The 72089-nt window shown below is 38.0% G+C and overlaps 1 pseudogene; it reads left to right on the forward strand.

The window, feature by feature from the left end:
- The first annotated feature begins 25762 nt into the window (after nucleotides 1-25762).
- LOC142530452 (uncharacterized) lies at nucleotides 25763-39538 on the forward strand (annotated as a pseudogene).
- Nucleotides 39539-72089: the final 32551 nt, after the last annotated feature.

Here is a 72089-nt window from a genome sequence, read left to right on the forward strand (position 1 = left end):
AAGGATTACCAAAAGAAGAAGGAGTACAAACGTAACGATAAGAAATCCAGAAGAGACCGCAAAGCAATCATCCCTGGAGAAAGAAAATCTAAATGGGCAGATTCTAGTTCTGAGTCTTCTGACTCAGATAGCCTTTCCAGCGATAGTGATGAAGAAGAAATGAAATGTCTCATGGCAAATAATGAATCAGTCTCGATATCTGGAGAGGTATTTGATTTTGACTCTGATGAATTTACACGAAATGATTTAGTTAAAGCATTACATGACATGGTAGAAGAGTACTCAAGACTTTCTCAATCATTCAGGAAGTTAAAATTGAAAATCAAAACTTGAAGGATCAAATCAGTAAGTTCCCTTGCTTGAAAGAAAACAGCTGCTGAGATCTAGAAGTTGAGATAAGTAAATTGAGAACTGAGAATGACAGAGTAAATGCAGATTATCAGACGATGATGTCTGAAAATCAGAAGCTATCGGTACTGGTGAATGCATGGAGTAAGTCTTCAGTTTCATTAGAGAAGATGCAAGAATTTACATAAGCAATCTGGAGACGGGAGTGGTCTCGGATTCAGTAATAATGAAAGAACTTCTGAAACAAGTACAAAGCCAAAACTGGATATGTGCAAAGGGGAACACATTAACTTTGTTAAGTCCAGTGTGGTACAAGAATCAGGAGTACCGACTGTTCAAGTTGAAAGGTTTGTAGATTAGACGAACAGAAGTAGACATTATGGTCTGGGTTATGTTGAACCTAAGAGAAGAGTCCATCAGAGTGTTGGATCCAGTAGAGGATTCAACTCAGGAGGACAACCCTCTATGAAGATTAGAAACTACAAAGACTATAATTGTAGACCAGTTCAGAAGAGATATAGACCAGACGATAAAAGCAGAAGGAAAGAATAACATCCTAAAATGCATTATGTTAATAATAATAGACCATCTATTGCACGCACCTCTGGGGATACCCGAAGTACAAGATCACCTAGAATTGTACAAATGTGGGTTGCTAAATTACTGATAAGGCTTGGACCCAAATAGATTGGGTACCAGTTACTAAAATTTGTGCTTGCAGGAATAGGAGAGGAATGCCAAGATAAGCAGCTCTACATGGTATCTGCAAAGTGGATGTTCCAGACATATGACTGGACAAAAGAGTCTACTTTCAGAAATAATGAGTTGTAAATGAACCAAATATAACTTATGAGGACAACTCAAAAGGTAAAACCGTGGGTAATGGTAAGATTATCCATGGTAATATCACTATAAATGATGTGCTCTTGGTTGAAAATATTTGTTACAATTTAATTAATATTAGTCAACTGTGCGATAATCGTTACTCAGTAGCTTTTCAGAAGCACAAATGCACAGTTAAAGATGCTAATGAGTCTATAGTCTTAATCGTAATAAGAGAAGGCAATACTTACAAAGTACCATGGAACAAAGATCATGTTAATGTTCCTACATGTTTAGTTGCCTCCCTAAGTGATAAATATTGGCTGTGGCACAAGAGATTGAATCATCTTAACTTCAAGTCAATCAATAATCTCAAGAAGTAGAACATAGTTGATGGTTTACCTGAAATTAGTTTCGTTAAGAATCATGTATGTTCTGCATGTCAACTTAGCAAACAAGTAAGATCTAGCTTTAAGAATAAAGGTAGTAAATCAACATCAAGATGTTTGGAATTATTGCATATGGACTTGTTTGGTCCAATCTCTATCATGAGCTTAGGGGGAATGAAATATACTCTTGTTGTTGTTGATGACTTTTCTAGATTTACTTGGGTAATCTTTCTTGCTGGAAAAGATCAAACAAATTGCCACTTGATCAAGCTTCTGAAAAAGATTCAAAATGAAAAATCAGTTTCTCTCTTTAAAATAAGAAGTGATCGGGGCACTGAATTTACTAACAAAATTCTTGAGTTATATTTGGATGAACTGGGTATTCATCATGAATATTCAGCTGCCAGAACGCCTCAACAAAATGGAGTAGCTGAGAGGAGAAACAGAACTCTTAAAGAAGCTGCTAGAACAATGCTAGCAGTTGCAAACATCTCTCAACTCTTCTTGGCAGAAGCAATCAACACAGCGTGTTATACACAAAACAAAACCATGATCAACAAGAGGCATAATCAGACTCCATATGAGATATGGAAAGGGAGTAAGCCTAATGTATCATATTTTCATGTGTTTTTTTGCAGATGTTTCGTGCATAATAATGGTAAAAATTATTTTTCTGCATTTGATTCAAAATCAGATGATGGGATTTTTCTTGGATATTCAGCAGTAAGCAAAGCATATAGAATTTTCAATAACAGAACTTTTAATGATGAAGAATCTATTCATGTTGTCTTTGAGGAAGTTAGCTGTGGGGACCCGGACGCTAATTCATGTCTTAATCATTATTAATATCAAACATAACAATTAAGAAAAGTGGGACTAAATTTTTTTCCTTTTTAAATTATAAATGCGGAAACGTAACAGTAATCTATCTAATATACATGTCAAAATCAAAGTACAAATCATGTACTACATGTCTCTATCTCAACTAGGTTCAACGACTATACATCCAGTGCTGAATCTTATTCTGCTTCTGGGCCCGGATCTCCACGTTAACTATAATCTCTCATCCTTTTCCTGATCTGATCATGTCTCACCTGTTGTCATGCACACATACAAACAAGACAACAGCCGGATAACTCCGGTGAGAAATACATTCCCAGTATAAATCATGTATACATGCATTTCATATAAACAAATATAACAGCATGAAACAAATATTCATAACATGTATCAAAATCAAAAACATGAATCAATACAAATTCTGAATCACATTCTGTGATTCTTAGACTCTGACTCGACTCATCCTATTCTAGGGATCCCGGTTCCTGGATATTGATACGATATACCGAATTTCAGCGATAGGAATGAATCAACTCCTAAGCGACATCGATATAAACCAAACATCCAATGTCTTGTCGAATCAGCCGAAGACTTGGCACATCAGCCAATGACTAGGCACATCACCCCTTGACTCGACACATGCTCTGCTATGAATCAATAGACTAAGCATATCAACCTCAAGAATTGCAAATATCAATGCAATAATCATTCAGTATGTGATTTAGGGAAACTCAAGTTGAATCAAACTCGAGTTGTGCAATCCCGAATCAACATTAATTTATACCTTTCTCTTCTCGGTCTGACGAAGTCAAAGTCTCGAATTCTACTCTGTCCATATTCAATCTGGTAATAACAATATCGAATATACTGTGTCAATGTATAATTCAATTCAAGACCTGTTCTGATAAATACTCAAATCTAGACATAATCTGATCAATGTAAACTATACAACGATGCAATCTCAATCAATAGCGAATCTGATTAATATCAATCTACGGATGTTTTGACGGCATAACAATAAAATCTCACTAACCCCGCCAAACTCAACATCACTTATATAATAACACAGCTCATAATCAATATCAGTACAACCCATAATCTTTACAATAACAGATCATAATCTCAAATCTGTACAATCTCGCAATACCGGCAATGCAATATCAGTATATAAAATTCAATAACTCATCTGATCCAAATCTGAATAATATCAATAGACCCAGCGATACAATAACAATCAGATATCAATCCCAACATCTCATAATCGATAACAACATAATTCTGATATCAAATCGGTCTAATCACAATCAAATCAACTCTGAAAATTCATAACAATTGCATAAATAGTCTGTTCATCGATCCGATTTCGATTATACAATGTCTGATATCGCAAGAACAACATATATGGATCATATCTAATTCTGGCAGTATCATAATTTCAAATCGTGTCAAAACGTAATTGAAACTTCATGCCCTTTTTATTGCTTAAAAAGTACTAGAAATTTTTTTTTTTAACACTCAATTTTCGGCCATGTACCTTTCTCACTTGAAAATATTTTTATAAAATATTTTACCCTTTAAAATTAAACATTAACCAACTAGCATTTTAAAAACCAAGTGCAATAGTGATCAAATGAAATCGTCGCATATTTTACCAAACCTAAAAAGCAATAATTTGAAAAAATAGCTCATACTAAACCTCTCAAAAATCTCTCAAATGCATAAATAAATAAACTTAAAAATCTTTAAATAAAATCATAAAGCATGAGTCAAAAGTCATAATGCGGAAAAAGTAGAAGCGCTGTTCCTCGGGTTGTGTGCGCCTTCAGTCCAGTCAAATCACCCGTCAAGTCCTCCCTCAAACTCACCTGCATCCATCACACCTACTGAGTCTAAAGACTCAACACACCATAATCTTTATAACGAGTAATACGTAATACAGTCAACATATAACGGTGAAAAATACTTGTACTTAAAATATTGTTTTCATAAAGATGAATAAACTTCAAACATGAACATTTTCGTAAAATACTTTTTCATGATGCATAAACTTTAAATAAAAATATCTTCATAATGATGCATCAACTTTAAACATAAACATTTTCATGACATGCATAAATAAACCTTAATCTTTTTCCTTTTTCCTCAACATGACATAAAACCTTTAACAAGATCATAAACATTTTCCTTTTCCTTTTCCTTTGTTGAATTCAGATCGTTAATTGTGACTTTCCTGATCATGCTCATGAGGGTCGATGGATCCATCTACATAAAACCACAGTATTGGGCGGCGGGGGACACCAGCAACACTCTCACCGGTCAACTGGGCCCTGGCCTATCATGATTCGAATAGAAATACGATCGTCGGGGCTCCCTCTTGGGCCTTTTCCCATAAATGGGCTCCCTCTGGGACCTTTTCCCCTCACGATATTCCCATTCTTCCGTTACCACAAAACCGTTACCACATATCCGTTGCCACATATTCGCAATGATGGAAACACGATTGTCGGGCTCCCACTGGGACCATAACCCTCACGACGTCGCCAACATTAACGAATTAGTCACAATTATTTCACATCCTTCAACATTTTTCATTCACATCACTTTAGAAAAATCATGAATATCATTACGTTTTTCATTTTTGAAACCAAGCATGCAACATGTATTTTAAATGTCTTCTTAAAATCATACAAATCCTTTAGACATTTAAAAATCATAAGTTAATCGTGAACATTTCATAAACAATTATAAATGATCATAATATCATAAAAACAGCATTTAGGGCACTGCCATGACCTTTACTAATTTCTAGGTGTAAAAAGACCGTTTTACCCCTGGACTCGACATTTTACGTTTTCGACTTTTTTCTTGATTTCATGACTCTAAAATGTCCCAAATAATTATTTAAGCTTACATGAATTTTTCCATAATTTTATTTGGCTTAAAACTTAGACTTTTTCATTTATCTTTAATTAATTGTTTTAATGGTGTTTTAATCCCGAAAAATACCAAACTTTAATATAAACTTCCTAAATTCTAAATTTAGTCTTTTTATATTATTTTAGCCCCTATGGATCATGACTCGACCCCCGTGAGCCATTTTCCAAACTTTCTTTATTTTAAAACCCTATTTTACACCTAAACTTCGACCCCGAGCCATCTCTTAATTTTATCGAGTTACCCTCGGACCATAACGAACCAGAACCTACCCAACATGCTGGAGTACCCTACTGGACCTAGGAAACTCACGGAAACCTCACCCAAAGCCAAAAACGAAGCACCCCAATTCACTCCTATTTTGGCCGAGGACTCCCCTTATAGCTAGGACTCTTCTTGTGCGTCCAGGCTCCTACCCGTGAGCCCAGACCCTGAACCAGTCACTCACCCACCTTCCTAGGACTCTAGTACAACGCCTGGACCCGGCCCTTGAACCACAGACCGAGCCTCCTTCACTGCACGAGCGGCGCAACCCTGCGCGCTGTGCTTGTATCTCACGGGTAGAGTCCTAGCATGGCTAGGACTCCTTCCCCCGCCCCTAGCTCGAGTCCTAGCCTGGCTAGGACTCTGCCCTTGACCCTTATCAGCCCCTAACCAAGCCCTGAACCCAAGCCAAGGCCAGCCCTCCCCCTTGTGCATGAAACCCGAGCCCTCCCCCTTGACAGCAACTCGCGGTTGCTTGTTCTTGTTTTTGCCGATTTTTGTGGTGTTTAGGGTGTGTTTGTGTGACTCTAAAATAGGTGTAAACCACTCTTGATCCTTCCTTATGTCATGGCAGCCCCTTAACCAAACAATATACAAGTTATTGGATTCAAAAATCATGTTTTCTCATTTATACATGCCATATACCGAAAATTCTGAAAAATATTTCATGTTCTTCATGCACACAATAATTCAATAAATAATATGATGTGATGGATGAGAAAAGGAGATGTATGGCGTGCCTTTGCGTATTTAACGCACGAAAAAACGTTGACTATTGAAGAACGACGACGAGGGACGACGCTTGAAAACTCTAGCAAACTTTGATGCTTTTCCCTTGAACTAACAAAACTTTTCCCATGCCTTTTGCTTGTGTGTGCGTGTAAATTTGAAAGAAAGAAGAGTTTTATTGGTTGGGGGAAAGTGGGGCGTGTAGTTAAAGGGTTTGGGGTAGGTTAATTACATAATATATAGTTAATTAAACACTAATTAAACTTTGGCCCATTAAGAGATTAATTAGGCCCATTAATGCTTAATTAAAATATTTAAAAGATTTAAAAATAATTTTGCTTAAATAAGTTTGTGAATTTATTAGCCGGGTTGCCAAAACGTTTGCATTTTTGTTGAAAAACCAACACTGATAAAATTTACGCCTCGACGTATAAAATCACTGCAAAAACCCCATATTTTCAAAAATAAGAAAAAGCATCGCCCATACTTTAGATAATTAAAAACAAATATTTATTAAAAACATTTTCTATTTTTCAGCCCTCGGTCTCCGTTCCTCGATCGCAACTCGAATATCCTTTAAAAATACATTTTAATGCAACCATGTAGAAAAATATATTTTAAACATGCAAATATGCACAACATAATAAATTAATGCAATTAAAATATTTAATTAAAATACAAGAGAATTTACTAATTTATATACACGTGGTTTGCGTGGACTTTAAAATTTTCGGGGCGTTACAGTAATAAAACTTACGTTCAGTTAAAGCTCTCGTCAATAGGAACACGGTGTTGTACTCGGATTCAAAATCAGACGGGCGGATCTTGTGTAGCTTTCAAATTAAAATCAAGAACCTAGCTTTTCCCCTTCGTTTCTTCCTTTTTGATTGCTGAGGAAGGAATGTAACATATATATAAATCCCATGCATGTATAGAAAACGTGGCATGATCCTTCAAGCAACACGTCTCGCGCTCGGGCGGTCATGAATTTCCGCTCGGGCACGGAACGTTCGGCCCTCGCATAATATACAATCGCGCTCGGGCGGTCAAAAACTTTTGCTCGGGCGCGGCATGTTCTGCCCGAAACATTTTCTTGCATCTCAGTCGGCGCTCGTGTGGTGCTAAACTACCGCTCGGGCGCAGCATTCTCTTTCCATGCACTTGTTTTATTATGCACTGGCGCTCGGGTGATCAAAAACTACCGCTCGGGCGCCGATAGTTCTGCCCACTTCTTGGCTTGTTATGCACCAACGCCCGGCTTCTCCTTTCACGTCTTACTTTAGCCCCTGTAATCCCAATTTTGTCAATTAATCAACGTCTGATTACAGTAATTAAATCTCGGGCATTACATTTCTCCCCCCCTAAGATTTGATTTCGTCCTCGAAATCACATGCAATCAACTCCGAAATCACAGGCAATCAAGTCAGATAAGAAATAAATGTATAACAGATGCTAGATAGAAAACTCACCTCAGTGAAATAACTCTGGGAACCTCTGCCTCAGTCTCCCAGGTAGCTTCTTCGATGCCATGACGACTCCACTGAACCATCACAAGTGAAATAGTCTTCGTTCGGAATTATTTTCTTTCACAGATTTCTAATTCCAATCTGGGATAATACTTCAAGAAATATAATATCATAAAATAACTCTAAGTAACTCTGATAAAATCAATCTCAACATACTGGCTATACAACATCCGTATATACCAATCAACAGCCCATAACAAATCAACATCAACAGCTGTTATCAAATCTGTTTAATTCCAGTTAATTCAATATTCAGTCTTCTGCCTCAAATATCAATGGTCAATCCTCTGACATTGGCATATTTAATATGTCTATTCTGAGCTGTCTTCATTTTTTCTAAATCAGTTTCACTTTTCAGTCACATCTCTAATCATATCAGGTCCAATCTCAGGAGCCTCAGAGATATCATCTCGATAAAGAGGGAATCTCCACTTCTTACCGTACAACGTTTCACATGGTACCATCTCTATACTCGTCTGATAGTTGTGGTTGTACAAAAACTCACCATATGGCAATGAATCCTACCAACTAGTGCTAAAATCAAGCACTACAACTCTAAGCACATTTCCAAAATCCGGATAATCTACTCTGACTGTCCGTCAGTCGGTGAATGATCTGCAGTATTCAGATATAATCTTGTACCCAACTCTTGCTATATACTCCGCCAAACGTGCATAGTCAAGCAAAATCATGGTCTGGTATAACCAACTCTCGACATTCTGTGTAATCTAATTATTTTTCTGACAAAATCTCAGTAATATAATCATATCTGTACGTCTTGATGTACGAGCTAGCACTTGCAGGCTGGGTCAGTCTGTCACTCTTAACTCAATCAATGCTCAATTCCGAGAGGAATGCGGTAGCTTCAACACGATATCCCTGGAAATGCAATCCCATTTCAATTTAGGAATCGATACGCTATATAACCAATTTCCTGGTTTCATTCTTTCAGTCTTCATCTGTCGGCAATTCAGAAATTTCAATACAAATTCTGCCACAACTGGTTTCATCTGTTTCCCTAAAATCTGTCTTTTCAATAATCATACATTTTTCTATCATCAGAATAAATGTTGAATCAAAAATTGTACATTTCTGATAATACTTGTCGTTTCACATCCGAGAAAATCTGACACAACAATTCAGTTATTCATATGCAGTACAGTATCACATACCTGATATCTGATTGATACTCTGCTCTGACTATCGATATCAAGTTCTGCCCATTTTGATCAACTTTCTGAACTGTTTTAACTCTCAAAATAGCTCTGGTTTGGCTTGAACAGTATCGAATCTCAACTATATACGATCTGTATCAAATACTGCTTCATAAAATAACAATTCTCAATCAGATTTAAACAGCAGTCAGATATAATAGCTTGCTAAACTCATGTAACTATAAGTTTCTGACACTGATATCAATCTCAGCCAACTGATCGCGGTCACAACTGTGCTAGAATCAATCGTTATACTATCTTCGAATATCAACTACCCTGGATACAATCTGTCTCAGTCAAAATTCACAATTCAACAGTTTCTGTGTACCACGTCCCAGTTCTCAGACTATTCAATACAGTACTCAGATATTTAACAAAATCAATCATATTCTTCGAATATACCAGAATACCATAGATCAACAAATCAGAAAATAATCAAAATATTCTGAACACAGAGTTTATCAACTCATAAACATAACTGAAGCATCCCAAAGAGAAACATTCACTCCGATGTAACTCTCAGGCCGTAAATCCTGTAACTGATTTTTCAATTCTTTCAATTCAATCAGTATCATTCGGTACGGTGTTCTAGAAATAATAACACTACCTGATATCGAGTCATGGCTGAAATCAATCTTTCTGATTAACGGCAAACCCGGAAGCTCATCTAGGACGACTTTAGCAACGCTCCTGTCACTGGCAAATCAGTCAATGATACGCTCCATCTTAGTAAATCAATTGAATATATAAGGAATCACTCCGTTCCTTTCAATAATCATCGAATCATGACATCACATATATCGAAGGTATTCTAAATCCAGAATCCTTACCGTACCATGTTCATTCTTCGTCCATTTCAGGTCCGAATCTTACCATTTTCTGGAAATAGTCTACGATAGCTCTGTACTTGGCCAACACATCAATATCAATAATGCGGTCAGAATCAGATAACACCAGTAAAACACAAGCTAACTCAATCTCATTCTTATCCTACTGCAGTATCCGATGTCTCACAGAATTCACTAATATCAAACCTCTTTCCCAACAGGTAAAGAGATAACTACTGCAGTAAATACGGACCCAACAGATAAAGCATATATCATGCAATTTATTCAGAAATCATATACAGGATGTACTAATATTTCTCAATATATATATACGCAGAATAATCATAAAAGATCAATTACCTGCTACTATATCATCAAGTTCATCCTGGGTCTGCTCTTCGGTTACTACAACCACTCTGGCTTCCTGCTGACCCTGGTTGGGACTGAATAGAGGGTGGTTGCAAAGAGCGAACAACAGAAGATGATCTATCGATCTGAGTCACTGATCCAGATGACTCTGTTCCTCGGAATCTTCGGAAACCTCTCTGTGGACAAACTCTAGCAAAGTGTCCTTGCTGTTTGCAAATGTTGCAACTACCATACACTCCTTGGCATTGCTCTGTGAGATATCTTCCTCCACAGGTTCTACAATAGACCCCGGTATAACTCGGGCTAGAACTACTGGAACTAGATGAACCGCTCTCTAACTTCTTGAGCTGCTTCTTTCGAGCTTTCAACTGTTCTTTCTTCCCAATACTACTACTACCAACCTCCAATTTCAAAGGGGATTGCAGGAATTGGACTGGAGATTGTTGCTGTTTCTGGGATTGGATCACATACATCCTTTCTTGTTGTCGAATCAAACTTGCCTCAGCTCTCTTTACTCTATTCAAGGCGTCAGAAAAAGTATAGGGTCGCTCCACATTTACCAATGCAAGTATTTCAGGTTTCAATCCATTAATAAACCGGTCAGTTACAAATTCATCATTTCCAGCCACGTGAGGTGCAAAACGTAGTAAAGTAGAGAATTTAGCAACATATTCTTCAATGTTTAGCTGACCCTGTTTCAAATTTTCAAACTCTGCCCTCTTGTCTTCTCGGTACGAACCTGGAAAAAACCTTTTATAGAATTCAACTTTAAAGACTTTCCACGTAATCACTGTACCATGCTGTTCTAGGGCTTCTTTGGTTGCGATCCACAAACTCTTTGCGACTTCCCATAACTAGTGCCCAATCAGTTTAACTCTCCGTTCATCTGGGTAATCGAGTGAATCAAATAGCATCTCGATATCGTCGAACCAACTCTCACAATCACTTGTCGTCTCAATACCCCTCAGAATCGGCGGTTGAAATGACTGAAACCTCATCAACTGTGTTTCCATCAAAGTTTTGGACACATCCATCCGATTAGTCACTCTACTACTTCGTACTGGAATTCTTCGAGGAGGGATATCTGATGATCACAAGAGTTAGTAATCACATGAGACAAATCAGTCTCAGTCCCTTTCTGACCAGCTTACCTCTGATCAAGAATTGGTTCTGATTCATTCTCAAATAATACACATTACCAAATCAACTCAGATATTCAGGTAACATTAATCTTCAAAAACAGTAAACACATATTGCAATATTAGCATATACAATGTAATTCAACATTATAATAAATCACATGCTAACAATCACATGCAAGGAAAGAAAACTCATTCTACCCCGCTCACCAGCTTCTATCTCAGTCTCAAGAACCTACAGTTCTAGACCTATTGCTCTGATACCACTTGCTGTGGGGACCCGGATGCTAATTCATGTCTTAATCATTATTAATGTCAAACATAACAATTAAGAAAAGTGGGACTAATTTTTTTTTTCCTTTTTAAATTATAAATGCGGAAATGTAACAGTAATCTATCTAATATACATGTCAAAATCAAAGTACAAATCATGTACTACATGTCTCTATCTCAACTAGGTTCAACGACTATACATCCAGTGCTGAATTCTATTCTGCTTCTGGGACCGGATCTCCACGCTAACTATAATCTCTCATCCTTTTCCTGATCTGATCCTGTCTCACCCGTTGTCATGCACACATACAAACAAGACAACAACTGGATAACTCCGGTGAGATATACATTCCCAGTATAAATCATGTATACATGAATTTCATATAAACAAATATAACAGCATGAAACAAATATTCATAACATGTATCAAAATCAGAAACATGAATCAATACAAACTCTGAATCACATTCCGTGATTCTTAGACTCTAACTCGACTTATTCTAATCTAGGGATCCCGGTTCCTGGATATTGATACGATATACCGAATTTCAGCGATAGGAATGAATCAACTCCTAAGCGACATCGATATAAACCAAACATCCAGTGTCTTGTCTAATCAGTCGAAGACTTGGCACATCAGCCAATGACTAGGCACATCAGCCCTTAAATCGACACATGCTCTGCTATGAATCAATAGACTAAGCATATCAACCTCAAGAATTGCAAATATCAATGCAATAATCATTCAGTATGTGATTTAGGAAAACTCAAGTTGAATCAAACTCGAGTTGTGCAATCCCGAATCAACATTAATTTATACCTTTCTCTTCTCGGTCTGACGAAGTCGAAGTCTCGAATTCAACTCTATCTATATTCAATATGGTAATAACAATATCGAATATACTGTGTCAATGTATAATTCAATTCAAGACCTGTTCTGACCAATACTCAAATCTAGACATAATCTGATCAATGTAAACTATACAACGATGCAATCTCAATCAATAGCGAATCTTATTAATATCAATCTACGGATGTTTTGACGGCATAACAATACAATCTCACTAACCCCGTCAATCTCAACATCACTTATATAATAACACAGCTCATAATCAATATCAGTACAACCCATAATCTCAACAATAACAGATCATAATCTCAAATCTGTACAATCTCGCAATACCGGCAATGCAATATCAGTATATAAAATTCAATAACTCATCTGATCCAAATCTGAATAATATCAATAGACCCAGCGATACAGTATCAATCAGATATCAATACCAACATCTCATAATCGATAACAACATAATTCTGATATCAAATCGGTCTAATCACAATCAAATCAACTCTAAAAATTCATAACAATTGCATAAACAGTCTGTTCTTCGATCCGATTTTGATTATACAATGTCTGATATTGCAAGAACAACATATATGGATCAGATCTAATTCTGGCAGTAACATAATTTCAAATCGTGTCAAAACATAATAAAACTTACGTCCAGTTAAAGCTCTCGTCAATAGGAACACGGTGCTGTACTCGGATTCAAAATCAGACGAGCGGATCTTGTGTAGCTTTCAAATTAAAACAAGAACCTAGCTTTTCCCCTTCGTTTCTTCCTTTTTTTATTGCTGAGGAAGGAATGTAACATATATATATATCCCATGCATGTATAGAAAACGTGGCATGATCCTTCAAGCAACACGTCTCGCGCTCGGGCGGTCATGAATTTCCGCTCGGGCGCGGAACGTTCAGCCCTCGCATAATATACAATCACGCTCGGGCAGTCAAAAACTTTCGCTCGGGCGCGGCATGTTCTGCCTGAAACATTTTCTTGCATCTCGGTCGGCGCTCGGGCGGTGCTAAACTACTGCTCGGGCGCGGCATTCTCTGCCCATGCACTTGTTTTATTATGCACTGGCACTCGAGCGGCCAAAAACTACCGCTCGGGCGCCGATAGTTCTCCCCACTTCTTGGCTTGTTATGCGCCAATGCCCGGCTTCTCCTTTCACGTCTTACTTTAGCCCCTGTAATCCAAATTATGTCAATTAATCAACGTCTGATTACAATTATTAATTCACGGGCATTACAATAGCAGTGCTCCTGGAATTTCTAACATGTCAATCTAAGTAACAAATTAGACAGAATTCATCTGGAACTAGATATTGAAGATGATGTAGAACCAAGTGTCAAAGATGCTCAAAATCAAGAACCAGACATTCCTCTGGTAGAACCAGTTGTTCAGATACAGGATGTACCAGAACCAGCAGTTGACATTCCAGAACCTTTTGCTTCTTTACCTGAGCTTGACCCAAATCCATTAAATCGGGAAAAAATGCCTCTAAACCCTTTTATTTGGAGAAAATCACACCCTCCATCTTTGGTTATTGGAAATCCAGTAGCTCCATTAAGAACCAGAAGGCAAATGAAAAATGAAAACATGCATTCTGCTTTTATCTCTCAGGATGAATAAAAAAAAACTGAAGAAGCTCTTCTAGATCTCAGTTGGACTGAAGCTATGAAAGAAGAGTTGAATCAATTTAAAAGAAATGAAGTGTGGTTTCTTGTACCTAGACCATATCATCAAGCAGTTATTGGAACTCGGTGGGTATTAGAAACAAGCTAAATGAAGAAGGTACTGTTGTTAGAAATATAGCAAGACTGGTGGCTCAAGGTTTCAGACAAGAAGAAGGAATAGATTATGATGAGACCTATGCACCAGTAGCAATGCTTGAAGCAATCAGAATATTCTTAGTCTTTTCAGCTTTCAAGAAATTCAAAGTTTATCAGATTGATGTAAAAAGTGCCTTCCTAAATGGTCTACTGTTAGAAGAAGTTTATGTTGAATAACCCCCCGGTTTATTGACCATTTCTTACTGCATCATGTCTTTAAATTACACAAAGCCTTGTATGGTTTGAAACAGGCACCTAGGGCTTGGTATGACACTCTCTCACAATTTCTTGTCAATCATGATTTTACCATCAACACCGTAGACAAAATTTTATTTACATTAGTTAAAAATAAGCACATTATATTAGTACAGATTTATGTTGATGACATTATCTTTGGTCCAACTAACCCCAAATTGTGTGAAACGTTTGCTTAGATAATGAAGGAACAATTCGAAATAAGCATGATAGGAGAATTGACATTCTTCCTAGGACTACAGGTTAAGCAACTCGATACTGAAATCTTCATAAATCATGCTGAGTACACAAAAGAACTACTGAAAAACTTTGGCATGGAAACATGCTCTGCTGCTTCCACTCCGATGAGTTCATCTACTAAGCTTGATAAAGATGAAAGTGGAATTTCAATAGAGATAACTCAGTATTGTGGTTTTATTGGCTCGTTGTTATATTTTACTGCCAGTAGACCTGATATTATGTTTGTTCTTTGTATTAGTGCCAAATTTCAGTATAACCCTAAGCAATCGCATTTTATTGCTGCTAAACGAATTTTGAAATATTTAAAGAGTACTCAAAATGTCGGCTTATGGTATCCCAAGGATTCCTTTTTCAATATTATTGGATATTCAGATTCTAACTATGCAGGTTGCAAACTGGATAAAAAAAACACAAGTGGTTTTTGTCAATTTCTTGGTGATAGGTTGATCTCATTGTCCAGTAAAAATCAGACTTCTATAGCCACGCCTACTGCAGAAGCAGAATATCTTGCTGCTGGAAGTTGCTGCTCTCAATTACTTTGGATGCAACAACAACTTAAGGACTATGGAGTTCAAGCCTCAGAATCACCTATATTTTGTGACAATACCAGTGCTATAGCAATTACACACAATCCAGTACTTCATTCCAGAACAAAGCACATTGACATCAGAAATCATTTTATTAGAGATCATGTATAGAAGAAGATATTCGTCTGGAATATGTCCCTACTGATCAACCAGCAGCAGATATCTTTACAAAACCTCTGCATGAGAATAAGTTTTCTTATTTTCGCAATGTTCTTGGTTTAATTGATTTATCGTAACTACTGATTACTATCTTCTGATTTTTATGCATTTAACAGTAGATAACAAGAAATATGACAAAATGAACTTATTCATTCATAAAATCAGATGCGTTACAATAGATAAGCAGTTACAATTGTTGATATCAACAATATTGAGATTTACAGAAAAAATCCTAACTAGAACCTACTGGAATCATACCCCTCTGTTTGCATGATCGTGGTTTGTTGAACGAGATGATTCCGCAGCTTAACCTAATAATATAGAATAATCTAACTGATTATTCAGCCTACAGATCCAGAAGTTGGCTCCAGGTCTTCATCTTTTTGAGAACGCTGCTTGCATTGTCCATTTGTTAAAGTGACTAAAATGATTTAATCTTTGTGCTTGCAGGTATTTATATTAATCCTCGGGGAAGTTGAAGAGTCACTTGACTGTCACCTCCTACATGAATATCAAAGAGTCATCTGTCATTCCCTCAGATCTCAAATCTTCTTATTTAATAGTTGTTTATTTGCATTAATTTAGGGGGAATATTGTTTTATTAAGACTGATATTTTTGTGCAATGTCAAAAACAAAAGGCGATTTGTCCTTTCGATAAAACAATGTGTCTACTGATTTTTATCAAAGTGCTGGATATATTTCAGTACTTTATGACTTCCAGTAGATATTATCATAAAACGACAAATCCTCTTCTAATTTCTTCTAGTAACCGCTTTGGACAACCCGCCTTCTATTGACTTTCAAAATTTTTTAAATCATTGGCTTACCTGCCACTCTTCATTCAACTTTTCAAAATCTCACCTTAAACATATTGACACATGTCCCTATGTTTACACTGACGGCTGTACATTTTGAATTTAACCGCCTCTTCTCTCTCTCATTTCATTTTTACGATTTCAGACTATTGCATACTTGCTACTGCTTTCTCTCGCATTGCTTCTACTACACAATCTACTTCGAATTCTTTTCAACTGCAGAAAATGACTGGAGCTTATACACTCAATGCTTACCAGGTCAACTTTCCGTCAGTTCTAACAATCAAGGATGAAAACCTTGTTAAAATGTTCAAGACCATTGAGAAATCTGGTCTTCGAAAATTTCTGGAAGCACAGGCAATCATCTATAAGACCACCATCCTGGAGTTCTATACCAAGGCAACCATTGAGGATGGAAAGATCAAATACTCTCAGGGAGATGCATCCATAACCATTGATGCTTCACTTCGGGGATCAAATTTCTTTTTTCCATTCTCAGGTAATTTTGAATGCTAAGTTATTACGAAGGAAGAGATGCCTACTGCTGTAATGCCCGGGATTTGCTACGTTATTAATCTGAAATGATTTGTTGATTAATTGATGTGATTATAGATGGAACGGATTAGACCGGCATAGGCGGAAAGGAGATTTGAATTATGTGTGAAGATGGAGCCTCGCGCATATGCGCGTTCATGCCGGGCGCATATGCGCGGAGTGGGCAGAGAAACTCGCGCATATGCGCGACATGAATTCGTGCATGTGCGCGAGGGTACCCAAGAGTTGTGAAGAATTTCAAAGGACCTCGCGCATATGCGCCGATTGAGGGCGCGCATATGCGCGAGGCGCTTTGCATGCTACGCGCCGAGACATAGTGTCTCGCGCATATGCGCCGAGTGATGTCGCGCATATGCGCGAGACGTGCTGCTTAAAGAATCATGCCACGTTTTGTAAACCATGCAATGTATATATATTCATGAGTCTTCATCCGCAGAAAGGGAAAGAATTGAGAAAAGGTTTCTGAGAAAGAGTGAAAAATCTTTACGCCTTTATATTTCGATCCGTCCGTTAGATTTTGAATCCGACTTCAGTACTGTACTCCTATCAACACAGGCTATAATTGGACGTAAGTTTTGTTATATTTTGATAAGATTTGGAATTATGATATTACCAGAATTGAATATGATTCATATATGATGTTCTTGATATGTTAGACATCGTAGAATCGCAGTCAGACTGAGAAACAGATTGATTATGGAATTGTTATGATTTTTCAGAATATATCGAGTGATATTGAACATATTTGAATTATTAATTGATTAAAGATTGTATTGGATATCAGTTAAGGATTGTAATTATTATTTATGGATAAGGTATTGACCGGGATATCAGGATTGTTCCGTTATGCCGTTGGTTTTGAGTTAAATCCAGATTGATCAGATTGGTATTGATTTGAGCAGTATATTGATATTGTACTTTTTGATATTGTCTTTGTCAGATTGAGTGTTGACAGACTTTGAATTCCAGACTTGAACATTGTCAGAACTGCGATTAAAGAAAGGTATAAGTCAATGTGGTACCGGGAGAACGACTCGAGTGTGATATACTTGAGTTTCCCTAAATCACATACTTATTGTTATTGTGTGCATTGATTTGAATTGATATGCTTGTTCTATTGATTTATAGAAAGCATGTATTAGACGATTCATTGATTTATACTGGGATTTTATTCTCACCGGAGTTATCCGGCTGTTGTCGTGTTTGTATGTGTGCATGGCAACAGGTAGGACAGGATCAGAGTCGAGGAGATGATAAGTGATCGTGATTAGAGTGGAGATTACGGACTTTGACGTTGCTGTTGATATGATTCATCACTTGACATTTAGTTGTTGAACCTTAGTTTGAGTTTGATGCTTGTTGTACAAGACTTGTACCTTTATACTGATATGTATATTAGATTGAATTCCATTACATTCTGCATTTTAAAAAAAAATTTAGACCCTGTTTATTATAATGAATTGAATTTTCCGAATGATGATTAAGAATATGATTAGCGTCTGGGTCCCCACAACAGGTGGTATTAGAGCAATAGATCCTTTAGACTGAGATAGGAGCTAGTGAGCGGGGTAGATTGAGTTTACTTTTCTTGTTTTTGATTGCTAGCATGATTTACTGCTTTAATACATGTTTACCTGATTATCTTCTTTTGATATGGTAATGTGTATTATGAGAATGGATTAGAACCGATTCTTGATCAGCAGTAAGATGATCAGAGGATGACTGAAACAGGTTGTCGCATTTGGGTACTAACCCTTTTGATAATCAGATATGCCTCCTCGAAGAATACTGGAACAGGGTAGCACTTCGAATCCTCCAATGGATGTAACAGCAAAACTGATGGAGACATTGTTAAAGGGATTTCAGTCATTCCATCCCCCGACTCTGAAGGGTACTGAGACTTCAGTTGATTGTGAGAGTTGGTTAGACGACATTGAGATGCTGTTTGATTCCTTGGATTTTACCGATGAGCGAAGAGTGAAACTGATTGGGCACCAGTTGCATGTTGTGGCAAAGAACTGGTGGATTACAACAAAGCGAGCCTTGGAGCATCGAGGTACGACTATTACCTGGAATGTCTTTAGAACCGAATTTTATCAGAGATTCTTTCCAGTGTCGTACAGGAAGGATAAAGGAGCAGAGTTTCAAATTTGAGACAGGGTCAGCTGAACATCGAGGAATATGTGGCCAAGTTCTCTACACTGCTACGATTTGCTCCACATGTGGCCGAGAATGATGAAGCTGTTGCTGATCAGTTCATTAATGGCCTGAATCCTGAAATCTTTACCTTGGTGAACACTGGGAGACCGAATAATTTTACCGATGCTTTGAACAGAGCCAAGGGAGCTGAAGCCGGTCTGATGAGACAGAGAGGAGCTTCGTTTGTGCCTCCAGCACCGAGACCACAGCAACCACCTCCCCGATTTGAGAGTGGCAGCAGTAGTGGAGGAAAGAAAGACTTCCTGAAGGCTAGAGGGAAGCAGTTCAAAAGATCTGGAAGCAGTTCATCCAATTCTAGTGGCTCGAGACAGACCGGTCAGAGCCAGAGTTATACAGGCCCTTATTGCAGCACTTGTGGAGGGAAGCATTCCATAGAGCAGTGCCGAGGAGTGTTTGGCAGTTGCCGTATTTGTAGGCAACAGGGACATTTTGCTCGAGTGTGTCCCCAGAGAGATTTTCAGAGATCACAGGATGCTGAATCATCTGGATCAGCGGCACAGACTGATAGAAGATCAGCTGCTATTCATTCGTTCCAGCCAACGCCATCTCAGTCACAGCAGAGGCCAGGAGGTAGTCAGACTGTTAGCCAGCCTCCTAGACAGCAGGCCAGAATATTTGCTTTGACAGAGGAGCAGGCCCAGGACGCACCTGACAATGTTGTTGCAGGTAACTGTTTTATTTCTGGTTATCCTGCATATGTATTGATAGATACTGGTGCATCGCATACATTTATATCTGAGCGATTTTCCTTGATGCATTCATTGCCTGTTGAGTCTTATCTGCTGTAGTGTCTGTATCTTCTCCGTTGGAGACATGTTTGATATCAGTGAAATCTGTTAAACATTGTATGCTACAGTATGATTGGCATGAGATCGAGTTAGAATGTACTGTGCTTGGGTTGTCTGATTTTGACTGTATTATCGGTATCGATATGTTAACCAAGTACAAAGCTACTGTTGATTGTTTCCATAAGATTGTGAGATTCAGACCGGATATGGCTGATGAGTGGAAATTCTACGGTAAGGGTTCTAGATCTAGAATTTCTTTCATATCCATATTGTCTATGACTCGATTATTGCAGAAAGGAGCGGAAGGATTCCTTGTCTATTCAGTTGATTTACTGAAATCGAGTCCATCTATGGCGGATTTGCCAGTGGTGTGTGAGTTCGCTGATTTCTTCCCGGATGAGATTCCTGGTTTGCCTCCGATTCGAGAGATAGACTTCAGTATTGAGTTGATACCAGGTACAGTTCCGATTAGGGCTCCGTACAGAATGACACCGATTGAGTTGAAAGAGTTGAAAAAGCAGTTGGAGGCTTTACTGGCCAAAGGGTACACAAGACCGAGTGTGTCTCCTTGGAGTGCTCCAGTACTATTTGTTCGAAAGAAAGACGGTTTTATGAGACTCTGTATCGACTACCGGCAACTGAACAAAGCAACGGTAAAGAATAAATATCCCTTGCCTCGCATTGATGATTTGTTTGATCAGTTGCAGGGTTCTTCAGTATATTCCAAGATCGATCTGAGATCTAGATATCATCAACTGAGAGTCAGGGAGTCTGATATCTCGAAGACAGCATTCAGAACCAGGTATGGACATTATGAGATTATTGTCATGCCGTTCGGTTTGACTAATGCTCCAGCTGTGTTTATGGGTCTGATGAACCGCATATTCCAGAGGTATCTTGATGATTTTGTTATTATATTCATTGATGATATCTTGATTTATTCGAAGATGATAAACATAAAAATTGTACATTAATTAAATGTTTTATAATATAAATATATAGTTTTTGTTTTATTAAAGGTTTAAATATTATATGTTTTATAATAAATTGTATAAAATATAAGTTGTTGTGTAATTACAAGTTTTTACTATTTTTTATAGGTTCGATAAAACAAGAATAAACTTGGCGTTGCAAATGAGATTAAGATGGTTCTTGGACCTGTAGAAAGTTGATGTTAATATCTATAATATTGGTGGCAAGCATGAGATAAAAATCCTCTCACAATTGGGATCAAATTAAGCAACGAATAAAGTTACCAAAGGAGTGGCAGTTTTACCATGCTCTAGTATTTTGACCATATCTCTCAAATTACTTTGTTAAATGGTTTGAAAAAAATACCACAACTAGAAAACTCAATTATCCACATGTTTCTTTTTATGTGAAGAAGCAAATTCGAAGAAGAAGATTTTCAAAAGTGATGTGTAATATAATATAATATATCTTGGAACACCAATGAAGACTTATGTGTAAAAAAATAATATTTTATTTGTGGTTGTCTCTCCAAATTTGGCTAGCATTGTAATGTATTGAGTTCATAATATTTCTCTCTATATTTTTCCTTTATTTCTTCATTTAAATATAATTAGCATGTTAATTTCATATTCAAAATTTTACACTTTGAATAATGAATAACTAACTTCCTAAGGTTGAGATGAAAAGGTGAAACTCTTGGCATGATAATAAAGTTACTAAAAGGTAAGAATCTATGTTTTATATTATTTAATCATTATTTATTGTTTATGTTATATTTATTTTCTTTAAGCATTTTTATACCCTACTTATAAGTGGGAGTTTTGATTTATTGTTGCTATATGTTACACTAAATTCTTGGAACCATTTAAATGTTAGTTTGGTATTACCAACCATTTAAAGTGGATGCCTTGATTTGTTATATATGAATATATTATAATATTAAATTTTGGAACCATTTAAATGTTTGTTTGGTTTTACCAACCATTTAAAGTGGGAACCTTGATTTAGTGTTTACAAATATATATAGCACAATAAATACTTGACCACATTTATAAGTTTTGGTATAAATTATATACTTATAAGATAATAATATATAACATAATATAAATATGATTATTTAATATATTGGAACCATTTTATTAAGTGGATTTCAATATTTTTTGTTAATGTTAACTTTATTAAAATACCAAGAGTGGATCCTTTAATCTCAACTACTTAAATTAAAATTTGAACAATTAAAATTTACCCATTAAAGATTCAAACAATTAAAATTAAAAAGAAACAAAAACAAAAACAAAACAAAAAGACATTGTAGTGGACTTGTAATTACCTTAGCTTCCATGTGGATACGATATTCGGACTCACCGAATTATACTACTTGTGGACAACCTGCTCTTGGGAGTTCAATAATCAAAGTCGCAATAATTTTTTGGCGCCGTTGCCGGGGAAGTATAATTTAATTTTAAGTCTATTTAATTTTGTTTATTTTTCTTTATTTGAATTTTTATTGCTTTTGTGTGTTTTTATTCTTTTGCATTTGCATTTGCATGAGCATTTGATCACGTACACTTAGTGGTCGACTCATTCGAAATAACCCTTTATTTTTACAAAACATGGTGGAAGAACCCATCCAGGAAAATGAAGATGAAATTCAATCTCAACATGATCATGATAGACGAAGAACACTTAGAGAACACATGAATCCTACACGTACTAGTGCACCTTCATGTCTAGTTTTTCCCCTGATGCATCTCATTTCAATTTTAAGCCTGGTATTATCCAACTTTTACCCAATTTTCATGGCTTAGATTCTGAAAATCCATACATGCATTTACGATAATTTGAAGAAGTGTGCAACACATATAATGATCTAAATTGTAGCATGAACACCATTCGACTTAAGCTTTTTCCTTTTTCTTTAAAAGATAAAGCTAAAACTTGGCTACAAAATCTTAGATCGGGATCCATTCGAACTTGGGATGAATTGCAACAACAATTTTTGAAAAAGTTTTTTCCATCTCATAGAACAAATTCTTTCAAAAGGCAAATCATCACTTTCACTCAAAAACAAGGAGAAACTTTTTATCAGTGTTGGGATAGATACAAAGAATTGCTTAATGTTTGTCCACATCATGGTTTTGAAATTTGGAGAGTTGTTTCTCAATTTTATGAAGGCTTAACACCTAAAGATAGGCAAATGGTTATATTTATGTGTAATGGAACATTTGAAGATAAAGATCCAAACGAGGCAATTGAGTATCTCGATTCATTAGCTGAAAATGCTCAAAATTGGGACACGATAGGTACAATTGAACCATCAAACAAGATTCAAACTCCTACATCTGGTGGAGGTATGTACACTCTCAAAGATGAACATGATCTCTAGATTTACCTCTTTGGCAAGAAAAGTTGAGGCACTTGAATTGAAAAAGAATGGTCAATTAAAATCTGTTCAAGAAATTGTGTGTCACATCTGTGATACAAGTAATCATTTTACAAAAGATTGTCCCACTTTGCCCTCTTTTAAAGAATGTCTCCATGAACAAGACAATGTTTTGAACAATTTCAAAAGGCCAAATTTTGAACCATTTTCTCAAAATTACAATCCAGGTTGGAGAAATCATCCAAATTTTAGTTGGAGAAATGATAATACTGCACAATTTTCACAACCACATTTCCAAAATCAACAAAATTTTCAAAATTATGCACCTTATGTTCCTCCACCTAAAAGAAATTTGGAAGATACATTGAATTCTTTCATTGCAAAGCAAGAGTCTATCAATACTCAAACTGCTCAAACCATGACAGATTTGAAAGATACTCTTGCTAAATTTGCATCTGCACTTAATGTTCATGAAAAAGGTAAATTTCCTTCACAACCTCTGCCTAATCCCAAGGATCATCATTCACAAACTGGAACTTCTTGAACTCAACCGATGGATCAGGTAAAATCTTTTATTACCCTTCGAAGTGGTAAGGTTGTGGAAAAATCCATTCTTGAACCTTGTGAAAATGATGATAAATCAACTCCAAAGGGTAAGGAAGTGGAACCCATAACTTGCGAAGAGGAGGTTCAACATACAGTGTCACCACCATTTCCTCATGCATTGAAAAATACAAAAAAATCAAATTTGAATTCTGATATATATGATATTTTTAAACAAGTAAAAGTTAATATTCCTTTATTAGATGCAATAAAACAGGTACCATCATATGCCAAATTTTTGAAAGACTTGTGCACTATGAAAAGAAAATTAAATGTAAAAAAGAAAGCATTTTTAGCCGAACAAGTAAGTGCAATCATTCAAAATAATAATACTTTGAAATACAAAGACCCTGATTGTCCTACTATTTCATGTATTATTGGAGAACGAAAGATTAAAAAAGCCTTGCTTGATCTTGGAGCTAGTGTGAATTTACTTCCATATTCAGTTTATCAAGAACTCAATTTAGGCAAGTTAAAATCTACTTCGGTAACACTTTTACTTGCCGATAGATCTGTTAAAGTGCCAAGAGGTATGGTAGAAGACGTATTGGTCCAAGTTAACTTTGTATATCATGTCGATTTCATAGTTCTAGATACACAACCTATCGAAGCTTGTAATGCAATTCCTGTAATTCTGGGTCGTCCATTTTTAGCAACTTTTAATGCTCTTATAAATTGCAGGAATGGAATAATGAAGTTGTCATTTGGTAACATGACCTTGGAGCTCAATGTTTTTAATCTTTGTAAGCAAATCACATGACAAAGGAGATGAAAGTGAAGATGAAAATCTTATTGAAACTCTGGTGGAAGAAAACATTCAAGAATGGAGTACTCGTGATCAATTAGATATTTGTTCAATTGAAACTGTTAAAGAAAATATTGAAATTGATCTTGATGATTTTATCAGGTATCACTCGTTACCAGGATCAGAGAAAGAATTTGATGCAAAATATGAGAACAAAGACGAATCACACATATTGGAGTTAAAACCCTTGCCAGAAGAATTGAAGTATGCATTTCTTGGAGAAGATGAAACATATCCTGTGGTAATTTCTTTCAAACTAGAAAGTGATCAAGAAGGTAAATTAGTTGATATGCTTAAAAGACATAAAAATGCAATTGGTTGGACACTAAAAGATCCCAAGGGCATTAATTCACTAATTTGCACTCACAAAATTCACTTAGAAGAAAATGCAAAAACATCTCAACAACCACAAAGAAGATTAAATCCACACATGAAAGATGTTGTGAAAACTGAAGTTCTTAAACTACTTGATGTTAGGATTATCTACCCTATTTCTGATAGTAAGTAGGTAAGCCCAACACAAGTAGTTCCAAAAAAATCTGGCATCACAGTGATAAAAAATGAAAAAGGTGAATTGTTAACAAGTCGAGTCCCATCTAGTTGGCGGATGTGTATTGATTATAGAAAATTAAATGACGCCACTAGAAAAGATCATTTTCCATTACCATTTTTGGATCAAATTTTAGAAAGAATAGCAGGTCATCCATACTACTGTTTTCTTGATGGATATTCAGGTTATTATCAAATTCCCATTGCACTCGAAGATCAAGATAAAACTACATTCACATGTCCTTTTGGAACATTTGCATTTAGAAGGATGCCATTTGGATTATGCAATGCCCTAGCAACATTTCAAAGATGTATGCTAAGCATTTTTTGCGACATGGTTGAAAATTGTTTGGAAATTTTCATGGATGATTTAACTGTCTTTGGGAATACATTTGATGATTGTCTTGAAAATTTGGAAAAAGTTTTAAAAAGATGCGAGGAAAAAGTTCTTATTTTAAATTGGGAAAAAATGTCATTACATGATTATTTCTGGAATTGTTTTGGGACATGTTGTGTCATCTCATGAAATTGAAGTTGATAAAGCAAAAGTTGATGTCATTGCCAATTTACCCCCTCCAAAAGCCATTAAAGAAATTCGCTCATTTTTGGGACATGCTGGATTTTATAGGAGGTTTATAAAGGACTTTAGTTTAATCTCTAAACCCATTTGTAACCTCTTAACAAAAGACACTGCATTTGAGTGGACTCAAGAATGTCAAAATGCTTTTGATAAAATCATTCGACATTTGACATCAGTTCCTATCATGCAACCTCCTGATTGGTCTTTACCATTTGAAATCATGTGCAATGCGAGTGATTATGCAGTCAGTGCAGTATTGGGTCAAAGAAGAAATGGTAAGCCTTATGTGATATATTATGCAAGTAGAACTTTAAACAATGCTCAAATGAATTACTCCACAACTGAAAAAGAACTACTTGCTGTAGTATTTGCATTAGATAAATTTCGTTCTTATTTGATTGGATCAACGACTATTGTGTTTATTGATCATTCTGCTATTAGATATTTGTTGACCAAACAGGATGCAAAGCCACGACTGATACGATGGATTTTGTTGCTCCAAGAATTTGACATTGTGATCAAATATAAAAAAGGAACTGAGAATGTCGTAGCCGATCATTTATCTAGACTAGTAACAGGATCATCTTGTGAAATGACACCAATTAACGATAATTTTCCTAATGAACATCTATTTTCAGTTACTACTACACCTTGGTTTGCTAACATAGTAAATTTTCTTGTGACTGGAAAAATGCCACCGCAATGGAGTTCTCAAGATAAAAGAAAATTTTTGAATGAGGTAAAAAACTTTTATTGGGATGATACGTATCTGTTCAAGTATTGTCCAGATCAAATTTTTCGACGTTGCATACCCGACAATGAGGTAAGTAGTGTCATTAAATTTTGTCATTCAGAAGCATGCAGAGGACATTTTTCTTCAAAGAAAACGGCTGCAAAAATCTTGCAGTGTGGATTTTATTGGCCCACTTTGTTTAAAGACACCCACGAAATCTGCAAGATCTGTGAAAATTGTCAAAAATTGGGTGCGATTTCAAAAAGAAACATGATGCCTTTGAATCCTATTATTGAAATTGAAATCTTTGATTGTTGGGGAATAGATTTTATGGGACCTTTTTCACCGTCGTTTGGATACTTGTATATTTTAGTTGCAGTTGATTATGTTTCCAAATGGATAGAGGCAATTCCATGTCGAACAAATGATCATAAAATCGTCATCAAATTTTTAAAAGAAAATATTTTTAGTAGATTTGGAATTCCTCGAGCCATGATAAGTGATGGGGGAACTCACTTTGTTAATAAACCATTTGCTTCATTAATGAAAAAATATGGTATTACTCATAAAGTAACTACTCTTTATCATCCTCAAACAAATGGACAAGTTGAATTAGCTAATTGGGAGATAAAGCAAATTTTGAAAAAAACTGTTAACTCAAATAGAAAAGATTGGTCTCTGCGACTTAATGATGCACTTTGGGCATATCGAACAGCTTTTAAAACATCATTGAATATGTCTCCCTATAGGTTGGTTTATGGAAAACATTGTCATTTGCCTGTGGAATTGGAACATAAAGCTTATTGGATGATCAAAACTTTAAATTCAAGCATGGATGATGCCAACAAATAGCGTAAATTGCAACTTAATGAACTTGATGAACTCAGAAATGACGCGTATGAGAATTCAAGGATTTATAAAGCAAAAATCAAATCATTTCATGATAAAACAATTCTTAGAAAATCTTTTGAGATTGGTAAAAAAGTTTTGCTTTATAATTCTCGACTTCACATATTCCCGGGAAAATTACGATCAAGATGGACAGGCCCATATGTTGTAAAGCATGTGTATACTTATGGAGCTGTGGATATTGAAAATCCTAAAAATGGTGATATTTTTAAAGTATATGGACAAAGGCTTAAACCATTTTTAGAAAATGAAATCATTCAAGAAGAGTTTATTTCCCTTTCTGATCCTTGATTTTTTTTTATTTTTTTGGTGTTGCATTTAAGTTTGTTTGTTTTTATTTCAGGTTTTCATAATCTTTTTATTTTCCCGATTAAATGGCGGATAACGGTACTCTGTGACTCTCATAGTCGGTTAAATCAGTTTCCCACTGTGAAGGCCCTCGAACTACTTGCTTGGAAATTTTGCGGAAAATTAAAAAAATTTTCTTTTTAAAAGAACTTAAATGGCCTCATTCATAAAATCACTGGTGAATCAAGTTCAATATTTCAAAATATTGCAGCGGAAGGAAATCAAAGTTTTGCCAACAACAACGATTTAAAAATATCCAACAACTGATAAAAATTGTTTGCGAAGAAAATAACAACTGCTGCTCTGAGGTCCTCGGGTGCCACTACTGCCAACCCAAGCTGGCTCACTGGTCCCCGCCCTCGGCCCTGGCCTCATCAGTACCTACAACAATCAAGTCTAGTGAGCCTAAAGACTCAGCATGCATATATCGCAGGTAACGAGTAAAAATCTGAATTAAAATATGCATGTGATAAAATATCCTGTCCTGAGGCATACTGAAAATAATCTGTACTGAGCAATTATAATACGTGCATAACTGAACTGGAAGTCACTGTAAAAATATTTGCTCCTTGGAGCCTGTACTGAAATATCTGGTAAAATTTTCTGTTGAGATTATGTTTTACGCCTGTGGCCACTGCACTAAGCTGAACTGATCGGTAACTGGCTACCGGGGAGGCTGAAACTGATCTGAGCTGGCCGGTCACTGGCGACCGGGTGGTACCATACTGAACTGATCGGTCACTGGCGACCGTATAAAAATAACACTCCCACATAGTGAATGAACCACAAGCCATATCGCATAAATCTCAAAAATATTCATTTTCTATTTAATGCACGTAAAATAATTAACTGGCGTAATGAAAATTCCTGTAATTTTACCAACTGGATTGGATTGGATCGTTCCCAGGCTCGCTGCAACCTAACTGTGCCATGAAAAATATGCAATAGCTTAAACTTGACCAACGATGCAATTTACGTTCAAAAGATGCGACTATGACGCCTAATGACTTCGCATTTAATCATGACTCCGAGCCAACCTGAACCGACACTGAACCGACGTATAGTCATGATTAAAATACACTGAAAAATCATAAAATAATGCTCCTAAAATGATAGGGTCGAAATCTAGGTGAAATGGAGGCCAAAACACGAAACGCTCTTTCGAGAGTCAATTTGGCACATTGCACCGTAAATTCTCGTACGACCTCAAAAATGATCCAAATGACAAACGGTCAAAAACATGACCTTCCCAACTCAATGAGGCACTGTCCAGTCCAAGGCCATAGGCTAAAAGCCAACCAAGAACTCAAACGACGCTTCTGAACAGCAGCATACTTGCTGTCAAAAAAAATACAGCAGCTGCGCACTACAAGACTTGCATTGGTTTCGAGACTATCGGCCATTAGGGGCGTGAACCACCGACCAGAGACTCTTACCAACATCCCAAGGAATGATTTGAACCATGGCTAAGGGCCCTAGGCCAGCCACAATCCGCATCACACCAAATCTTAACCGAAGGGTCCAACCGAGAGCAACGTGCATTCGTGTGTAGTGTTTATGCTATGATCGATGTCTTGCGTCGTTCCAGTGGCCATTTGATTGACCATGGCACGATCTAGACATCTAGGAGCATGATATGAACCATGGCTAAGGGCCATAGGCCAACCAAGATCCATACCAAGCAACCAAAAGAAACGAACCGAAAGCTGTCCAACCGAAGTAGCCGAAGGGGTATAGGGGCTGTTGTGATGTTTTTATTAAAAACCGATGAACCATGGACCAAGCCACCAAAAGGGCAACTTAGTCACGTCTTAGACATGCTAGGGAAGTGATCCAACCATGGCTAAGAGCCCTTAGGGCAGCCAAGATCAGATCCAAACCCCTTGACATAAAAACTGAAATTTTCGAACTCAAAAAGGGACACAAATGGTCTTGCTGTCATTTCTTGCTTTCCAGCGAGCATGGGCTGAAACCGATGGACAAATTTTGTCCTAATGCATCCTATTACATGTATATAAATCGCCTTGGGAGCCTGGAGTCGATCCAATACCTGAAACTCACAAACCAAAAGAAACCGTGAAGCTTGCCAAGGAAAATCGAAAATTCTGCATGTGTTGTTTCAAAATGTTTTGACATGGATCTCGATTTTTACTTGAATAAACATGATCATGTACTGAAAAATAAATGATAATATGACTTGATTGAGGTTTAGAAAGAATCTAGACATGCCTGGTTTCGTTTCGAAAGAAAACGAAAAGAAGAGACGAGACGGCGCGGAGGAGACGGAGTGGCTTGCTTCTCTACCTTTCTTGGCTCTCGATTTTTCTCCCTTTCTCCCTAGCTGCTATCCACGTTTTTTCTACTGAAAAGGGGTCTTATTTTTGGTGGAGGTGGAGGGGGGAGTGATGGTTATGAAGGTGAGGAGAAGGGTGCACAAAAATAGGATCATATCAAGACCAAGTCCACTCCCCTTTTGAATTTGAATTTTGAATTGATATCAAATGAGTTGGTGGATGCTTCTAGGAGGTGGTGGCCGAAATTTAGCTTGATTCTAGACTAGGATATGTCCATTTATTTAATTAAATTGTGCTCCCAAAAATCCTAGAATTATCCTACTAATTACATGCAAAGAATTGGTCAAAGTTGGTGAGTTGGAAAATGAATCTTCTAGCACTAAGGGTGGCCGAAAAATGCATGATAAAATAAAGGGAAATGTTGATTATCTAGTCAACTAATAATCCTTGAAAGCCTTACTAATCCTTTAAATAATTTATTGAGCTAACCCCTTAATTTAATAACTTAAATGAGTTCATTTCTTAATCACCTCAAATAATTAAATTAAATCTTCAAACCTTCCTTTCTAACTTAAATGAACTTAGTTACTAGCTAAATTAACTTCTGGAAATATTTCTCAAATCTTAAATTCTATCTCAAAACTCCAACTCCGGTCCGGCCTCACTGAAAATACTGAAATGCTAAAAATCAAACTGCTGAACTGAAATAATAAATAATTAACTTCAAACAAATGCATTTAAAATAATCATGCAATGAAGTTAATTAAATTTAAAAATCTAGAATTATGCATGGCTTATACGTCTACTGATTTACGGGTTCTACAATCCTTCCCCCCTTAAATAAATTTCGTCCTCGAAATTAGAACTCACCGAATAACTCGGGGTATCTACTTCTCATCTCCGGCTCAGACTCCCACGTAGCTTCCTCCTCTGAATGGTTGAGCCATTTGACTTTGACTCGCTTAACCAACTTGTTCCGAAGTTTCTTCTCCTGTCTGTCTAGGATCTGCACGGGTCTCTCCTCATAAGATAAGTTCGGAGTAAGCTGCAACGGCTCGAAATTCAGCACATGCGAAGGATTTGCCATATACTTCCTCAGCATGGAGACGTGAAAGACATTGTGTACTCCGGCCAGATTTGGCGGAAGAGCCACACGATACGCTAGCGTCCCAACTCTGTCGAGGATCTCAAACGGTCCAATGAATCTCGGACTGAGCTTCCCTTTCTTGCCAAATCTCATGACACCCTTCATAGGTGCCACTTTCACGAAGACATGATCGCCCACTGCAAACTCTAATTCTCTCCTCCGCTGATCGGCATAACTCTTCTGTCGGCTCTGAGCAGTCCTCATTCTATCACGGATCCTGACTACTACATCTGCTGCCTGCTGAACAATCTCTGGACCCAACTCTGCTCTCTCTCCTACTTCATCCCAATGAACAGGAGATCTACACTTGCGACCATACAGCGCTTCATACGGAGCCATACCTATGGACGACTGGAAACTGTTGTTATAGGTGAACTCTACCAATGGTAAGTTCGACTCCCAACTCCCAGAGAAATCAATGACGCAAGCACGGAGAAGATCCTCTAAGATCTGAATAACTCGCTCCGACTGTCCATCTGTCTGCGGATGGAAAGCTGTGCTAAACAGCAACTTCGTACCCAAAGTCGAATGCAAACTCTTCCAAAACGAAGAAGTGAATCTGGGATCTCTGTCGGATACGATAGAAACTGGAATACCGTGGAGTCGGACTATCGCTCGGATATACAGCTCTGCATACTAAACCATGGTGAAAGTCGTCTTAATAGGCAAGAAGTGCGCTGATTTGGTAAGACGATCTACAATCACCCAGATAGCATTCGATCCTCTGGCTGACCTCGGCAATTCGGTCACAAAGTCCATGGTAATGTTCTCCCACTTCCACTCGGGAATAGGAAGAGGCTTGAGCAAACCTGCTGGTCTCTGATGCTCGGCCTTCACTAACTGGCAAGTCAGGCACTCGGATAAAAAACGCCTGATGTCCTTCTTCATCCCTGGCCACCAATACAGTAGCTGCAGATCTTTGTACATCTTCGTACTCCCAGGGTGAATGGAGTACGGGGACGTATGGGCCTCTGATAAGATGTCTGCTCGGATAGAATCACTGCTAGGAACCCATATCCTATCTCGGTATCTCACAATACCGTTGCTGACTGAATACAAAACACTGCCCTTAGCTTCATCTCTCTTCTTCCACTGTGCCAACTGCTCATCTGCTGCCTGACCGCTGCGAATACGGTCAATAAGAGAGGACTGGATAGTAAAGGTAGATAAACGAGGAACTCTACCTCGAGGGTAAGTCTCAAGATCAAACCTCTGCATCTCAATCTGAAGAGGTTTCTGCATCGTCAAATGAGCCATCACTGCGACTTTCCTGCTCAAAGCATCCGCAACTACATTAGCTTTACCTGGGTGGTAGCTAATGTCACAATCGTAGTCTTTCACAAGCTCCAACCAACGTCTCTGACGCATGTTCAGCTCCTTCTGCGTAAAGAAATACTTGAGGCTCTTATGGTCGGTAAAGATCTGACACTTCTCCCCATACAGATAGTGCCTCCAAATCTTCAAAGCAAAAACTACGGCCGCTAACTCCAGATCATGGGTAGGGTAATTCTTCTCATGGATTTTCAGCTGTCGAGAAGCATACGCTATCACTCTCCCATGCTGCATCAAAACTGCACCTAAACCAAGCTTTGAAGCATCGGTATAAAGGACAAACTCACCAGATCCTGACGGTACAGCCAAAACGGGTGCTGAGATAAGAGCTTGCTTCAAAGTATCGAAGCTCTTCTGACACTCCTCGCTCCACACAAACTTCACATTTTTCTTGGTCAGTGCTGTAAGTGGAACGGCAATGGATGAGAATCCCTGAATGAATTTCCTGTAATATCCTGCTAGCCCAAGAAAACTGCGGATCTCTGATGCATTCTGAGGCACAACCCAATCTCTGACTGCTGCAACTTTTGCGGGGTCTACCTCAATACCACTGCTAGAAACAATGTGGCCCAAGAACGCCACCTTCTCTAACCAGAATTCGCACTTACTGAACTTTGCGAATAATTTATGTTTCTGCAATGTCTGCAACACTGTGGTCAGATGCCTGCTGTGCTCCTTCCGACTCTTGGAGTAGACGAGAATGTCATCTATGAACACTATCACAAACTGGTCGAGGTACGGCTGAAATACGCGATTCATGAGATCCATGAAGATCGCTGGCGCATTCGTCAGACCGAACGGCATCACTAGGAACTCGTAGTGGCCATAACGAGTCCTGAAAGCTGTCTTCGAGACATCAGCATCTCTCACCCTCAACTGGTGATAACCGGAACGCAGATCTATCTTGGAGAAAATCGAAGCTCCCTGCAACTGGTCAAACAGATCGTCAATCCTCGGCAGTGGGTATTTATTCTTCACTGTAACCCTGTTCAACTCCCGGTAGTCAATGCAAAGCCTCATCGAGCCATCCTTCTTTTTCACGAATAAGACTGGCGCGCCCCATGGAGAAAAGCTCGGGCGAATGAACTCCTTGTCAAGAAGTTCTTGGATCTGCTTCTTAAGCTCTGCCATCTCTGTCGGTGCTAGACGGTACGGTGCTTTGGATATCGGAGCCGTACCTGGCATAAGCTCAATGGAAAACTCCACCTCTCTCTCGGGTGGCATACCAGAGACGTCTTAGGGAAAAACGTCTAAGAAATCTCTGACAATCGGAACATCTGAGGCTGACTGGCTGGGTTCCTCGGGGACAGATAAAAAGGTTGCTAGAAATGCCCGACACCCTCTATGCATGAGCTTCCTAGCCTGAACATAAGGAATAATGCGCGGTAAAGGAAAGTACCTGTCCGGCTCAAATAAGAACTGCTCCATTCCAGGCGGTCGGACAAGAACGGATCTCCGCTGGAAGTCTATCAACACTCTGTTCCTCAATAGCCAGTCCATCCCTAGGATGATGTCAAATTCCGGCATCGGTAGCACAATCAGATCCGCATAAACAAGATTACCGTGCAGCTCAAGGTCTATATCTCGGATAACATTGGTGGCTGCCATCTCCTCGCCTGACGGCAACACTATTGAAAAGGCTGTATCTAGCCCAATGGTCTGGATCTTGAGAAAGTTTGCAAAGACCTCCGAAATAAACGAGTGAGTGGCCCCTGAATCTATCAAGGCCTTGGTAGCGGAACCAGATATAAAAATTCTCCCTGAAAGAGCGGAGTTCTAAGTTGAATCCCACTACAAGATCTAAACTTATAGACATGCAAAGGTCAAGGTTCCTCTAGCTTAATTTCCCCGAAATAAATCTGAGTAGAGCATGCAATCCTATAACAGTTCTAAGTTCAAAATCTAAATCCCGATTCCCAAAATGTTGAAATTCGAAGAATAACTTAAAGTTTAAAGGTACCTGTCAACAACATAGTCTCCGGGTTGGCTTCCGCGGCATGGAGAGCAAAAACTCTGCCTTGGGTAGGCAGATTCCTCTGAGGGCACTGCAGCAACATGTGGTATGGACTGCCACACTTAAAACACTTTCCTGAGCCAGCCATACATGCTCCAGGATGGCGACGTGAGCACCTGGGACAAACTGGGTGCTCCTGAGTCCTCGGGGCTGGGCGTCCCCGCTGCTGCTGCTGCTGCTGGCCTCGGTTCCTGGGCGGTCCATGAAAAGGCCTCTTATTCTGCTGCTGATGCTGATGAGGAGGAGGGCGGTGCGGTGCCTGGACTGGGCGCTTGCCCTGGCGATCCCTCTCGATATCCCGCAGATCCTGCTCTGCGGCTAAGGCCTTGGAGACGGCAATCTCATAAGTAGCAGGGTCAAATACCCTAACATCCCGGCGCAAGATCGGCCGTAAACCCACCAGGAAGTGCATCAGCTTGGCTTTGGCATCATTCGCTATCAGGGGCACAAAGTGACAGCCCCTCTCGAACTTATGGATAAACTCCGTAACCGACATATCCCCCTGTCTCAGGCTCATGAACTCGGTGGTCAGCCTGGTGCGAACCTCCTCAGCAAAATACTTGGAGTAGAAAACCTCCGTAAAGCGGGTCCAAGAAAGTGTAGCCAATGTCAGGGCTACCGAAGCTCCTTCCCACCATAAGCGGGCGTCTCCAGTGAACAGGTAGGTGGCACATCGGACTCGGTCTGCGTCCTCCAGCTCCATAAAATCGAAGATCACCTCGAGGGATTTGATCCATCCCTCGGCAACCATGGGGTCAGATGCCCCAGAGAATTCCTTCGGGCGCATCTTCATGAATCGCTCATACACAGCCTCGGGCCCTGTCGGCCTGGCTGCGGCTGCGGCTACGGCTGCGGCATTGCCCCCCGCAAACTGTGCGAAGAACTGTGCCATCCCAGCTAACATCTGGGCACTCATGTCCGGTGGGGGCGGTGGAGGAGGTGGTAGGTCTCCCTCCGGTCTATGCTCCTCTCTGTCCTCTCGGCGAGGCTCCACCTCTCTGTTGCGCTCTAAAATGCGTCTAGGGGGCATATTGTTCCAACATAACCCATACGTAACTAACATGCATAATTCCATAATTTATTTTAAATGAACTCTGAAATACTGAAAATCTGGAAGCATGCTGACAAAATAATTCATGCTTTAACTAAAATGTTGAACAAAATGCTGAACTGAAAAACTTACAGACCAAAGGCGTGGCTTCGTGAGCTTCTCGCGGTCAGTAGTAGTGAAACCCTATACAGAACCACCGCTCTGATACCAACTGTGAAGGCCCTCGAACTACTTGCTTGGAAATTTTGCGGAAAATTAAAAAAATTTTCTTTTTAAAAGAACTTAAATGGCCTCATTCATAAAATCACTGGTGAATCAAGTTCAATATTTCAAAATATTGCAGCGGAAGGAAATCAAAGTTTTGCCAACAACAACGATTTAAAAATATCCAACAACTGATAAAAATTGTTTGCGAAGAAAATAACAACTGCTGCTCTGAGGTCCTCGGGTGCCACTACTGCCGACCCAAGCTGGCTCACTGGTCCCCGCCCTCGGCCCTGGCCTCATCAGTACCTACAACAATCAAGTCTAGTGAGCCTAAAGACTCAGCATGCATATATCGCAGGTAACGAGTAAAAATCTGAATTAAAATATGCATGTGATAAAATATCCTGTCCTGAGGCATACTGAAAATAATCTGTACTGAGCAATTATAATACGTGCATAACTGAACTGGAAGTCACTGTAAAAATATTTGCTCCTTGGAGCCTGTACTGAAATATCTGGTAAAATTTTCTGTTGAGATTATGTTTTACGCCTGTGGCCACTGCACTAAGCTGAACTGATCGGTAACTGGCTACCGGGGAGGCTGAAACTGATCTGAGCTGGCCGGTCACTGGCGACCGGGTGGTACCATACTGAACTGATCGGTCACTGGCGACCGTATAAAAATAACACTCCCACATAGTGAATGAACCACAAGCCATATCGCATAAATCTCAAAAATATTCATTTTCTATTTAATGCACGTAAAATAATTAACTGGCGTAATGAAAATTCCTGTAATTTTACCAACTGGATTGGATTGGATCGTTCCCAGGCTCGCTGCAACCTAACTGTGCCATGAAAAATATGCAATAGCTTAAACTTGACCAACGATGCAATTTACGTTCAAAAGATGCGACTATGACGCCTAATGACTTCGCATTTAATCATGACTCCGAGCCAACCTGAACCGACACTGAACCGACGTATAGTCATGATTAAAATACACTGAAAAATCATAAAATAATGCTCCTAAAATGATAGGGTCGAAATCTAGGTGAAATGGAGGCCAAAACACGAAACGCTCTTTCGAGAGTCAATTTGGCACATTGCACCGTAAATTCTCGTACGACCTCAAAAATGATCCAAATGACAAACGGTCAAAAACATGACCTTCCCAACTCAATGAGGCACTGTCCAGTCCAAGGCCATAGGCTAAAAGCCAACCAAGAACTCAAACGACGCTTCTGAACAGCAGCATACTTGCTGTCAAAAAAAATACAGCAGCTGCGCACTACAAGACTTGCATTGGTTTCGAGACTATCGGCCATTAGGGGCGTGAACCACCGACCAGAGACTCTTACCAACATCCCAAGGAATGATTTGAACCATGGCTAAGGGCCCTAGGCCAGCCACAATCCGCATCACACCAAATCTTAACCGAAGGGTCCAACCGAGAGCAACGTGCATTCGTGTGTAGTGTTTATGCTATGATCGATGTCTTGCGTCGTTCCAGTGGCCATTTGATTGACCATGGCACGATCTAGACATCTAGGAGCATGATATGAACCATGGCTAAGGGCCATAGGCCAACCAAGATCCATACCAAGCAACCAAAAGAAACGAACCGAAAGCTGTCCAACCGAAGTAGCCGAAGGGGTATAGGGGCTGTTGTGATGTTTTTATTAAAAACTGATGAACCATGGACCAAGCCACCAAAAGGGCAACTTAGTCACGTCTTAGAAATGCTAGGGAAGTGATCCAACCATGGCTAAGAGCCCTTAGGGCAGCCAAGATCAGATCCAAACCCCTTGACATAAAAACTGAAATTTTCGAACTCAAAAAGGGACACAAATGGTCTTGCTGTCATTTCTTGCTTTCCAGCGAGCATGGGCTGAAACCGATGGACAAATGTGGTCCTAATGCATCCTATTACATGTATATAAATCGCCTTGGGAGCCTGGAGTCGATCCAATACCTGAAACTCACAAACCAAAAGAAACCGTGAAGCTTGCCAAGGAAAATCGAAAATTCTGCATGTGTTGTTTCAAAATGTTTTGACATGGATCTCGATTTTTACTTGAATAAACATGATCATGTACTGAAAAATAAATGATAATATGACTTGATTGAGGTTTAGAAAGAATCTAGACATGCCTGGTTTCGTTTCGAAAGAAAACGAAAAGAAGAGACGAGACGGCGCGGAGGAGACGGAGTGGCTTGCTTCTCTACCTTTCTTGGCTCTCGATTTTTCTCCCTTTCTCCCTAGCTGCTATCCACGTTTTTTCTACTGAAAAGGGGTCTTATTTTTGGTGGAGGTGGAGGGGGGAGTGATGGTTATGAAGGTGAGGAGAAGGGTGCACAAAAATAGGATCATATCAAGACCAAGTCCACTCCCCTTTTGAATTTGAATTTTGAATTGATATCAAATGAGTTGGTGGATGCTTCTAGGAGGTGGTGGCCGAAATTTAGCTTGATTCTAGACTAGGATATGTCCATTTATTTAATTAAATTGTGCTCCCAAAAATCCTAGAATTATCCTACTAATTACATGCAAAGAATTGGTCAAAGTTGGTGAGTTGGAAAATGAATCTTCTAGCACTAAGGGTGGCCGAAAAATGCATGATAAAATAAAGGGAAATGTTGATTATCTAGTCAACTAATAATCCTTGAAAGCCTTACTAATCCTTTAAATAATTTAGTGAGCTAACCCCTTAATTTAATAACTTAAATGAGTTCATTTCTTAATCACCTCAAATAATTAAATTAAATCTTCAAACCTTCCTTTCTAACTTAAATGAACTTAGTTACTAGCTAAATTAACTTCTGGAAATATTTCTCAAATCTTAAATTCTATCTCAAAACTCCAACTCCGGTCCGGCCTCACTGAAAATACTGAAATGCTAAAAATCAAACTGCTGAACTGAAATAATAAATAATTAACTTCAAACAAATGCATTTAAAATAATCATGCAATGAAGTTAATTAAATTTAAAAATCTAGAATTATGCATGGCTTATACGTCTACTGATTTACGGGTTCTACACCCACAATTGCTGATACAAAAATAAAAAAAAATCATTTCTTTTCTTTTCAAAATGGATGAAATTCTCTCAAAAATTTGTAAATATTTTCCCTCTGTTTCTGAAAATGTTCTAAGAAAAATTTATGCAGGAAGGTGTGAAAATTGAGATTGCTAATGCAAAAAGGAATTCCAGAAGATATTCGTCTTGTAATAGAAGCTAAGGTCCGAGTAGGAGGAGAAGTTCCACAATCATTGCTCATTCGGTATTTGCCTGGATTAGGAAAAAGCACTTATGCGAAAAAACGAAGGGCCAAAAGTTTAGGGGTTTGTCATAGGTTTGCAAGATGGACTTGTGACAAACGATGCAGATCTTTGGGATGTATTTTCAATAACAGAGAAGATAAAATTGGTTTCATTAAGAATGGGCTGAGTAAGGAGTCTTTAGATAATATCTTATTGACTCTTGAGACGCATTCTAATGGACATGTGCATATTGAACTTCTCCGTTTATGGAAACATTTCCAAGATGAGCGTCATAGTCTTGGGAATCCGACTAAAAAAGACCATGTTTGCCAATTTATAAGAAAATTGGATGGTAAGCATATCCTCGACTCATAGAAAGCGTCGAAGCCGTTTCTTGACGTAAAACCAGAGGAAAATTGTGAGCCACAATCACACTACTGTTTATATGTATGTGTGTCATTATTGTTTTTACTATTTATTCTGTTTATAACTGTGACCCATAGTTTTGTCATGATAACATATTACCCCTATAAAATCTCTCATCTTTCTCTCTATTTTCTCAGACAAAAAAAGAAAGTAAAAACATGGCTGGATCCTCTGCACAAACATTGAAAAATATTTGTGTATTTTGTGGGTCGAGTCCTGGAAAAAATGAAGTGTTTGTAGAAGCAGCGAATAATCTTGGAAAGATATTGGCTGAGAGAAAAATTCATTTGATATATGGGGGAGGTAATATTGGGTTAATGAGATCTGTTTCAACATCTGCTCATCTTGGAGGTAATCAGGTTTTGGGTATTATTCCTACAGCTTTAGCTGAAGGAAATATTACAGGTGTTACGATTGGGGAGGAATTAAAAGTTTTTTCTATGTATGAAAGAATCACTCAAATGATTGAAAATTCTGATGTTTTTATCGCACTACCAGGTGGTTTTGGTACATTAGAAGAAATTTTTCACACTGTTTCTTGGGCACAACTTAATATCCATAATAAACCTGTGGGCTTGTTGAATATCAATAATTATTATGACAGTTTGTTGAAATTTCTTGATAAAGCTGTGGAACAGAATTTCATTTCAGAAAATTCACGACGGATGCTCATCTGTGCTTCGACTGCCGACCAATTAATTGATAATTTGGAAGCTTTTGTTCATAAGCCTGATCCGATGATAACAAAGATCAATTGGTCGCAATCAAGCAGTAAGAAAAGGAAGTTGGATCATTGATTCAAAATTCGTGGATTGGTTTGCGTTTGTTTCAGTTTGTTTTCTTCAATAAAATTCCAGGTGATATCTCTTTCATTATGTACTCTTTATTTATAGTTATTTTGACATTAGGGACAATGTCATATTCTGATTGGGGGGAGAACAAACTTATAAAAAAAAATTAAAAAATTTAAAAAAAATAAAAAATATATATTTATATTATTTTAAAATAAAATCATGTTTATTGTTTGTATCTTAGTAATTTTTGCAAAAATGTCATACATTACATGTTTGAAAGATTTAAATTAGAACATGCATTAATCTATTTAAGAATGTTTAAATTTTTATTTGAAAAAAAAAGTCAATTTTAATATTCTGATCAATATAAAAATATGATTTATGAAATCTTTTTGAGTGATTAACCATTGTGATAAAATCAGGTATTAAAGTATATGGCCCAAGATATACCTTATAAGAGTACCTAAAATTTTAAACTCACACATATTTTGTGAGTGAGTGGAGAGGACTGAGAAAACAACCTTCGAGCCTTTATTGATCATGAGAGAGACTATCTATTGTTTAGATCTTGAGTTCTTATTTAGAAAAAAAAAAGATATTTCCTGAAAAAAAAAAGAAGAAAAATACAAAAAGAAACATATTGAAGATCTATGTAATTTTTAAGTTATATGCTACGACTCATATATCTCTCATAAAAAAAAAAGAAAGAAAGAGAGAAATTTATTGTACAAATTAAATAAATATGTGGTCAAGAAGCATAAACTTAGTCTGATGCCATGATGTTATGAAAAATATATATATATATATCAGGAAAAAATATATAATAAGAACAACTAGATTTTGAATCAATGGATTTTCTATCTTTTGATTAGTTTGGCTCGTTTGTCTGTCTGCATTCTGTAAACCATTTTTCTGAGCATTTATCTGTATTCCAACTCCATGAGAGAAATCGTTGCCATAAATTGAAACATTTATTAACCTGTGAGGATATGGAGTTGAGACTCTTACTAGGAATTTCTGAAGTCCGTGTACATTTAACTACCTGAAATAAGCTTTGAATTGATCATCTCAAATTATTTCATAAATTATAATTATGATGATCTTTATATAACTTTGACGGTTTTCAAATTTAATTTAAACACTTAGATAGTTTTGATTACATTTCTATTTAAATTAATCAATATGTTTTGTATTGCTATTAACGCTTAAATTGCTAGGGACTAGCAATAAGCTGGTTGAGAGGTGTGATAAACATAAAAATTGTACATTAATTAAATGTCTTATAATATAAATATATAGTTTTTGTTTTATTAAATGTTTAAATATTATATGTTTTATAATAAGTTGTATAAAATATAAGTTGTTGTGTAATTACAAGTTTTTACTATTTTTTACAGGTTCGATAAAACAAGAATAAACTTGGCGTTGCAAATGGGATTGAGATGATTCTTGGACCTGTAGAAAGTTGATGTTAATATCTATAATATTGGTAGCAAGCATGAGATAAAAATCCTCTCACAATTGGGATCAAATTAAGAAACAAATAAAGTTAACAAAGGAGTGGCAGTTTTACCATGCTCTAGTATTTTGACCATATCTCTCAAATTACTTGGCCAATGGTTTGAAAAAAATACCACAAGTAGACAACTAAATTATCCACATGTTTCTTTTTATGTGAAGAAGCAAATTAGGAGAAGAAGATTTTCAAAAGTGATGTGTAATATAATATAATATCTTGGAACACCAATGAAGACTTATGTGTAAAAAAATAATATTTTATTAGTGGTTGTCTCCCCAAATTTGGCTATAAATAGGGGTGCATTGTAATGTATTGAGATATCCCTCATTCTATGAACAAACCTTTGAGTTCATAATATTTCTCTCTATATTTTTTCTTTATTTCTTCATTTAAATATAATTAGCATGTTAATTTCATATTCAAAGTTTTACACTTTGAATAATGAATAACTAACTTCCTAAAGTAGAGATGAAAAGGTGAAACTCTTAGCATGATAATAAAGTTACTAAAAGGTAAGAATCTATGTTTTATATTATTTAATCATTATTTATTGTTTATGTTATATTTATTTCTTTAAGCATTTTTATACCCTACTTATAAGTGGGAGTTTTGATTTATTGTTGCTATATGTTACACTAAATTCTTGGAACCATTTAAATGTTAGTTTGGTATTACCAACCATTTAAAGTGGATGCCTTGATTTGTTATATATGAATATATTATAATATTAAATTCTTGGAACCATTTAAATGTTTGTTTGGTTTTACCAACCATTTAAAGTGGGAACCTTGATTTAGTGTTTACAAATATATATAGCACAATAAATACTTGACCACATTTATAAGTTTTGGTATAAATTATATACTTATAAGATAATAATATATAACATAATATAAATATGATTATTTAATATATTGGAACTATTTTATTAAGTGGATTTCAATATTTTTTGTTAATGTTAACTTTATTAAAATACCAAGAGTGGATCCTTTAATCTCAACTACTTAAATTAAAATTTGAACAATTAAAATTTACCCATTAAAGATTCAAACAATTAAAATTAAAAAGAAACAAAAACAAAAACAAAACAAAAAGACATTGTAGTGGACTTGTAATTACCTTAGCTTCCCTGTGGATACGATATTCGGACTCACCGAATTATACTACTTGTGGATAACCTGCTCTTGGGAGTGCAACAATCAAAGTCGCAACAGAATAATATGATTGATCATGCCGAGCATTTGAGAATTGTATTGAAAATTCTGAGGGCTGAGAAATTATATGCTAAACTGTCGAAATGCGAGTTTTGGTTGAGACAGGTTGTATTTCTGGGGCATATTATATCTGGAGACGGTATATCAGTTGATCTCAGTAAGATTGAGGCAGTGATTTCTTGGCCGAGACCGACATCAGTGCCCGAGATTCGCATTTTTATGGGTTTGGCAGGATCTTACCGTCGATTTATTAGAGATTTTTCTAGCATTGCCAAGCCTATTACTCAGTTGACTCAGAAAAATGCTCCATTTGTTTGGTCTGAAGAATGTGAAACCAGCTTTCTTGAATTGAAGAAAAGACTGACCAGTGCACCAATATTGATTATTCCATCAGGTACTGATGATTTTGTGGTTTATTGTGATGTATCTCACCGAGGATTAGGTTGTGTTCTGATGCAGCGAGGGCATGTTATTGCTCATACCTCGAGACAGCTGAAGCCACACAAGACTCGTTACCTAATTCATGATTTGAATTAGCTGCCATTGTATATGCTTTGAAGATATGACGACATTATCTTTACGGTGAGAAGTTTGAAATTTATTCTGATCACAAAAGCTTGAAATATCTCTTTTCACAGTCAGAGTTGAATATGAGACAACGAAGATGGCTTGATTATTGAAAGACTTTGATTGTGAAATCAAGTACTATCCGGGGAAATCCAATGCAGCAGCAGATGCACTGAGTCGAAAGGTATGTTCATTGTCCTTTTTGACAATTGGTGTTTCAAATTTGATAGAAGATTGCTGTTTGTCTGGATTAGCTTTTGAAACAGATTGTCAGCCTCTGAGATTATGTACTATTCGAGCTGAACCAGAACTGATATTGAAAATCAAAGAGGCACAGAAAGTTGATCATAATGTGCAGAATTCGATTGCTCTGGTCAGAGCTGGACATCAATCGGAATATCAGGTTCGTGACGGTCTTTTGTATGTGAATAACCGTATTGTTGTGCCAAATGTTTCAGATTTGAGACAGCGAATATTATCAGAAGCGCACAGCAGTCGTTTTAGCATTCATCCTGGTGGCAGAAAAATGTATAATGATTTGAAGACACAGTATTGGTGGAAACAGATGAAATCTGATGTTACTGACTTTGTAGCCAAGTGTCTGAATTGCCAACAGGTGAAAGCAGAAAGAAAAAAACCAGGAGGATTGTTGCAGAGTTTGTCTATTCCTGAATGGAAATGGGATCACATTTCCATGGATTTTGTGACGCAATTACCGAGATCCTACAGAGGTTGTGATGCGATTTGGGTCGTGATTGATCGATTGACCAAATCTGCATGCTTTATTCCATACAAGATGACATACAGACACAACCAGATGGCCAATATTTATGTCAGAGAACTAGTTAGATTGCACGGAGTGCCGAAGTCAATTGTTTCAGACCGTGATCCTTGGTTTACTTCGCACTTTTGGCAGAGTTTGCAGCAGGATCTAGGTACGAAGTTACATCTGAGTACCCCATATCATCCACAGACTGACGGACAGTCAGAGCGGATGATCCAGACACTGGAGGATATGTTGAGAGCAGTAGTGCTTGATTTTAGCACTAATTGGCAGGATGCATTGTCACTTTGTGAGTTCTCGTACAACAATAGCTATCAGACGAGAATTGAGATGGCTCCATACGAAGCGTTGTACGAAAAGAAATGCAGATCCCCTTTATATTGGGATGATATCTCTGAGGTTTCTGAGATTGGACCTGATATGATCAGAGATATGACGGAAAAAGTGAAGCTGATTCAGAAAAGAATGAAGGCAGCTCAAGATAGACAAGCCAAATATGCCAACATAAGACGACGACCGTTGGTATTTGAGGCAGGAGACCGAGTATTCCTGAAGATTTCACCTTTCAGGGGAGTTGTCAGATTTGGCAAGAAAGGAAAGTTGTCTCCGCGATTTATTGGGCCGTACGAGATTCTCGAGAAGATAGGAGATTGTGCCTATCGACTCACATTGCCGCCTTCTTTATCTGGGATACATGATGTATTTCATGTATCATTACTACGGAAATATCTGCCTGATGCTTCACACATTATGCAGCCAGACGAGGCCGAGCTTGATGAGACATTAAGCTACTTCAAAAAGCCGATTCAGATTCTTGATCGGAAGGAAAAGCAGCTCAGAACGAAAACAATTCCACTTGTGAAAGTTCGGTGGAGTCGTCACGGTGTCGAAGAAGCTACCTGGGAGACGGAGTCGGGCATGAGATAAAGATTCCCATAATTATTTCATTGATGTAAGTATTTTATTCAGCTTCTGTTATACATTCCTTCTTATTGATATGATTGATTGCCGGTGATTTCGGGGACGAAATCATATCTTAGGGGGGGAGAAATGTAATGCCCGGGATTTACTACGTTATTAATCTGAAATGATTTGTTGATTAATTGATGTGATTATAGATGGAACGGATTAGACCGGGATAGGCGAAAAGGATATTTGAATTATGTGTGAGGATGGAGCCTCGCGCATATGCGCGAGGTTCCCTGCCCACTCCGCGCATATGCGCGAAATGAATCCGCGGATGTGCGCGAGGGTACCCGAGAGTTGTGAAGAATTTCGAAGGACCTCGCGCATATGCCCCGATTGAGGGCGCGCATATGCGCGAGGCACTGTGCATGCTACGCGCCTAGACATAGTGTCTCGCGCATATGCGCCGAGTGATGTCACGCATACGCGCGAGACGTGCTGCTTAAAGAATCATGCCACGTTTTGTAAACCATGCAATGTCTATATATTCATGAGTCTTCATCCGCAGAAAGGGAAAGAATTGAGAAAAGGTTTCTGAGAAAGAGTGAAAAATCTTTACGCCTTTATATTTCGATCCGCTTGTTAGATTTTGAATCCGACTTTAGTACTGTGCTCCTATCAACATAGGCTACAATTGGTCGTAAGTTTTGTTACATTTTGATAAGATTTGGAATTATGATATTACCAGAATTGAATATGATTCATATATGATGTTCTTGATATGTTAGACATCGTAGAATCGCAGTCAGACTGAGAAACAGATTGATTATGGAATTGTTATGATTTTTCAGAATATATCGAGTGATATTGAACAGATTTGAATTATGAATTGATTACAGATTGTATTGGATATCAGTTATGGATTGTAATTATTATTTACTGATATGGTATTGACCGGGATATCAAGATTGTTCCGTTATGCCGTTGATTTTGAGTTAAATCCATATTGATCAGATTGGTATTGATTTGAGCAGTATATTGATATTGTACTTTTTGATATTGTCTTTGTCAGATTGAGTGTTGACAGACTTTGAATTCCAGACTTGAACGTTGTCAGAACAGCGATTATAGAAAGGTATAAGTCATTGTGGTACCGGGAGAACGACTCGAGTGTGATATACTTGAGTTTCCCTAAATCACATACTTATTGTTATTGTGTGCATTGATTTGAATTGATATGCTTGTTCTATTGATTTATAGAAAGCATGTATTAGACGAGTGATCTTGTGACATAAGTGCCGATAGTGATGGAATCGTCACTGGCACATTGCACATTGTCACAAGACAGTGAGTTGGCGAAAGTGCCAAAGTCTATGGCGGATGGGTCAAGACACCGGATGTTTTGTTATATCGATTGAATAGAATTGGAGTTTCTTCTATTACTGAAATTCGATATAGGAATGCCAACGTTTGGAAACCGGGATCCCTAGACTAGGAATGAGTCTAGTTTGAGACGTAGAGTCACGAGTCTGATTGACAGTTTGATATTGATTATGTTGTCAGATTTGATACATATTACTGATATTTGTTACATGCTCTTACATTGTTTATATGATCTCATGTTTCATTGATTTATACTGGGATTTTATTTTCACCGGAGTTATCCGGCTGTTGTCGTGTTTGTATGTGTGCATGGCAACAGGTGGGACATGATCAGAGTTGAGGAGATGATGAGTGATCGTGATTAGAGTGGAGACTACGGACTTTCACGTTGCTGTAGATAGGACTCAGCACTTGACATTTAGTTGTTGAACCTTAGTTTGAGTTTGATGCTTGTTGTACAAGACTTGTACCTTTATAGTGATATGTATATTAGAATGAATTCCATTACATTCTGCATTTAAAAAAAAATTTAGACCCTGTTTATTATAATGAATTGAATTGTCCCAATAATGATTAAAAATATGATTAGCGTCCGGGTCCCCACAATTGCTCTTACCTCTTTCTCAGCTTCTGGAGAAAAATTCTCTCTCTATTGCTTTAAGAAGCATTTGAAAATGGAGTACCAAGTACTCATCGATATTGTGGCAAAGGCGCTCCTGGTCAAGGCTGATACTTTTAATAAGCTGACCAAAGAAAAAGTTCAAGTGATGATGGCCATCACTTCTGAAGCCAAAGTTGATTGGAGTCGTTTTTTGTTTAAGATTATGAAGAACATGATTGTAAGGAAGGGTACTGGTTTTTTTGTTCAAATCAGCAAAATGTCGAAGGAAGCTGGTTTCCCACTAACATCAGAATAGGATGGTTTTTATGTCACAATGGCCGATGATGACAACGTACTTACTTTAAGGCCAAAGCCAACTGTGGCTGAATTTGTTACCCTCAAGAAGGAGTTTGGTGATGTTCAAACTGAGGCTCCAAAACCTCAAAATAAAGTCGAGAGGAAGAGAATTGTTGTCTTGACTGATTCAGATAAAACCACATCTAAAGAATCTGTTGCTCCCACCAAAGCCTCACTCCCAGCCACTCCATCTAAAAAGAAACAAAGAACCATCATCCGCATCAAGAAGACAACAGTCATTGCTGATCTTGAACTGTCCCATTAAGACAATTTTTTCCCACAGTCACCTCGACCAAACCAGTATCTATCCCCTCCTCAAAACCAGCATTCATCCCTACTGCAACTACTTCGACTTCTTTTCAGACTCTCAGACCCTCTTCTGGAGTTGTTATTAGAGAACCTCTTGCAGGGTCTTCTGATCTAAGACCCGTGCATCTTGCCTCAGCATCAGACAAAGGCAAATTAAAACTCATTTAAGAACTGAAAGATATTGACGCCAAGTAATCTGTTCAAACATCGTTTGATCTTCACATGGAGGAAATAGAGAAATCTTCGAGTGAGGACATTATCTTCTTCGATGATTGGCTCAAGGTTAGAGTTTTCCACCCAATCACATATTTAAGAACTCCAGGTTGTTACAGAAAAATGGTGAAAAATGAGAAACACGTCTTTGCTACTGCTAAGACCAAAAATGTGATTGAGGCAATTAACAGAAGAAGTTACATTCTTGATCAGCTCAAGCGTCAAAAGCTGGATTCTGTTTTGAAGACTTTAAAGTCTAATTTTGGTTCTGTGAATCCTACTGCTATTCAAGATCAAGATGTAATACAACTTTTGTCTGATCAGTTGAGATTGATGGATGAGCAACTTCTTGCTCAAGAACAAGTTTTTTCCCAACCCTTGCAGTACAGAGTAGGCCGTGTCCCAGACATTCTAAAGATTAAGCTAGTTGAGGAAATGACTCCAGCTCCTTCTGAAGCCAAAGTCTCCAGTACTCCTGCATCTCTGACTTTGCCTACTAAATCTTCATCCCTTATCTCTGTTCATGACTTGGCTTCTGTTGATGAAGTCATTCAGTCGATTGTTCATGCTGCTACTGCACCAGAAGTTTCTCAGCTGTTGATGTGGTTCCAGAAGGACATCCAGAAGCTCAACAAGCAGTACAATCAATGAAAGAATCAGATGTTGTTCCTTCATATTCACTGTCAGATCTGGATAAATTTTTTGCTGAACATCAAGCAGAAATGGAAGCTCTGCTGGAGGTCCCATCTGAATCAAATCCAGTTGCTGAGCCCATTGAAACTACCGACACAGCTGCTGATTTGCATCAACCAGAAGAAAGAGCAGCACTTGATCAATCCACTGATCCAGAAGAAACTTCTGCAGAACCTGCAACAGCTCCCTCCTCTGCTCAACCAGAAGTTGTTCCCTCTTCTGCACTGATTATCCCTTCGTCTGATTCTGCTGCTCACATTGCTCATATTGAAGAAATCAGACAGTGTATTCAAGAAATATCTCCATCACCTCAAGAACAGTTTGACCTTGAATTTGAGATAGATGTTTTTAAAAAAATCTTGACAATCTATCGGAGATAGCAAAACGGTTGTCACAAGAACATGCTGGTGAATCTAGTGCTACCAAGTTATACCGTGTCCGCATTTCTAAAGAGGTCACTCGCACGGCGGAGTCTTTGGCCAAGCTATATGTTGAAACCGGTTTATTCAGGCAATCTGTTTTCACAAGTCAGAGTAACATCTGGATCGGTCAAGCTGAGACCTTAGAACTGTATCTGATCATGATTCGTCTATTATCTCAGTCTCCAACAAAGTTGCAGCTATGGATTCGAAACTTGAACTTATTGGTACCAAGATTGAGTCCCAATCTCAATCTCTTCAGGCGCTTAATGAACGAGTTTCAAATCAAGCACCATATCTGGAGATGCTGAATCATGGAATTATAACTCTTACTGGACGAGTAGATGAATTGCTCTCTCGTATTGATGCCAAAAAGGAGGAATCAAAAGGCATAACTGGAGAAGGCAGAACTGGAGACAGCAGACATCACACAGAATCTTATTTCAGAAATCAAGATCCTCAGGACGAGGAAAATATGTTCAGGGATATTGGAACTACTGATTAAACTCTTTTGTTTATTTACTTATCAATTATCTTGTTACTAACTCTATCTGTTTTATGATATAACTGTTGTTTTTCATCTTTACTAACATCTAGGTTTTGGCATCACAACAAAGGGGGAAATTGTTAGACTAAATTTAATTGTGGTGATGTGAGTCAAAAACCAGTAAGCCGTGATAGTAAAATCAGAAGACAATATAAAAGCAGAATTACTCGTATCGATAAATAGAAGCAGTACTTATCGAGTACTAAACGGGTTGTAAAAGCAGAAGCAGAACTTAACTTAAACAGAAGTAGAACTTAGCTTAAGCAAAAGAACTTAACATCTTTCGTTAGAACGATACAAGTCTTAAATGTTACTGTTACTTTACCTAGTGCTACTATTAATTACACCATTTAATTTTGCACGAATTCATTTAACACATCTTACTAGTTTTGGTATAAAACAAAGACTGATTATTCTGAAGCTTTCTGCAGGACCCCTTTTCGGTGATAAAGCTGATTTACTCAGAGTCAAAGAATCTGTTTTTAGTTATAGACGTTGGATTCAAGTTTTCTATATAAAAAGTTCAATCCTATATGGACAACTAAAGATTATTATTATCATTGAACACATTCTCTATCCAACGTTGTTTTGAGCAATCAAGAACTACTATTATCCTCAAGCTCAATATACAGAAAAGCAGCACACTTTTTATAGCAAATACCTGATCTTCTGAGATCACTTTGTGCTGTTGTTTCTTCATCTCTTCACAAGCTATCCACTTTACTATATCTTATTGAGAAGAGTTTTTTAATCTGGAAAATAATCTTTTTCAGAACCTTGTTGTGTTCATTATTTTATGTTGTGAAACTAAGAGTTTCAGTAGGCGAAGGGTAAGCCCTACTGAAGTGGGTGTGTACAAGAGTTGTACTGTAATAACCAAAGTCTTTTAGTGATACCTTCTTGAAACAGAAGAAGGAGAGACGTAGAAGATTTCATCTTCGAACTTCCAGAAATAACTACTATCTACTGGCTACTGTTTTATTATTTTCACCCTCATACCATCAGATCCTTTCCGCACTTATTATTGTGATCTGCTAGATATATATTCGAACAAGTTAATCTATAATCTCTAACAGGATTCTAGCACCTTTGCAAAAACATCTAAGAAAAGAACAAGTTTATTCACTCCCCCTCTCTAAACTCTATATCGATCCCCAACAGTATATATACACACATCATAATACAATAAAAAATTAAATATGCATGTATAGTGATAAGGTGAATGCAATATAATATAATAAATCACATCAAAAGAAATATAATATAATAAATGCCAAATTCAACTTATAAGCAAATATATGGTTATCTATTAGTTGTCTCCTACACAATCATTATGTCTCATCAGACCCTGTGATAAACTACTATATAAAGGAAGAAATAGGAAAGAAAGTGAAACCATCACATTCACATATATTCATCCTAAGTCTTCCTTTAAGTTGCAAGTCTCGGCTGAAGGTAATAATTATCTATTGTATTTTTTATTATTAAGGAAAATAAAGTATGAGATCTCTTATGAAATAATATGCTTATGGTTGTGTAAATTTAAGCTTTAAAATAATATAGTCTGGATTGATTCAAGGTGCAATCCTACTATATATATTATATATATGTACATGACAACATGTTAAATTATTTGTTTTCAAAATATAATGCCACGTATATGAATTTAACTTTGCCTTTGAAACTTGCTGGAACTGGAATTTTAAATCATGTAAATAAAGTTTAGGACATAATGACTATGATAATCAAGATTAGAGGTAATAAGTAGGTACTGTGGTTTAATCTAATGGTTCCTTTGACTTTTAGATAATTTTGAGAAATAATAAAGATATTATTATGCCTGGAGAATTTAATAAAGTTACACTTTCATTCTACATATAAAAATATTTATTTGTTTGAAACATATTATTCCAATTATGCTAGCTTGAATGTTTCAAGACTTATAACTAATTAATTTAAAAGAGTGATTTTTATAGAAAATATAAATTCTATATTTAATGAAATAAACTACGAATTACGATATAAATAAATATTTTGTGACACTCTTGTAGAGCTCTTGTGATTTACAAGCTCGATCTATATCTCAAGTAATTCGAAAATAGAAGGTATGTTATTGTCGGATGATATATAGTATGTAATCGTAGTGTTTGATATTTGTTGAACGTGGATTATATGACATTTATTTTTCTGCGTGGATTAATCTGTGACATTGTATAAACATCGATGCATGGAAATAAAAACCTATTTTACACACACATATTTTTTGTATATATGTAACATCGATGCATGACATGACACTGCATTACATGTTTAGCCTTGATTCTATTGATGACCATTTTGATATCGTGTGTATGATCGAGGTAATTGTTGGGATGATACGGAGTTGCGACTAGCCCGAGAAATGTTGCAGGCCGATAAGGCGCAGTATGTCCGTAAACCCTGGCGAGCTAATCAACACATGGTAGTAGACTGGCGGAGGAGTGGTTATTATGGCAGTGTAGCCGAGCCTTGCTTGTTGCTCGAGCTGTTGTTGTGCTGTATTTACTGATTGTGCAGTTATCATTATTCCATTTACCCATGCATGTGTGTTTAACTGATCATGTATTACATCCACATATCATGCATTACGTTACATGGTGTTTTATTTGGTTTTATCATACTGGGTTATTATTCACCCTCTCGGGGGCGGTTATTGTTTTGTGTGTGGATGGTAATCAGGTAATCATGGCATTAATAGTTCTACTTAGTGATGAATGGAGTGAGACATTTACTCATGTGATTATATACGTAAATGGGATTCGTATGCTGGTTGAAGAAATTACGTATGAGTTTCCTGGACTTCTAGTAGAAGATAGTATGAAGCTGTCTTCGGCGTCCATTCTAGTGAGGATGACTTGGAGTTTACGCTTCCCTCTGTACCCTATGTGACGTATACCCTAAAATGTAAATTTCAAAAATTGAAGGGTTAAAATGCAATTATTCGAAAGGATAAGGGGGAATTGTGAATTTTCCTAGGAATACTAGGGTTAAAGCACGTAATTTTCATAAAATTTTGGGAGAATAATGATATAAATTTCTGAAGCTTCAACATGAATAGATTTAAAAGTGTTTTCTTCGCAGGAAGGATATTCATTCTAGGTGTAGCTACCTATGCATTGCTGAATTCAGGAGCTACACACTCTTTCATATCCGAAACTTTCGTCAAGCGATTTAATATTATACCTGAAGATATGGGATTTGGTTTCAAAGTTTTTATTCCTTCCGGTGATCAAATTGTCACTACGAGAATTGTGAAAAATCTGGAGCTTTATTTACAAAAAGATGTGGTTTGGGCAGATCTCATCGAACTCCCTATGCCTGAATTCAACAAAATACTAGGCATGGATTGGTTATCAGTGAATGGAACTTCAATAGATTTTCAGCAGAGAACGGTGTTTATTCGACAGCCTAGTGGGAAATATTTTGTCTTTGAGGCGGCGAGGAACAAGAAAATGCCGCATATTATCTCTTGTAAGTGCGTGAGGAAGCTTATGAGACTAGGATGCCAAGCTTTTCTAGCATGTGCTACTGCGGCACATACCCCTATCAGTCAGAAGCTAGAGGATGTTGACATCGTCAAAGACTTTCCTAGTGTCTTCCCTGAGGACGTTTCTGGCATCCCACCTGATCATGAGGTGGAATTTTTTATTGAGTTGATGTCGCGCACTGTACCCATTTCTAAAGCACATTATCGTCTAGCACCTGCCGAAATGAAAGAGTTAAAAGACCAAATTCAAGATTTTCTGGACAAGGGTTTTATTTGCCCTAGTTGTTCTTCATGGGCTGCACCGGTATTGTTTGTGAAGAAGAAGGATGGTACTATGCGACTCTGTATTGATTATCGAGAGCTGAATAGAGTCACTATCAAGAATAAGTATCCTCTACCAAGAAATGAAGACTTATTTGATCAATTACAAGGAGCATCGATATTTTCAAAGATAGATCTTCATTCTGGATACCATCAATTGAAATTAAAAGAGTCCGACGTTTATAAGACTGCTTTTAGGACTCGTTTTGGGCATTATGAGTTTATGGTCATGCCATCGATCTTCATGGATCTAATGAATTGTGTATTTCAGACGTATCTGGATAAATTTATTATAGTGTTCATCGATGATATTTTTATATATTCGAAGAGTAAAAAGGAGCATAGTCGCCATTTGGGGACAGCACTGCAAGTACTGCAGGATAAGAAATAATATTAAAAATTCATCAAGTGTGAGTTTTGGCTTGGTAGAGTGACGTTCTTAGGCCACATCATTTCTAGTGATGGAGTTGAGGTTGATCCGAGTAAAGTGGAAGCAGTGAAAGAATGGCCCTTACAGAAGAGCGTAACCGAGATCCGTAGTTTCTTGAGACTAGCCGGCTATTATCAAAATTTTATTCGAGGATTCTCATCTATAGCGGTACCCATGACCGCCTTGACAAAGAAGAATGCAAAGTTTATATGGAGATCCGAGTGCCAAGAGAGTTTTGACATGTTGAAGCAAGCTTTTATTTCAGCGCCAGTCTTATCAATGCCATCGGGACAAGGGGAGTATGTTCTTTACACCGGCACTTAGAAACTTGGTTTGGGTGCAGTTTTGATGCAGGACGACCGAGTTATAGCCTATGCGTTTAGACAGTTGAAAGTCCAAATTACCCCACTCTTGATCTTGAGCTTGCAGCAGTGGTATTTGCATTGAAGATTTGGAGACATTATTTGTATGGGGAGAAGTTCAACATTTTAACCGACCATAAAAGTTTAAAATACTTCTTCACACAAAAAGAACTGAATATGAGGCAACGAATGTGGCTAGAGTTGTTAAAAGATTATGACTGTGACATTAGCTACTATCCGGGTAAATCTAATGTAGTAGCGGACGCATTGAGTAGGAAGACAACAATTATTACTCAATTATCACTTCAAATACCACTATAGTTCAAGATATAGAGATTTAAGCTTATAGTGTATTCTAGGGGCGAGGCCCCTAATCTTGCCACCATGACAGTACATTCGACTTGAGAGACAGAATTCGTGAGGGACAGTCTACTGATGAGCAATTGCAAAAGTGGAGGGTAAGATATGAATCCAAGGGCCGGAAGCTGTATTCCGTGGTGGATGGTATAATTTGATATCAAAATCGACTATGGGTTCCTAGTGGCGATTCTTTGAGGGAGGTCATTAGGAAGGAAACCCATGACACGTCATAATCCATTCATCCTGGAAACACGAAGATGTACAAAGATCTGCAATTATTATATTGATGGTCGGGCATGAAGCGAGACTTCTTGTGATTTGTATCTGAGTGTTTGACATGTCAACAAGTTAAAGTCGAGCATGAGAGCCGGCGGGAAAACTTAAGAAACTTACTATTACCGAGTGGAAATGGGAAAATATCGTCATGGATTTTGTCGTGGGATTACCGAGGACTACCAAGGGGTTTAATGCTATATGGGTGATAGTGGATCGTTTTATGAAATCGGCGCATTTTCTACCTATCAAGACGACATTCGCCATGACACAGTATGCCGAGTTGTATATTTGAGAGATAATTCGTCTGCATGGGATCCCTGTATCTATTGTTTCTGATAGAGATCCGAGATTTACATCATCTTTCTGGAAGAGTCTACATGCAGCGATCGGGACTAAATTATTATTCAGTACAACATTTCATCCTCAAACCGATGGTCAGTCTGAAAGAGTTATTCAAATATTGGAGGATTTACTTCGAGCTTGTGTCATTGATTTTCAAGGAAGTTGGGAATCTAAGTTGCCACTATTGGAGTTTACCTATATTAATAGCTATCAATCATCAATAGGGATGGCTCCATATGAGGCGCTATATGGGAGAAAGTGTAGATCAACCATACATTGGGACGAGGTTGGTGAAAGAGGAGAATTTGGTCAGGACTTGATCAAGCAAACAACGGAGCTAGTAGTAAAAACTCAAGATAGAATGAAGACTGCACAAAGCCAACACAAAAGCTATGATGACAAGAGACGAAGAGAGCTAGAGTTTGCAGTAGGCGACCACGTGTTTGTGAAAATAGCATTTATGAAGTGTGTTATGAGATTTGGCAAGAAGAGCAAACTTAGTCCAAGATTCATAGGCCATTTGAGATTTTGGAGAAGATTGGAACATTAGCCTATACAGTGGCATTGCCACCGATGCTATCCGGAGTACACAATGTGTTCCACATATCTATTCAGCGAAAGTACATGTCGAACCCTTCACATGTACTAAATCATTAAACTTTGCAATTGATTCCAAACATGACATATGAGGAAAGACCCATGCAAATCTTGGCTAGGCAAGAAAGAAGACTCCGAAACAAAGTCATACCAATGATCAAGGTCAAATGGCTAAATCACTCAGAGGAAGAAGCTACTTGGGAAACCGAGAAGGACATGAGGAGTCGCTACTGGAGTTATTCGGTAATTTCAAATTTCGAGGATGAAATTTTATTCAAGGGAGGGAGAAATTGTAAGGTCCAAAATTAAAATGACGTAATCCAGCTGCAAGCAAATCTAGGGAAAACGAAAAAATAGCTAATTCAATGATTTTAATTACTTAAATTAAATATGTTATAGGGTTAGGAAGGAGTTTTCTAGTTGAATACATAAAACTGTATTTTTAAAGGTTATTGGAGATGCAATCGAGGAACAAAGACCAAGGGCTGAAAATGGAAAAGATTTTTATTAAATAATTGTTTTTAAGTATTTAAAATAGGGTTGATGCTTTATGGTATTTTTGAAAATAAAGAGTTTTGAAGTGATTTTATACTTCGAGACGTAATTAAAATATTAACTCTTCGAGAACTCAGCTAATACTTTTACGAACTTTCCTAAACAAAATATTTTAAATATGCAATAATAGACTTATTGGGCCTATTGTAACATCCTAATGGTCCTAAGCTTGCACTAGGAGGTTTAAAACAATTAAATTGGCCAAACCCTCCCCCATAACCCTTCAAACTCACTCCCAACACAATAGAACTCCTTCAGCAGCAAAACACACGCACACACACGATATTTGAGAGGAAAAGCAACGATTTTTGAAGAAAAAACAGCCTAGGGTCTTTTACGTCTCTGTTCTTCGCATCACCAACATGTTTTCGTGCATAATATACACAAAGTCACGCTTTAGCTTTCTTTTTCTCATCCATCACACCATATTATGTGTTTGATCATAGTTTGCATGAAAAATATGATTTTCTTAAGAAAATTTTCGTTTTTATGCTTGTGTTGTTATTAAATTATGTTTTCATGTTCCAAAACTTGATATATTATTTCATGAAGCGGATGCCATCATAGGAAAACAAAAAGGGAAAAGTTAAGGGTGTTTAAGTGTCCCTAGATCATGGTTTAGTGGCTGTAATGCCCTAGATTGTAGGTGGATAAAATGAATTGTTGAAGTGTTGCTTGAAGGAAAGACCGCAACCGTGCCTACTTTTCTATCGCTCCCGCGGTTGTTAGGCAGAAAGTTAGAGTTTTGAATACAGCTATACCGCACCCGCATCAAGAAGTATACCGCACCCGCGGTAGGTGGGCAAAAAGTTAGATTGTTGCTACTGGAGGGTGAACGCACCCGCGGTGAAAATAGGAACGCACCCGCGGTCGTCGATTTTGAAAAATTGGAAGGGGATGCCGTGAGTTGACCATACCCGCGCTCGAGAAGGAGCGCACCCGCGGTGCTCTGTGCGAGAAATCCACCTTGAAGTATTATGTTGACACATGGCATGTGAGGTATATGTGTATCTTTCTCCTGCAATTCTTCATTTCCAGCAGCTGTGAACCGAGAGCAAGCTTATGAATTCCCTCAAGCTTTCTTCATAATAGACTTTGAGTTGTAAAAGATTTACATATCCGAATTTCGATCCGAGATAAGATTCTTGCTTCTCTCATCAAGGACTTCGAAAGGGTATACATTTTATTACATTTCAGCATGTTTCGAAGTTTACATATTGGGGAAATTCTGATATGCTTGTAATTATGTGTTCTTGAAATCATGGACATCATAGAAACGTAAACGGATCGAGAAAATGATACCATATGTGATTGTTATGAATTCCAACATATGTTGAGTTAAGAATATGCAGATTTTGGGAGTATGATGTGTATATGGTGTTGCTTATTCATTGTGAGAGTTGATTATTGTTGTTGAATTGATCGGTATCGAGAAATTACGCCGTTATGCCGTCAAATGTATCAAGACTGATTATTGATACAAACATGTGTTGAATTGAGTTGTGGATTGATATTGTACATTCCAACATTGTTGTTTCAGAGTTGATCTTGACAGATTTGGCATTGAGACTTCGATTACGACAAAGATTGTACGACAAGAAGGTATAATTCATGTGAATTCGGGAAGATACAACTCAAATTTGATTCGATTTGAGTTTCCCAAAATCACATACTTGTTATGTTTGTACTTTATATTGATTTATATATATGTACTGAGATAGGAGAGTCATTGGTAGATACGCCAATTTTCTAAACGTTCGGTGATATCGAAGCATAGGGGAAGATTTACTCAGATTGTAGAATTCGATACAGACAGGACCGAAGTTTAGGAATAAGATGTAACGCCACCCCGATTGGGAGAGTAGGTGGGAGACCTGTTACATCTTATTCACACTGGGATCCCTAGAATTAGGTAGGACTTGAGTCAAAGATATGAGTTTGAATTACATTGCTTGACTTATTCTGATTATGTTTTATAGTCTATAAGATGTATTGTTGTTGATTACATCCATGATAGTATGTTCATGATTTATATTGTGTATATGCATGTATACATGTTTTATACTGGGATTTGTTCTCACCGGAGTTTCCGGTTGTTGTTGTGTCTGTATGTGTGCATAACGACAGGTGGGACAGGATCTGGGTCGCGACAGAGATGAGAGATCGAGATTGCGTGGAGATTACGGGCATAGAAGAAGACTACTAGTGGTTTCTTACTAGACATGTACTACGTGTGGTGTGTAGTTAGGATTGAACACTAGTTTGTATGCATTTGAAATGAAACAAGACATGTATTTATGTTTGTTGAAATAAAAGAGAGAAAGTTATTGTGCTTGATTTATATACATTTGATTTAATGTTAAAAGCAAAATTTTGACCCACATTTTCTAGCAAATATCCAATTAATCCCAAAAAGAATTGAGTTAGAGCCCGGGTCCCCACAACAGGTGGTATCAGAGCGATAGATCCTTTAGATTGATATAGAATGGAATGAGCGGGGTAGATCGAGTTGTCTTCCTTGCTCTTATTGTGCTAGCATGATTTATTGCTTTCCCTATTACATGTTGTCTCGTTATCTGAGTTGATTTACAGCATGTATTCGCAAAGACTGAATCAGAACCGATTCTAGATCAGAGGTATATGATCAGAGGAGGGCTGAGACAGATTGTATAGATTGTGTACTAATCCGTTTGATAATCAGATATGCCTCCTCGACGAGTACCGCAACCAGTAGCAGGTCGAGCACCAGAACAGGGCAGTACATCCAATGATCCGATGGACGTGACCGCTACACCGATGAAGACTTTAATTAAGAGGTTTCAGCCATTTCGACCACCGACACTGAAGGGCACAGAAAATTCAGTTGAGTGTGAAAGTTGGCTCGATGATATAGAGATGTTATTTGAATCTCTTGACTACCCCGACGAGCGACGAGTGAAATTGGTTGGACATCAACTGCAAGAAGTAGCAAAGAACTGGTGGTTGACTACGAAAAGAGCATTGGAGCACCGTGGCACGCAGATTACTTGGAAGGTGTTCAAGACTGAGTTTTATCAGCGATTTTTCCCCGTGTCCTACCGAAAAGACAAAGGTGCTGAATTTGCCAATTTGAGACAGGGACAGCTGAACATTGAGGAGTATGTTTCTAAGTTCTCTGCATTGCTCCGATTTGCTCCTCATGTCGCAGTCAATGACGAAGCTGTTGCGGATCAGTTTATCAATGGCCTGAATCCAGAAATCTTTACCTTGGTGAATACCGGTAGGCCCAATAATTTTGCTGAAGCATTGAACCGTGCCAAGGGGGCAAAAGCTGGATTGCTTAGGCAACGAAACACTTCCTATGTCGCTCCTACTACAAAACCGCCACAACCTTCAGTTCAACCCCCTCCCAGATTTGAGAGCGGTGGTAGCAGCAGCGGGAGAAAAGATCAGCTGAAAGCAAAGGGAAAGCAGTTCAAGAGATCAGGGAGCAGTTCATCGAGCTCCAGTGGGTCACGACAGAGAGGTCCTGGCCAGAGTACAGAGTATACAGGTGTGTATTGCAGTTCTTGTGGAGGTAGACATGCCACCGAGCAGTGTCAGGGTGTGATGGGCAGATTTAACATATGTAGGCAGCAGGGACATTTCGCAAAAGTCTGTCCACAGAAAGGTTCACAGAGATTTCAGGGTGCAGGGTCATCTGCATCAGTAGCTCAGCCCGAGAGGCAAGCTTCATCTGTTCATTGCTTTCAGCCAACCCCTACACAGACCCAGCCCCGAGCCAGAGGTAGCCAGACAGTGAGCCAACCTCCCAAACAGCAGGCTTGAGTATTTGCGCTGACAGAAGAGAAGGCCCAAGATGCACCAGACGATGTGATAGTAGGTAACTGTTTTCTTTGCGGCTATCCTGCTTATGTATTGATAGATACGGGTGCATCTCATACATTAATATCAGAACGTTTTGCATTATTACATTCATTTCCTGTCAAAGCATTAGCTACTGTAGTGTCTATTTCTTCTCCGTTGGGAAGTGGTCTTATAACTTTGACTTCAGTTAGACATTGTATACTACAGTTTGAAGGTCATGAGATTGATTTAGATTGTATTATGCTTGGGATAGCTGATTTTGATTGTATTGTTGGGATAGATATGTTAACCAAGTACCGAGCCACTGTAGACTGTTTCCAAAAGATTGTCAGGTTCAGACCAGAAATGGCTGACGAGTGGAAATTCTACGGTAAGGGTTCCAGATCTCGGATTCCCTTAGTATCTGTTTTAACGATGACTAGATTATTGCAGAAAGGAGCAGAAGGGTTCCTTATATATTCAGTAGATCTACTGAAACCGAGTCCGTCATTGGCAGATTTGCCAGTGGCATGTGAGTTTGCGGATGTATTCCTAGACGAGATTACAGGGTTACCTCCAGCCTGAGAGGTTGATTTCAGCATTGATCTTATACCAGGTACAGTCCCTATATCTCAAGCTCCCTATAGAATGACGCCTATTGAATTGAAAGAATTGAAAGAACAGCTCGAAGATTTATTGGCCAAGGGTTACATCAGACCAAGTGTATCTCCTTGGGGTGCTCCGATATTATTTGTTCGAAAGAAAGACGGTTCGATGAGATTGTGTATTGATTACCGACAACTGAACAAGGCAACAGTGAAGAACAAATATCCATTGCCACGTATCGACGACTTATTTGATCAGTTGCAGGGATCCTCTGTCTATTCCAAGATCGATCTGAGATCTGGATATCACCAGCTGAGAGTCCGAGATGTTGATATACCGAAGACAGCGTTCCAAACCAGGTATGAACATTACGAATTTATTGTCATGCCTTTTGGTTTAACGAATGCTCCAGCGGTGTTTATGAGTTTGATGAACCGTATCTTTCAGAAGTATCTAGATGAGTTTGTTATTGTTTTTATTGATGATATTTCGGTATATTCCAAGAGTGAGATTGATCATGCCAAGAATTTAAGAATTGTGTTCCAGACATTGAGAACAGAGAAATTGTATGCTAAACTGTCAAAGTGTGAGTTTCGGTTGAGACAGGTTGTCTTTTTGGGGCATATCATATCTGGAGACGGTATTTCTGTCGATCCAAGTAAAGTTGAAGTTGTGATCAGTTGGCCGAGACCGACTTCTGTGCCAGAGATACGCAGTTTCATGGGTCTAGCAGGATACTACTGACGATTTATTAGAGATTTCTCCATTATCGCGAAACCGATTACCCAGTTGACACAGAAAAATGCGCCATTTGTGTGGTCTGAAGCTTGTGAGTCTAGCTTCTTGGAGTTGAAGAAACGACTGACTAGTGCTCCAGTGTTGACGATACCTTCAGGTATTTGTAATTTCGTCGTATATTGTGATGCATCTCATAGGGGGCTAGGATGTGTTCTTATGCAGCGAGGACATGTGATTGCATATGCCTCGAGACAGCTGAAGCCACACGAGATTCGTTATCCAATTCATGATCTTGAATTGGCGGCCATCGTATTTGCTCTGAAGATATGGCGACACTATCTCTATGGCGAGAAGTTTGAAATCTACTCTGATCACAAAAGCCTGAAGTATCTGTTTTCTCAGTCAGAGTTAAACATGAGATAGCGTAGATGGCTCGATTTGTTAAATAATTTTGATTGCGAGATCAAATACTATCCAGGAAAGTCGAATGCAGCAGCAGATGCCTTGAGTCGAAAGGTATGTTCCCTATCCTTATCGACGATAGGTGTTTCGAATATGATTGAAGATTGCTGTTTGTCTGGATTAGCGTTTGATACAGATAGTAGACCACTACGACTTGCTACGATTCAAGTTGAACCAGATTTGATTTTGAGAATTAAAGCAGCACAAAGAACTGATCAGAATATTCAGAAGTCGATTCAGATGGTCAGATCAGGACATCAGTCAGAATATCAGGTACATAACCATATTCTGTATGTGAATAATCGTCTTGTAGTGCCAGATGTTTCAGATTTGAAACAAGAGATATTGTCAGAAGCGCACTGTAGTCGGTTCAGTATTCATCCTGGTGGCAGGAAGATGTATAACGATTTGAAGACACAATTTTGGTATAAACAAATGAAGTCAGATATTGCAGAGTTTGTGTCTAAGTGCTTTAATTGCCAACAGGTGAAGGCCGAGAGGAAGAAGCCCGGAGGTCTACTTCAGAGTTTATCTATTCCTGAATGGAAATGGGATCACATTTCCATGGATTTCGTTACGAAGATACCACGATCATCCCGGGGCTGTGATGCGATTTGGGTCATAATTGACAGATTAACCAAATCAGCTTGTTTTATTGCGTACAGAATGACGTACCGACATGATCAGATGGCCGAGATATATATCAGAGAGGTAGTCAGACTGCATGGTGTGTCGAAGTTGATCGTATCAGATCGTGATCAACGATTCACTTCTCGTTTCTGGCACAGTCTGCAGCAGGCTTTAGGTACGAAATTGTATCTAAGCACTGCTTATCATCCCCAGACAGACGGACAGTCAGAGCGGACTATCCAAACATTAGAGGATATGTTGAGAGCTGTAGTGCTAGATTTTGGCACTAGTTGGCAAGATTCACTACCACTTTGTGAATTCTCGTACAACAACAGCTATCAGATGAGCATCAAGATGGCACCGTTTGAGGCATTATATGGCAAGAAGTGCATATCTCCTCTGTATTGGGATCATATATCTGAGGTACCAGAACTTGGGCCTGATATGATTCGTGAAATGACTGAGAAGGTGAAGATTATTCAGAAGAGAATGAAGACGGCGCGGGATAGACAAGCCAAGTATGCGAAAATCAGACGTAGACCGTTAATATTTGAACAGGGAGATAGAGTATTCTTAAAGATTTCTCCGTTCAGAGGCGTTGTCAGATTTGGCAAACGCGGGAAGTTATCTCCTAGATACATCGGTCCGTACGAGATTCTTGAGAAGATTGGCGATCGAGCATATCGACTTGCTCTTCCTCCTTCTTTATATGGGATACATTGAAAGGGGATCGGTTACGGTGACCGTATGCGCAACGGAAGTTAAAAATTTTAAATTTTACAAGAAAATTTCGGTCACCTTGCATTGTGTGTAGCAAATACAATAAAACACCAAAATGTCATACATAGGGTGTTTAGAAATAGTTACCTATCAATCTTAAAAGATTGATGATGGCTCCAACTAAGGTGTAAACACCTTAGCTCTTGAATGGCAAGACAATCTTCAAGCTTCCCTTTGAGCCCACCTTGCTCAAATATTAAGCCCACCACCAACAAGCTAGAACCACTCTAATTTTGCACTAGAAAAATTAGAGCATTTTTCTTTGAGAAGTGTTTTCTTTCCTCAACTATTGAAGAAGAAAAATGAAAGAAAATCTTGGAGAATCCTTATGCAAATTTCGGCCATGCCCTTCAAAAATAGGAGGAGAGAAGACTAGTCTTGGTTGTGGGAAAAGGTGTGAATTCCAAAGGCATGCCATGCCTTAAATGTTGCAAAAGTTGTCTCCCAACTTTTCACCTCCCATGCATGCAAGTCTTATTTGATTTTTAACAATTAAAAATCCATGGACTTATTTTAATTATTTCAAACATATTTGAGACTAATTAAACATTACTTGAATTCACTCAAGTCACTAGTTGAATAATTATTTCTAATAGAGCTCTACAAGGCCCAATATTGTTTAACTAATCCAACACTTGAATTAATTTAATTATTTGGACTCTACTAGGTCCACTAGTGTTTAATTAATTTAATTTAGACCATAATAATGTTTATGAAAATCACAATTTTCAAATACATTATTTATTTGGCCAACTTTTAATCTAGGAACACTTCCACAAATTAAAAGTCACATTTCTCTCATAGAAGTCATACTTCTATTTTATTTATGCTTATAAACTCATTTACAAGCCGTTCAACACATTGAACAATTTTACTTCTCAACGAGATCTAGAAAGCTAGTACTTGTGTGGCCCTCAATGGTTCATTGATACAACTAGCCGTGGGTTCAGATCTCCATGTGATTCGGACTAAACATGTCCTTATATGAGCATACCCCAATTGCTCCACTCTTAATTATCAACTCTTTGATAATAAGAACGTCAGAACACCAGTCTGATAGTACCCAACGAATCATGTTAAACGCCTAGCACCATCGCTTACATGATTCCCTAGGTATCAAATGATAGTGCCTGCAAGAACCATTCAATTATGGTTAGCGTAAAGTACGGTCCCTTCAACTCATATATCCCGACCAATTCGACAACAATTGGTATATCGAGAGTTGTCAATGAAGCGATACTATGTGTCATGTCGTAGTTGCATCGATGGTGTAATCTATGAAACCCCTTTCATAATTACCACCATACTCTAATCAGAGATTTCAACCTACATACACATGAGAACACATAGGATATCCATACCCGAAGGTAAGCGGTGAATCCCCGACTACAATGCATCGACTCCTATATGTTTCAACAGAACACCCAACCTTGCCACTGATGACCCCATGAGAGTCAGTAAACAAGTCAAAGTGTAATTCTAGCACATAGAGTCTCAATGTTGTCCCGGGTCATAAGGACTAATGGTGTACAACCATAAACTAGGACTTTTCCACTTGATAAAAGAGAACCACTTGGAAAGTCCTTTATGGAGGGTTGTTCAGTGCACTCTACCAGGAGCACCTATCTCCATGCTCGGACATCAAAATGTCCCCTACCAATGAAACATGGTACTCACATCGCAGATACTAGTCTCGAACTCGAGCGGCCTATATCCTTCTTAGCGACGGCTGAATCGACTAGGAACTGTTTAGAATATACAGTATTCCAAATATGAATTTCATGATACTCATCATATGAGCATCTCATATTCTTTCTACTATTTGTATATTCAAGGGCTTTATCTATGCAACTAGCATGGGTATACAGATAAAGATGTGCCAAAACAATAATTTCAAATATTATTAAAATAAATATTGCTTATACATAGAGTTTCATTGTGAACACTCGGCCAACACTTGGCTCGACGGGAACCTACTCTAACATACATGACGTTTTCCATGTATCGATGCTGCGTAGATACATGCCTGATGCTTCTCATGTCATTCAGCCTGATGAGGCCGAGCTTGACGATACACTGAGTTATTTTGAGCAACCATTGCAGATTTTGGATCGAAAAGAAAAGCAACTCAGAACGAAGACTATTCTGCTAGTGAAAGTCCAGTGGAGTCGTCACGGAACTGAAGAAGCGACTTGGGAAACAGAATCAGAGATGAGACAGAGGTATCCCGAACTATTCTCATGATGTGAGTATTTATTCAGATTGAAAATATTATTTCTTGTACAGACTTTAATTGATTGCCTAAGAGTTCGAGGACGAACTCTTATCTAAGAGGGGGAGAAATGTAATGCCCCAGATTTTAGGTGGATAAAATGAATTGATGAAGTGTTGCTTGAAGGAAGGACCGCAACCGCGCCTACTTTTCTATCGCTCCCGCGGTTGTTAAGCAGAAAGTTAGAGTTTTGAATACAACTATACCGCACCCGCATTAAGAAGTATACCACACCCGCATTAAGAAGTATACCACACCCGCGGTAGATGGGCAGAAAGTTGGATTGTTGCTACTGGAGGGTGAGCGCACCCGCGGTGAAAATAGGACCGCACCCGCGGTCATCGATTTTGAAAAATTGGAAGGGGATGCCGTGAGTTGACCGCACCCGCGGTCGAGAAAGAGCGCACCCGCGGTGTTCTGTGCGAGAAATCCACCTTGAAGTATTATGTTGACACATGGCATGTGAGGTATATGTGTATCTTTCTCCTGCAATTCTTCATTTCCAGCAGCTGAGAACCGAGAGCAAACTTATGAATTCCCTCAAGCTTTCTTCATAATAGACTTTGAGTTGTAAAAGATTTACATATCCGAATTTCGATCCTAGATAAGATTCTTGCTTCTCTCATCAAGGACTTCGAAAGGGTATACATTTTATTACTTTTCAGCATGTTTCGAAGTTTACATATTGGGGAAATTCTGATATGCTTGTAATTATGTGTTCTTGAAATCATGGACATCATAGAAACGTAAACGGATCAAGAAAATGATACCATATGTGATTGTTATGAATTCCAACATATGTTGAGTTAAGAATATGCAGATTTTGAGAGTATGATGTGTATATGGTGTTGCTTATTCATTGTGAGAGTTGATTATTATTGTTGAATTGATCGGTATCGAGAAATTACGCCGTTATGCCGTCAAATGTATCAAGACTGATTATTGATACATACATGTGTTGAATTGAGTTGTGGATTGATATTGTACATTCCAACATTGTTGTTTCAGAGTTGATCTTGACAGATTTGGCATTGAGACTTCGATTAAGACAAAGATTGTACGACAAGAAGGTATAATTCATGTGAATTCGGGAAGATACAACTCAAATGAGATTCGATTTGAGTTTCCCAAAATCACATACTTGTTATGTTTGTACTTTATATTGATTTATATATATGTACTGAGATAGGAGAGTCATTGGTAGATATGTCAATTTTCTAAACGTTCGGTGATATCGAAGCATAGGGAAAGATTTACTCCGATTGTAAAATTCGATACAAACAGGACCGAAGTTTAGGAATAAGATGCAACGCCACCCCGATTGGGAGCGTAGGTGGGAGACCTGTTACGTCTTATTCACACCGGGATCCCTAGAATTAGATATGAATTGAGTCAAAGATATGAGTTTGAATTACATTGCTTGACTTATTCTGATTATGTTTTATAGTCTACAAGATGTATTATTGTTGATTACATCCATGATACTATGTTCATGATTTATATTGTGTATATGCATGTATACATGTTTTATACTGGGATTTGTTCTCACCGGAGTTTCCGGCTGTTGTTGTGTCTATATGTGTGCATAACGACAGGTGGGACAGGATCTGGGTCGCGACAGAGATGAGAGATCGAGATAGCGTGGAGATTACGGGTATAGAAGAAGACTACTAGTGGTTTCTTACTAGACATGTACTACGTCTGGTGTGTAGTTAGGATTGAACACTAGTTTGTATACCTTTGAAATGAAACAAGACATGTATTTATGTTTGTTGAAATAAAAGAGAGAAAGTTATTGTGCTTGATTTATAAACATTTGATTTAATGTTAAAAGCAAAATTTTGACCCATATTTTCTAGCAAATATCCAATTAATCCCAAAAAGAATTGAGTTAGAGCCTGGGTCCCCACAGTGGCTGCACATGAACCGGTATAAGGCTTGGACATAATTGCATGCTTTGGTGTACAAGGGTTTGGTTAGGAGGCTTCACAGCGTGCCGCTCAAACTAGGACTCGCTTGAGCTCGGGCTGGACATGACAAGGTGTGAGGAAGAGTCCTAGCCACGCTAGGAATCAAGCAGGGTACTAGGGAAAGAGTCCATGCACGATGGGACTCGTCCCAAGCCAACGAGAATAGTTGTTGTGCGTGAGGAGTCTTGGCTCGGCCAGGGTAGTCAGGGTGTTGGGAAATTATACTGAAGAGATGCCGATCACGCTGATAATATAGTATCGAAAATGTTGCGAAATAAATAATCAACAAGAGCACAAAGTTTTACGTGGCTCACCCAAGATAGGCTACGTGCACGGAGCTACTGCAGATATTTTATAATAGGAGAAATATTACAACAAATGTATACAAAAATAAACTAAATATCTCACACTCTCAACCCGAGTATACCGAGAAAAAATAATTTCTCTAACTCACAAAAGAGAACACTCAACACTCAAATGCTCTCTCTATTTTACTAAGCTTTTGATTTTGGGATGTCTTTCAATTGAGATGGGGGAGCTCTATTTATAGAGCTCTCGTGCATGTGAAGCCAAATACATTTTCAATCGGTCACCGGCTATTCATTGACAATGTGCATTTGCTAGCTACCACATTTGGAAAAAAAAAATGCTAGATGTCACATTTGTAAATCATGCAGAATACTTTGGTCCATCATCTTACCTAACATTTCTCCAACTTGAAGACTTGATTTCAATCATGTATTCACACCATCATTGCAGCAGCTCAGATCTCTTCATTTATACTTGCAGTCCAATTGAAGATGAACAAAACTTCATTTTGTCCATGGTTACAGTCTTCATTAGCATATCGACTGGATTTTTACTTCCAAAAATCTTCTCAAGCCACAAAATTTCATCTTCTAGTACTGATCTGATGAAATTGTACCGAACCTATTTATGCTTTGTTCTAACATGATAAATAGAATATTTTTCTAAATAAATAGCACTATGACTATCACCGTGTAACGTGCTACCTCCAAGCTTCTGACCAAATTCTTCCAGAAAGGATCTTAACCATATCATCTCCTTGATAGCTTCTGTGACTGCAACATACTCAGCCTCAGTAGTCGAAAGCGCAACTATCTTTCGCAGTTTAAACATCCAGCTTATGACTGTACCACCTAACGTGAACAGATACCCAGTAGTACTTTTCCTGCCATCCAGGTCACCACCCATGTCGGCATCGACAAAACCTTGTAAGCCTAAATTTGATCTTCTGAAGCATAAAGAAAAACTTGTTGTACCTTTCACATACCTCATAATCTATTTAACTGCTTCCCATGTTGTTTTCCTGGATTGCTCATAAACCTGCTTACAACTCCTACTGCATGTGCTATGTCTGGTCTAGTGCACACTATTGCATACATGAGGCTTCCGACAACAGAAGCACAAGGAACATTGTTCATGTAAACCTGCTCCTGCTCCGTCGAAGGTGATTGTGCTTTGGTTAGTTTAAAATGACTAGCCAAAGGAGTACTCACATGTTTAGCTTCATCCATGTTAAATCTGCTAACCACCTTTTTCACGTACTCTTCTTGAGACAACTTCAAGATTCCATACACCCGGTCTCTTAAGATCCTCATTCCAAGGATTTTCTTTGCAGTACCCAAATCCTTCATAGCAAATTCTTTTGTTAACTCTTTCTTGAGTTTATCAATCTCCTCCAGACAAGCTTCGGCTATCAACATATCATCTACATATAACAGTAGAATGATATAAGAACCATCAAGCTTCTTAACATAACAACAGTGATCAGCCTGACATCTTAGGAAACCATTATTACTCATGAATCCATCAAACTTCTTGTACCACTGTCTTGGAGCTTGTTTGAGACCATACAAGCTCTTATGAAGTTTGCACACCATTTTCTCTTTTCCCGGTACTTCAAATCCCTGTGGCTGCTTCATATAAATTTCTTCATCTAGGTCACCATGAAAAAATGTAGTCTTTACATCTAACTGATCCAGATGTAAATCTTCTTTTGCCACTAATCCGAGTACAGTCCTCATTGTAGTTAACTTAACCACTAAAGAGAAAATTTCAGTATAATCAATGCCTTCCTTTTGTTGAAAATCTTTTACAACAAGTCTTGCCTTGTACCTCTTGTTGTCATCATGTTCTTCTTTTAGCTGGTACACCCACTTGTTATGTAATGCTTTTTTGCCTTGCGGAAGTTCTTTTAACTTCCACGTCTGGTTGGATGACAGTGAATCCATCTCATCTTCCATGGCTAACTCGAACTTTGTTGAATCATCATTTTGCATTGCCTCTTGATAGGTCTCTGGTTAACCTTTGTCTGTCAGCAAAATATAGTGAAGTGCAGAGGAGTATCTATCAGGTGGTCTAATTGTTCGCACCGATGTTCTGAATTCAATCACCGGAGTTTGTGGGTCATCATCTTGTATAGTTGATTATTCATCTGTAAGGCTCGAGATTATTAGTCTTCATTGATGTGATATTCGGAAGATATGAGTATGCATGACATGTAATGAGAGGCACTGAATGAGATTATGAGGGGTTGCATAAAGTCTAGACCGCACCCGCGCTACGAACAAGACCGCACCCGCGGTTGATGGACAGAGAGTTGGAGATTGATTACAGAAGTGACACCGCACCCGCGGTGAAGAAGTACCGCACCTGCGGTGCATGGCCAGTAGGGTATGAAAGTACTAATGGAGATTGAGCGCACCCGCGGTGCTAGACAGACCGCACCCGTGGTGTTGTACCAGTAGGGTCAGCGCACCCGCGTTAAAAGACAGAGCGCACCCGCGGTCCAAGCTTTGGGAAAAGTTGATGCATATCAATACATAGAGCGCACCCGCGGTACGACGTGCGCGAGAAAGAAATGGGCCACTTGTCCTAGCATGCATGTGGTATATATATATTACTTCATTCCTTCGGCCATTACAGTGGAAATTGATCCAAAGTTCAGAGAAAATCCTCAAGCTTCTTTGTACTTGAGAAATTTAAGTTTTGAGAAATCCGTCCGTCTGTTTTTGAATCCGACTTCAGTACTGTGTTCCTATCAATGCAGGCTACAACTGGACGTAAGTTTCGTTACGTTTAGACATGATTTGAATTTATGATATTGTCAGAATTGAATATGAATCAGATATGATGTTTCTGCTACAGTAGACATTGTATAATTGAAGTCAGATTTAAGAATAGACTGTTTATACAATTGTTATGATTTTCGAAAGATATTGATTGGGATTTGATATCCGAGTTGTGTTATTACTGATCTTAAGTGTACAGATATTGAGATTATGAATTGTACTGATACTGATTATGAATTCTGATATTATATCTGTGATGTTGAGATTGACGGGGATATCGAAACTGTATTGTTATGCCGTCGAAACATCAGTTAATTTAGAGTGATCAGATTCCGTAATGATTTCTATGATATCGTTGATATGATTTAGATTGTACCTTGTTCAGATATGGATCAGATTATATACTGATTTGAGTATTGATCAGAACAGGTTTTGAATCGAATTATATACTGATATTGTATTTATACGATTGTCATTGCCAGACTGGTTATGGACAGATTGGAATACAAGACTTCGTCTTCGTCAGACCGGGAAGACAAAGGTATATTTCATGTTTTGTTTTGGGGAAGACACAACTCAAATGAGATTTAATTTGAGTTGCCCAACAAAATCACATACTAGAATTGTTGTTTACCTTCTGATATGATTGATTTGCTTATGGAATTATATTCGAATCTCTTGATATGACGATGCCTTGTTTATAGATTTATATTCAAGCATTTGACATTGGAGAGTCATTAGCAGACTTGCTAAACTAGATGTTCGGTGGTATCGACGCTTCGGATCAGATTCACTCTGATTGTAGACATTCGATACAGACAGGACCGAAGTCTAGGAATAAGACGTACAGTTACCCCGATTGGGAGGGTAGGTGACAGACAGTGACGTCTTATTCACACCGGGATCCCTAGAGTTAGAGTCGAGTTGAGTCAAGATATGAATTGAATTGAGTTGCATGCTTATTTTATTTTGCTTTCAGAGATTATGGAACCCATTGTTACTGCATGCTTATTCTGATTTAGTTTCATAGACTATGAAACCTATTGT

This window comes from Primulina tabacum, chromosome 17 (assembly GCF_025594145.1).
Source record: "Primulina tabacum isolate GXHZ01 chromosome 17, ASM2559414v2, whole genome shotgun sequence".
Classification (NCBI taxonomy): Eukaryota; Viridiplantae; Streptophyta; class Magnoliopsida; order Lamiales; family Gesneriaceae; genus Primulina; species Primulina tabacum.